The sequence below is a fragment of the Vicia villosa genome, linkage group LG2 (genome assembly GCF_029867415.1).
Source record: "Vicia villosa cultivar HV-30 ecotype Madison, WI linkage group LG2, Vvil1.0, whole genome shotgun sequence".
NCBI lineage: Eukaryota > Viridiplantae > Streptophyta > Magnoliopsida > Fabales > Fabaceae > Vicia > Vicia villosa.
In genome coordinates this window covers 225,029,861-225,101,949 of record NC_081181.1, presented here as the reverse complement: position 1 = coordinate 225,101,949, position 72,089 = coordinate 225,029,861, and the positions used below count along the sequence as shown (strand labels likewise).

At 35.8% G+C, this 72,089-nt stretch overlaps 4 protein-coding genes across 7 annotated transcripts; 1 reads left to right on the top strand and 3 right to left on the bottom strand.

Moving 5' to 3' along the window:
- Positions 1-30,745: 30,745 nt before the first annotated feature.
- On the bottom strand, positions 30,746-31,663 carry LOC131651472 (uncharacterized). Its single transcript, XM_058921135.1, has one exon. The coding sequence runs from the start codon at positions 31,661-31,663 to the stop codon at positions 30,746-30,748; it is 918 nt and encodes a 305-aa protein (XP_058777118.1).
- A 9,546-nt stretch (positions 31,664-41,209) lies between these two features.
- LOC131648357 (zinc finger BED domain-containing protein DAYSLEEPER-like) lies at positions 41,210-44,079 on the bottom strand. 2 transcript variants are annotated; one of them, XM_058918118.1, is made up of 2 exons: positions 43,976-44,075; positions 41,210-43,592 (listed from the first exon to the last, which is right to left on the bottom strand). In XM_058918118.1, the coding sequence occupies exon 2, from the start codon at positions 43,569-43,571 to the stop codon at positions 41,547-41,549; it is 2,025 nt and encodes a 674-aa protein (XP_058774101.1). In that variant the 5' UTR covers positions 43,572-43,592; positions 43,976-44,075; the 3' UTR covers positions 41,210-41,546. The 2 variants fall into 2 exon arrangements, with proteins under 2 accessions (XP_058774101.1, XP_058774100.1); XM_058918117.1 differs by having other exon boundaries at positions 41,211-43,592; positions 43,949-44,079.
- A 6,453-nt stretch (positions 44,080-50,532) lies between these two features.
- LOC131654062 (PX domain-containing protein EREX) lies at positions 50,533-55,695 on the top strand. Of its 3 annotated transcripts, none has more exons than XM_058924471.1 (9): positions 50,533-50,894; positions 50,973-51,071; positions 51,437-51,523; positions 51,630-51,738; positions 51,887-52,557; positions 53,904-54,068; positions 54,152-54,394; positions 54,659-54,874; positions 55,277-55,695. In XM_058924471.1, the coding sequence occupies exons 1-9, from the start codon at positions 50,604-50,606 to the stop codon at positions 55,532-55,534; spliced, it is 2,139 nt and encodes a 712-aa protein (XP_058780454.1). In that variant the 5' UTR covers positions 50,533-50,603; the 3' UTR covers positions 55,535-55,695. The 3 variants fall into 3 exon arrangements, with proteins under 3 accessions (XP_058780454.1, XP_058780456.1, XP_058780455.1); XM_058924473.1 differs by having other exon boundaries at positions 50,704-50,894; positions 50,981-51,071; XM_058924472.1 differs by having other exon boundaries at positions 50,759-50,894; positions 50,966-51,071.
- A 7,782-nt stretch (positions 55,696-63,477) lies between these two features.
- Positions 63,478-68,096, bottom strand: LOC131654061 (signal recognition particle subunit SRP54 2-like). Its single transcript, XM_058924470.1, has 9 exons — positions 67,721-68,096; positions 67,534-67,633; positions 67,180-67,333; positions 65,808-65,958; positions 65,578-65,726; positions 64,763-64,863; positions 64,479-64,636; positions 64,208-64,313; positions 63,478-64,080 (listed from the first exon to the last, which is right to left on the bottom strand). The coding sequence occupies exons 1-9, from the start codon at positions 67,949-67,951 to the stop codon at positions 63,749-63,751; spliced, it is 1,482 nt and encodes a 493-aa protein (XP_058780453.1). The 5' UTR covers positions 67,952-68,096; the 3' UTR covers positions 63,478-63,748.
- Positions 68,097-72,089: the final 3,993 nt, after the last annotated feature.

Here is a 72,089-nt window from a genome sequence, read left to right as displayed (position 1 = left end):
AAACAGAGAAGATGACCGGGAACACTGTTCCGGCGGCCACTTAATTCCTCCGACTGTTGGGACTACTAGCGTGGCATCTTCAGGCCCCACGATTGGCCAGTCAATACAGTTTGACATTCTCTCCACGCGTGGCGTTCGTCTGGTGGCTGGTCAACGAGTACAGAACCTCTCTCCATCAGCGATTGGTCCTTCAACAACACAGGGGACCCACACTTGACTGTTCTTTTGAATTCATATTTTTCTTTATTCTTTATATATGTTTTATTAAAGATATGCTATTAATGGCTGAAACATACAGCACATTTGGCATAAGAAGGAGTCTTGCAACCACTATGACCTGGGTTCGAGCCAGGCATACAACATATTATTTTTCTAAAGATTCACTCTCGGATCCAGTGCTTCTCACTCGTAGGTGCCCACCATACGCCGTTCAACGTCAGCCAATGAATGCCCTGAGAGTATGATCCAACGCATAAGGGATGCGAGCACACCATGCACCATCAGGAAGCTACCACACTGAATCATACGCCCATCAGCTAAGTTCCCTTTTTTTTATTATTATTTTTTAATTATGTACCTTTCTTATTTATATTTATTTTATTTCATTTAAATATGTTTATATGACTTTTTATCTTATTTAATCGAAACTCGATTTTTCTCATAAAATTAAAGATATTTGTTTCTAACCATAAAATTATTTTTGTATATATTTTTTAATTAATTAACTAATTGAAATTTAATAAATTAATTTTTCTGGTTTGTTAACTTCGATTCATTTATAAACCCTAGTTCAGGTAGGTGTGCCCATTAACGCATTACAAACCCTTTAGGTCACAATAAGTTTTCTTTTTAAGGTTTATAGATCTTTAATCAATTAAGGTTTGTAGATCATTCATGCACTAAAATTTCTCTTCTTTGCCTGACTTTTCAGGGTTACGCCAGTATCCTCCAATCATGCGCCTTATCAACCGAAAAGCTAAGTCTTCTAAATATTTCACATTTATTTTTTTATTTTCGATTACATAATTCTTTTTTTATTATAAATGTCTTGTATTTGCCACAAAAAAAGTTTTCTACCTTTCTCCGTTTCATTTTTCAGGGTTAGCCAAGATCCTCCGACTACGCACCCTCAGAGCTAAGTTTCCAATCCTTATTTTATGTTATATAAATATCATTTTACTTTTTGCCTTTTGCCCAAAATAGGGTTTGCCTCGAATAGTCAATGCACTCACCCTTTATTATTTTACTTTTAATTTTCAGGGTTCGAGGAAGATCAAGGCATTCAAGATTAAAACTAATTATTGACCCTTCTTATTTTCCGCCTTCTAATTTCCCCCGCCCCGCAGGTGTTTATTGTAATAGCGTAGGAAATTTTATTTTTGCCTTTATTTTATTTTAAATGCGTGGTTAGTAAAATAGGGAGTGCAAGCCTTGAACCGAACATAGATCACTAATTCTTACAAGATAAATACCACTGAATTGAACCACGTGATTGTGCACCCACACACCTCTAGGGTAACCTCTCTTGTTGCCTGTTGCCTTATATTGTTGCCTTGTTGCCTTAATCATTGTTGCATTTAAAATAGTCAAGTCCCTCGATTCCGAGGATACCTAAAGCAATGTTGCCTGTCGCCTTCAAAGTTATTGAAACTCCCTCGATGTTGCCTTATAAAGAGTAATTGTCTCAATTGCTAAGGTATCCTCGCATGATGCCTAAGAAAATAAAATGACTATTATATCCTTCCCTTAGACTACCTGCCCTCTTTATGGCATGGGACAGTCTTATGGCGAATGATTACTATCGATGACCCGCACATCCAATTGAAAGGCTTCCTGCCCTCTTATGGTATGGATAGATCCTTTCACCTGAAAAGCTAAAAGAACGTTTTTAAACTTAGGGTAGTTGCTATTAATTGCTTGCTCTATTTTAAATTCAAAATCAAATTCAAACTCCTATTCCACTAATTTTCAAATACTTTTCAAAAGACTACGCTTATTTACAAGCTAAAGTTCTTCTTCAAAGTTTTTACTTTTCACACCTCCTTTTCAAACATTTCAAACAATACAAAAGTAAGCTAAGCAATTAAGAGCCCATGGATAACCATGGATGCAAAGGGTTCCTTACACCTTCCCTTTGTATAACTTACCCCCCGAACTCAAAATCTTTTCAAAAGGTCTTTTTCTGTTCTTTTAGCCTTTCCTAAAATTGGATAAAATAAAAGTCGGTGGCGACTCTTGCTATCCGCAACATTTCTTTAAAAGTCAGTTCACTGTACACTCAGCATTTACTCAGCTGAGCTCCCCCGTACACTCAACATCTATCTATCTCCCCCTTTGACAACATCAAAAGAGATACAAAAAAAACAGAAGAGGAGAGTAACGAGAGAAACATAGATAAAATGCTAGCATTCATAGTATAGTAGATAAAAGGTAGATAGTGATAGCATGAGAGCCAAATATGTTTAAAGGTGTATTAAAGATGAGACACATATATGAGAAAGAGCGATTATATGCATGAAGTCACTATAAGCATGTTAATTGATAGCATATTATAGTGTCAATAATATTTTTGGAAGTGAACAACAATTACGTTACCGCTTTCTCAATATGTAGGTGTCAACTTTAGTGGCAGCCTTTAGTCAATGTGGAATGACGCCTGGCTTGATGATGAAATACCTTTACGCTAAGAGAAATGTTAGCAGAAAAATATATATATAAAGTAAAGGAATAATATTAAGAGAGAACAAACGTAATTAGCCCAAATTAGAGATATCGAGTATCCCTAATTCCCTACGAATGTTGAAGTATTGCTCCGTTGCTAGAGGTTTGGTGAAGATGTCAGCTAGTCGCTTCTTGCTTTCTACATGTTCAAATGTAACGTCTCCTTTCTCAAAGTCAAGAAGTTGTTGCTTGAGCCATAATATTTGTGCACAGCAGCTTCCAGCAGCTACATATTCTGCCTCAGCAGTAGATAATGCAACCGATACTTGTTTCTTGCTATGCCAACTTATCAATGAATTTGAGAATAGATGACATGTTCCACTGGTGCTTTTTCTATCGGATTTGCAACCAGCAAAATCTGAATCGGAGAATCCTACCAAATGGCACTCATTTCCCTTTGGATACCATAGGCCATATGTAGTAGTTCCACGTAAGTATCGCATAATTCTTTTGACAGCTTTTAAGTGAGATTCTTTTGGACAAGATTGATATCTTGCACACATACACACACTAAACATAATGTCTGGTCTTGAGGCAGTAAGATACAATAGTGAACCTATCATACCTCGGTATAATTTCACGTCAACCTCTTTACCTTTCTCATCTTTGTCTAGATTAGTATTTGTTGCCATAGGTGTGTCAATTTCCTTTGCTTCACTCATTCCAAATCTTTTGAGCAGTTCCGTACAGTATTTAGTTTGATTCACAAACGTTCCATGACTGAGTTGCTTGATTTGTAGGCCAAGGAAGAAATTTAGCTCACCCATGAGACTCATCTCAAATTCACTCTGCATAAGCTTAGAAAAATCTTTGACAAGTTTTGCATTAGTCGACCCAAATATAATATCATCTACATAAATTTGGACTAAGAGAATATCTTTATCTTTTCTTTTAATAAAGAGAGTAGTGTCAACTTTACCCCTAGAGTACCCTTGACTAAGGAGAAATTTGCTCAAACGTTCGTACCAAGCCCGAGGGGCTTGTTTAAGACCGTATAGAGCACGTTTCAGCTTATAGACATGAGTTGGATACATGTAATTCTCAAAGCCGGGTGGCTGAGCAACATAGACTTCTTCATTTATATAGCCATTTAGAAAGGCACTTTTAACATCCATTTGGAATAGTTTGAAGTCTTTAGAACAAGCATAAGCAAGTAAGAGACGAATAGCTTCGAGACGTGCTACAGGAGCGTATGTCTCTTCATAATCAATACCTTCCTCTTGATTATAACCTTGAGCAACTAATCTAGCTTTGTTTCTAGTAATAACGCCGTTTTCATCAAGTTTGTTACGAAAAACCCATCTAGTGCCTATTACTTGATGATCTCCCAGATGAGGGACTAAGTCCCAAACATCATTCCGTTTAAATTGGTTTAATTCTTCTTGCATGGCCATTAGCCAATGCTCATCAAGTAATGCATCCTTAGCGTTTTTCGGCTCAACTTGTGAAACAAAAGCAAAATGATGACAGAAGTTACTTATCTTTGAGCGTGTTGTAACGCCCCTTGAGATGTCTCCTATTATATTGTCAATTGGATGGTCTTTCACATTTGTCCAGGCCTTGGGAAGTTCTTCATTGTTTGAGATGCTTTCTTTTTCATTTTCATCATGAGACTCATCTTTCTCTCTCTCAGCATCTTTCTTTACAATACTTTCATTCTCGTCTTCCTTATCCTTGACAATGTCTTCAGTGGATGGACCTGCACCATTAAACGAAAGACCTTTCTCGACATATTTTGTATAAGATTCATCAAAAGAAACGTGTACTGACTCTTCTACTATAAGTAATCTCTTATTATATACCCGATATGCTTTGCTAGATTGTGAGTAACCAAGGAATATGCCCTCATCAGCTTTAGCATCGAATTTACCAAGATTATCCTTACCATTGTTCAAGACAAAACACTTGCAACCGAATACATGGAGATGAGATACATTTGGTTTTCTACCTTTTAGTAATTCATAGGGAGTTTTGTTCAGTATAGGACATATTATTATCCTATTTAAAACATAACATGCGGTGCTAATCGCGTCAGCCCAGAAATACTTGGGTAGATTACCCTCATTCAGCATTGTTCTTGCCAGCTCCTCTAGAACCCGATTTTTACGTTCAACTACTCCGTTTTGTTGAGGTGTTCTAGGAGCTGAAAAGTTATGCTCAATTCCATGTTTATCACAGTATTTTTCAAAAAGAATGTTTTCAAACTCTCCACCGTGATCACTTCGAATTGCAACTATTTTGTTGTTCATTTTGTTTTGACATAATCTTGCAAATTGTGTGAAAGCTAGAAAAGTTTGATCCTTACTAGGTAGAAAGATTGTCCAACAAAATCTAGAGTAATCATCGACAATGACAAAACCATAGGTGTTTCCACCTATGCTTTTAGTCCTTGAAGGGCCAAAGAGATCCATGTGAAGTAGTTCAAGAGGGCGTGATGTTGAAACCACGTTCTTTGATTTAAAAGAGATTTTTGTTTGCTTTCCCTTTTGACAAGCATCACATAGATGATCTTTTGAAAACTTCATTTTAGGTAAGCCGATTACTAAATCTTTTGAGACAACTTTATTAAGTAAGTCAAAATTTATGTGGGCGAGACGTCTATGCCAAAGCCATGAGTCTTCGCCCAGAGCAATTAGACACTTGGTACTAGACTTAGATACCTCATCCAAGTTTAGCATGTAGATGTTGTTTACTCTTAAGCCCTTAAACATAATGTCTCTTTTCTTAGTATGTTCTATTGTGCAGCCAGAATTTGTAAACATTACTTTAAAATCTTTGTCACACAATTGACTTATACTTAAAAGATTATGTTTAAGACCTTATACTAGCAGCACATCAATTATAGTAGTGGTAGAAGGGTTACCTACACTTCCTTTACCAAGTATGGCTCCCCGATTGTTATCTCCATAGGTGACATACCCCTTTTTCTTTGCTTGAAACTCAACGAAAAGAGATAGGTCTCCCGTCATGTGTCTTGAACATCCGCTATCAAGGAACCACAACCTTTCGGCAATGTCAAGACACTTTTCAGCTTTCTTTTTCTTGTGTTGATGAGCCATGAAACATAGGTTTGCTGATTCTTCTTCATCGCTTGATGAGCTTTCACTAGACGAATCACTTTCCCATGCTATGTAGGCTCTTTTTGATTTGTTATGACCTTTGCTTTGGTTCTTCTCTTTTTCTTTCTTAACGTATGGACAATCCGGTATGTAGTGACCGGCTTTCCCACAATTGAAGCAAAGGCCTTTGATTTTTCCTTTGTTGTCGTCATCTTGTTTGAACTTGTTTGATTGCTTTCTATAGTTGATCAAGCCTTTGTCAGAATGTTTTGCTCCATTTTTCTTTAGATATTTGTTGTATCTTCGCACAAACAGTCCCATTTCCTCATCATCAGAGTCTTCGTCATCACTTGTATCACTATCCTTTAGCTCTTGTCTTGAGGTCTTGGAGCTTGAAGCTTTTAGAGCTATTGACTTCTTCTCTACCTCTTTCTCCATGTTCTTTTCTTTCTCTGCCCTTTTCTCATGCATGTCAAGGCATTTAAGGTGTTGTTCATGTTCCTCTAGTTTACCAAAGAGAGTGGTAATGTCTAAGGTGTTTAGATCATTTGCTTCCTTTATTGCTGTAACCTTGGGTTGCCATTCCCTGTTCAAGCATCTTAAGATTTTGTTAGTAGCAACTGCATTGGAAACAGGTATATCAAGAGAATTTAACCGATTTTTCAGGTGAACGAATCTCTTCTGCATGTTTTCGATGGATTCACCATCTTCCATGTGGAAGAGTTCGAACTCTTGAGTTAACGTATTGATCCTAGCTAGTTTGACATCATCCGTTCCCTCGTGGGCAACTTGCAATGTGTCCCACATAGCTTTAGCGGATCTACAATGGGAAACGCGATAGTATTCATCAACTCCTAGAGCTGAGATTAGAATGTTTCTCGCTTTCCAATCGTATGCATATCTCTTTTCATCTTCAGCATCCCAAGTATTTTCTGGTTTTGGAACAACTGCACCAGCTGCATTTGTCATGGTGATCTGAAAGGGACCATTGACAATAGCTGTCCAGATGTTCCTATCAATTGCATTGATGTGGACACACATACAATCCTTCCAATAGCCATAGTTTTCACCGTTGAAAACTGGAGCTCTATTGTGAGCCCCTTTAGGTCCGGAAGCCATCTTTCCAATAAGTGTTTCACGTAGCACGGAATAAACCAGAGCTTTTTATGCCACTTGTTAGACGCTGGCCTTAGGATCTATAGGGGGGTGAATAGATCTTACACAGTTTTGCAGAATTAATTGAACTTTAAGCGGAAGTGATTCTGAATCGACTCGCGTCTATTCTGAACCACTATTGAAACGATTGTATATGTGTTAAAACCACTAACCAGCTTGAGAAAGACGATAAGAGAATACACTATAGAATCAATACGTCGCTCTATTGAAAATCAATTAACTTCTTATATGATGAACGACGTTTGCAATGCAGTAATGGTGAAAGAAGCAAAAACACAAACACTTGGTGATAATGATCAAATTGATGGTGGCTCAATGTGTGATGGATTGTGATGTTTATATAAGTCCTTAATTCACAATCTTAACACTCGAATCGTTGATCAATTTGCTATTATCACCAAATATGAACAGAACGTAAATGAAAAAGTAAAAGCGACAAGAACACAATATTTGTTTAGGCAGTTCGTCGATCGTCCTCGCTACGACTACGTCTGCCCCCAATTCCAAACTGAAATTGGGAAATCTTTCATTAATGTTGAAAGTAGTACATACAAAGAAGATAACAAAGCGATAAACCATAAACCAATTATGTCGATCCTTTGAATCTTCTTCCCCCTTAATCTTGAGTCAGATCAAGGTTATCCAAGAGCTTCACTTAATCCCTTTTCTGCAGTGTCTTGAATTGCCTTGAACCCTTGTTCTTCAATCTTCACACTCAGATGGATCCTCGATGAAACCTCTTGATAAAAACCCCCAAGAAACACCTATCTTGGAGGACAAAACCCGCAGATTTTATTCACCAAAAACCCCACAAATCTTCACCCACTAGGAATCTTCAATTCCGTTCCATGGACGTTATCGAACTCGATCACTAACCCTCAACGCAAAAATGATTATGTGTAATTGTGTTGGAGATGACGAAGAACGAAGATGAGAAGCCTTTGTGTATCTTTCAGTCGTTGGTGTTGCATTCAATAATTGAACCTTGGACAATATATATGAGAGCTAATCAGTTGGAGCAGAGAAAAACAGAATTTTTGGCATTCTTGATCAGTTAGGTCGACCTCTTGTGATGCTTAGGTCGACCTAACAGAGCTGCTTATCCTTTTTGATCAGATAGGTCGACCTCTTGTGGTGCTTAGGTCGACCTAACAGAGCTGCATATCCTTTGGATGTTATTTGTTCCCAGTTAGGTCGACCTGGTAAAGGAGTAGGTCGACCAGAATCCACTTCAAATGCGTTTTGGGGAATTTTTCTCAGATTAGGTCGACCTAGTTGATGTGTGGGTCGACCTAACAGAAGTGTATGAGTTTTTCTCCATTTTAGGTCGACCTGGATTGACAGTAGGTCGACCTAGCTGCTGCTTTTCTGCATTTTTCTTGTTTTGCCTGTGTTGAGTCGACCTATATGCATGGTAGGTCGACCTGCTCTGTTATAAGTAACCAATGCTTGCTTTTCTTTTGAGTTCTTCTGCTTGTGCCTTGTTGCTTGTATGCTTGTTGAGTTTGCATTGAATCAAAAACATCTTTGTGAGTGTGATCTTGTATTCACATACTCCCCCTTTTTGATGATGGCAAACCGGTAATAGAAGCTTTGGCAATAAGTGGTAAAAGCTCCCCCGTACACTCAGCATTTACTCAGCTGAGCTCCCCCGTACACTCAGCATCTATCTATCTCCCCCTTTGACAACATCAAAAGAGATACAAAAAAAACAGAAGAGGAGAGTAACGAGAGAAACATAGATAAAATGCTAGCATTCATAGTATAGTAGATAAAAGGTAGATAGTGATAGCATGAGAGCCAAATATGTTTAAAGGTGTATTAAAGATGAGACACATATATGAGAAAGAGCGATTATATGCATGAAATCACTATAAGCATGTTAATTGATAGCATATTATAGTGTCAATAATATTTTTGGAAGTGAACAACAATTACGTTACCGCTTTCTCAATATGTAGGTGTCAACTTTAGTGGCAGCCTTTAGTCAATGTGGAATGACGCCTGGCTTGATGATGAACTACCTTTACGCTAAGAGAAATGTTAGCAGAAAAATATATATATAAAGTAAAGGAATAATATTAAGAGAGAACAAACGTAATTAGCCCAAATTAGAGATATCGAGTATCCCTAATTCCCTACGAATGTTGAAGTATTGCTCCGTTGCTAGAGGTTTGGTGAAGATGTCAGCTAGTTGCTTCTTGCTTTCTACATGTTCAAATGTAACGCCTCCTTTCTCAAAGTCAAGAAGTTGTTGCTTGAGCCATAATATTTGTGCACAGCAGCTTCCAGCAGCTACATATTCTTCCTCAGCAGTAGATAATGCAACTGATACTTGTTTCTTGCTATGCCAACTTATCAATGAATTTGAGAATAGATGACATGTTCCACTGGTGCTTTTTCTATCGGATTTGCAGCCAGCAAAATCTGAATCGGAGAATCCTACCAAATGGCACTCATTTCCCTTTGGATACCATAGGCCATATGTAGTAGTTCCACGTAAGTATCGCAGAATTCTTTTGACAGCTTTTAAGTGAGATTCTTTTGGACAAGATTGATATCTTGCACACATACACACACTAAACATAATGTCTGGTCTTGAGGCAGTAAGATACAATAGTGAACCTATCATACCTCGGTATAATTTCACGTTAACCTCTTTACCTTTCTCATCTTTGTCTAGATTAGTATTTGTTGCCATAGGTGTGTCAATTTCCTTTGCTTCACTCATTCCAAATCTTTTGAGCAGTTCCGTACAGTATTTAGTTTGATTCACAAACGTTCCATGACTGAGTTGCTTGATTTGTAGGCCAAGGAAGAAATTTAGCTCACCCATGAGACTCATCTCAAATTCACTCTGCATAAGCTTAGAAAAATCTTTGACAAGTTTTGCATTAGTCGACCCAAATATAATATCATCTACATAAATTTGGACTAAGAGAATATCTTTATCTTTTCTTTTAATAAAGAGAGTAGTGTCAACTTTACCCCTAGAGTACCCTTGACTAAGGAGAAATTTGCTCAAACGTTCGTACCAAGCCCGAGGGGCTTGTTTAAGACCGTATAGAGCATGTTTCAGCTTATAGACATGAGTTGGATACATGTAATTCTCAAAGCCGGGTGGCTGAGCAACATAGACTTCTTCATTTATATAGCCATTTAGAAAGGCACTTTTAACATCCATTTGGAATAGTTTGAAGTCTTTAGAACAAGCATAAGCAAGTAAGAGACGAATAGCTTCGAGACGTGCTACAGGAGCGTATGTCTCTTCATAATCAATACCTTCCTCTTGATTATAACCTTGGGCAACTAATCTAGCTTTGTTTCTAGTAATAACGCCGTTTTCATCAAGTTTGTTACGAAAAACCCATCTAGTGCCTATTACTTGATGATCTCCCGGATGAGGGACTAAGTCCCAAACATCATTCCGTTTAAATTGGTTTAATTCTTCTTGCATGGCCATTAGCCAATGCTCATCAAGTAATGCATCCTTAGCGTTTTTCGGCTCAACTTGTGAAACAAAAGCAAAATGATGACAGAAGTTACTTATCTTTGAGCGTGTTGTAACGCCCCTTGAGATGTCTCCTATTATATTGCCAATTGGATGGTCTTTCACATTTGTCCAGGCCTTGGGAAGTTCTTCATTGATTGAGATGCTTTCTTTTTCATTTTCATCATGAGACTCATCTTTCCCTCTCTCAGCATCTTTCTTTACAATACTTTCATTCTCGTCTTCCTTATCCTTGACAATGTCTTCAGTGGATGGACCTGCACCATTAAACGAAAGACCTTTCTCGACATATTTTATATAAGATTCATCAAAAGACACGTGTACTGACTCTTCTACTATAAGTAATCTCTTATTATATACCCGATATGCTTTGCTAGATTGTGAGTAACCAAGGAATATGCCCTCATCAGCTTTAGCATCGAATTTACCAAGATTATCCTTACCATTGTTCAAGACAAAACACTTGCAACCGAATACATGGAGATGAGATACATTTGGTTTTCTACCTTTTAGTAATTCATAGGGAGTTTTGTTCAGTATAGGACGTATTATTATCCTATTTAAAACATAACATGCGGTGCTAATCGCGTCAGCCCAGAAATACTTGGGTAGATTACCCTCATTCAGCATTGTTCTTGCCAGCTCCTCTAGAACCCGATTTTTACGTTCAACTACTCCGTTTTGTTGAGGTGTTCTAGGAGCTGAAAAGTTATGCTCAATTCCATGTTTATCACAGTATTTTTCAAAAAGAATGTTTTCAAACTCTCCACCGTGATCACTTCGAATTGCAACTATTTTGTTGTTCATTTTGTTTTGACATAATCTTGCAAATTGTGTGAAAGCTAGAAAAGTTTGATCCTTACTAGGTAGAAAGATTGTCCAACAAAATCTAGAGTAATCATCGACAATGACAAAACCATAGGTGTTTCCACCTATGCTTTTAGTCCTTGAAGGGCCAAAGAGATCCATGTGAAGTAGTTCAAGAGGGCGTGATGTTGAAACCACGTTCTTTGATTTAAAAGAGATTTTTGTTTGCTTTCCCTTTTGACAAGCATCACATAGATGATCTTTTGAAAACTTCATTTTAGGTAAGCCGATTACTAAATCTTTTGAGACAACTTTATTAAGTAAGTCAAAATTTATGTGGGCGAGACGTCTATGCCAAAGCCATGAGTCTTCGCCCAGAGCAATTAGACACTTGGTACTAGACTTAGATACCTCATCCAAGTTTAGCATGTAGATGTTGTTTACTCTTAAGCCCTTAAACATAATGTCTCTTTTCTTAGTATGTTCTATTGTGCAGCCAGAATTTGTAAACATTACTTTAAAATCTTTGTCACACAATTGACTTATACTTAAAAGATTATGTTTAAGACCTTCTACTAGCAGCACATCAGTTATAGTAGTGGTAGAAGGGTTACCTACACTTCCTTTACCAAGTATGGCTCCCCGATTGTTATCTCCATAGGTGACATACCCCTTTTTCTTTGCTTGAAACTCAACGAAAAGAGATAGGTCTCCCGTCATGTGTCTTGAACATCCGCTATCAAGGAACCACAACCTTTCGGCAATGTCAAGACACTTTTCAGCTTTCTTTTTCTTGTGTTGATGAGCCATGAAACATAGGTTTGCTGATTCTTCTTCATCGCTTGATGAGCTTTCACTAGATGAATCACTTTCCCATGCTATGTAGGCTCTTTTAGATTTGTTATGACCTTTGCTTTGGTTCTTCTCTTTTTCTTTCTTAAGGTATGGACAATCCAGTTTTTAGTGACCGGCTATCCCACAATTGAAGCAAAGGCCTTTGATTTTTCCTTTGTTGTCGTCATCTTGTTTGAACTTGTTTGATTGCTTTCTATAGTTGATCAAGCCTTTGTCAGAATGTTTTGCTCCATTTTTCTTTAGATATTTGTTGTATCTTCGCACAAACAGTCCCATTTCCTCATCATCGGAGTCTTCGTCATCACTTGTATCACTATCCTTTAGCTCTTGTCTTGAGGTCTTGGAGCTTGAAGCTTTTAGAGCTATTGACTTCTTCTCTACCTCTTTCTCCATGTTCTTTTCTTTCTCTGCCCTTTTCTCATGCATGTCAAGGCATTTAAGGTGTTGTTCATGTTCCTCTAGTTTACCAAAGAGAGTGGTAATGTCTAAGGTGTTTAGATCATTTGCTTCCTTTATTGTTGTAACCTTGGGTTGCCATTCCCTGTTCAAGCATCTTAAGATTTTGTTAGTAGCAACTGCATTGGAAACAGGTCTATCAAGAGAATTTAACCGATTTTTCAGGTGAACGAATCTCTTCTGCATGTTTTCGATGGATTCACCATCTTCCATGTGGAAGAGTTCGAACTCTTGAGTTAACGTATTGATCCTAGCTAGTTTGACATCATCCGTTCCCTCGTGGGCAACTTGCAATGTGTCCCACATAGCTTTAGCGGATCTACAATGGGAAACGCGATAGTATTCATCAACTCCTAGAGCTGAGATTAGAATGTTTCTCGCTTTCCAATCGTATGCATATCTCTTTTCATCTTCAGCATCCCAAGTATTTTCTGGTTTTGGAACAACTGCACCAGCTGCATTTGTCATGGTGATCTGAAAGGGACCATTGACAATAGCTGTCCAGATGTTCCTATCAATTGCATTGATGTGGACACACATACAATCCTTCCAATAGCCATAGTTTTCACCGTTGAAAACTGGAGCTCTATTGTGAGCCCCTTTAGGTCCGGAAGCCATCTTTCCAATAAGTGTTTCACGTAGCACGGAATAAACCAGGGCTCTTTATGCCACTTGTTAGACGCTGGCCTTAGGATCTAGAGGGGGTGAATAGATCTTACACAGTTTTGCAGAATTAATTGAACTTTAAGCGGAAGTGATTCTGAATCGACTCGCGTCTATTCTGAACCACTATTGAAACGATTGTATATGTGTTAAAACCACTAACCAGCTTGAGATAAACGATAAGAGAATACACTATAGAATCAATACGTCGCTCTATTGAAAATCAATTAACTTCTTATATGATGAACGACGTTTGCAATGCAGTAATGGTGAAAGAAGCAAAAACACAAACACTTGGTGATAATGATCAAATTGATGGTGGTTCAATGTGTGATGGATTGTGATGTTTATATAAGTCCTTAATTCACAATCTTAACACTCGAATCGTTGATCAATTTGCTATTATCACCAAATATGAACAGAACGTAAATGAAAAAGTAAAAGCGACAAGAACACAATATTTGTTTAGGCAGTTCGTCGATCGTCCTCGCTACGACTACGTCTGCCCCCAATTCCAAACTGAAATTGGGAAATCTTTCATTAATGTTGAAAGTAGTACATACAAAGAAGATAACAAAGCGATAAACCATAAACCAATTATGTCGATCCTTTGAATCTTCTTCCCCCTTAATCTTGAGTCAGATCAAGGTTATCCAAGAGCTTCACTTAATCCCTTTTCTGCAGTGTCTTGAATTGCCTTGAACCCTTGTTCTTCAATCTTCACACTCAGATGGATCCTCGATGAAACCTCTTGATAAAAACCCCCAAGAAACACCTATCTTGGAGGACAAAACCCGCAGATTTTATTCACCAAAAACCCCACAAATCTTCACCCACTAGGAATCTTCAATTCCGTTCCATGGACGTTATCGAACTCGATCACTAACCCTCAACGCAAAAATGATTATGTGTAATTGTGTTGGAGATGACGAAGAACGAAGATGAGAAGCCTTTGTGTATCTTTCAGTCGTTGGTGTTGCATTCAATAATTGAACCTTGGACAATATATATGAGAGCTAATCAGTTGGAGCAGAGAAAAACAGAATTTTTGGCATTCTTGATCAGTTAGGTCGACCTCTTGTGATGCTTAGGTCGACCTAACAGAGCTGCTTATCCTTTTTGATCAGATAGGTCGACCTCTTGTGGTGCTTAGGTCGACCTAACAGAGCTGCATATCCTTTGGATGTTATTTGTTCCCAGTTAGGTCGACCTGGTAAAGGAGTAGGTCGACCAGAATCCACTTCAAATGCGTTTTGGGGAATTTTTCTCAGATTAGGTCGACCTAGTTGATGTGTGGGTCGACCTAACAGAAGTGTATGAGTTTTTCTCCATTTTAGGTCGACCTGGATTGACAGTAGGTCGACCTAGCTGCTGCTTTTCTGCATTTTTCTTGTTTTGCCTGTGTTGAGTCGACCTATATGCATGGTAGGTCGACCTGCTCTGTTATAAGTAACCAATGCTTGCTTTTCTTTTGAGTTCTTCTGCTTGTGCCTTGTTGCTTGTATGCTTGTTGAGTTTGCCATGAATCAAAAACATCTTTGTGAGTGTGATCTTGTATTCACATACTCCCCCTTTTTGATGATGGCAAACCGGTAGTAGAAGCTTTGGCAATAAGTGGTAAAAGCTCCCCCGTACACTCAGCATTTACTCAGCTGAGCTCCCCCGTACACTCAGCATCTATCTATCTCCCCCTTTGACAACATCAAAAGAGATACAAAAAAAAAGAAGAGGAGAGTAACGAGAGAAACATAGATAAAATGCTAGCATTCATAGTATAGTAGATAAAAGGTAGATAGTGATAGCATGAGAGCCAAATATGTTTAAAGGTGTATTGAAGATGAGACACATATATGAGAAAGAGCGATTATATGCATGAAGTCACTATAAGCATGTTAATTGATAGCATATTATAGTGTCAATAATATTTTTGGAAGTGAACAACAATTACGTTACCGCTTTCTCAATATGTAGGTGTCAACTTTAGTGGCAGCCTTTAGTCAATGTGGAATGACGCCTGGCTTGATGATGAACTACCTTTACGCTAAGAGAAATGTTAGCAGAAAAATATATATATAAAGTAAAGGAATAATATTAAGAGAGAACAAACGTAATTAGCCCAAATTAGAGATATCGAGTATCCCTAATTCCCTACGAATGTTGAAGTATTGCTCCGTTGCTAGAGGTTTGGTGAAGATGTCAGCTAGTCGCTTCTTGCTTTCTACATGTTCAAATGTAACGTCTCCTTTCTCAAAGTCAAGAAGTTGTTGCTTGAGCCATAATATTTGTGCACAGCAGCTTCCAGCAGCTACATATTCTGCCTCAGCAGTAGATAATGCAACCGATACTTGTTTCTTGCTATGCCAACTTATCAATGAATTTGAGAATAGATGACATGTTCCACTGGTGCTTTTTCTATCGGATTTGCAGCCAGCAAAATCTGAATCGGAGAATCCTACCAAATGGCACTCATTTCCCTTTGGATACCATAGGCCATATGTAGTAGTTCCACGTAAGTATCGCAGAATTCTTTTGACAGCTTTTAAGTGAGATTCTTTTGGACAAGATTGATATCTTGCACACATACACACACTAAACATAATGTCTGGTCTTGAGGCAGTAAGATACAATAGTGAACCTATCATACCTCGGTATAATTTCACGTCAACCTCTTTACCTTTCTCATCTTTGTCTAGATTAGTATTTGTTGCCATAGGTGTGTCAATTTCCTTTGCTTCACTCATTCCAAATCTTTTGAGCAGTTCCGTACAGTATTTAGTTTGATTCACAAACGTTCCATGACTGAGTTGCTTGATTTGTAGGCCAAGGAAGAAATTTAGCTCACCCATGAGACTCATCTCAAATTCACTCTGCATAAGCTTAGAAAAATCTTTGACAAGTTTTGCATTAGTCGACCCAAATATAATATCATCTACATACACCTTAATAAAATAGGGTAGCCGGACAAAAAATCAGCATCTCGTAGAAACTACTCAGACCTTACTTCTCCATGGTAATATTCCTCTTCTGTTTTGGGGGGATGTTGTGCTAACGATGTGTTACATTATAAATCGCACGTCCTCATCTATCCTTAAAAATAAACCCCCACTCAATCCTTTTTCCCCATTCCATCTTCATCTGATTTCTCCCCGAGCAGTGGCGGAGCCAGAAATATTATGTAGCCTGGGCAAAAAATTTAACTGAATTTTACATGTGACAATATATAAATAGTCATAAAGTGTGCTACATAAGAGAGATGAAACCTAACCTGCGAATAGTGTGCTAAATAAAATTAAGAGGTAAATGCCCTCTCTGAGACTTCTTTGCGGTGAATGTTCGAATAATATCAACATCTTTAAGTGACTTGAATACCTCCCGCTCGGTGTAACATATCATCAAGTCATTGAACCACACATCGTTGATCTTGTTGCGCAAATTAGACTTGATAATCTCCATTGCTGAAAAAGCTCTTTCAACGGATGTTGTAGACACCGGCAATATCAAAGCCAACTCAATGAGCTTGTAGACCAATGGAAATACCAAATGTTTCTCAGTTTGAACCATCTTCATAGCCAAACTTTGAACATCTTCACAAGAAGTAAAGGAAGCATGCCTTTTCACTTGATGTACATAAGTCTCAAGTTGCTCCCTTATTGTTCCACGGTGTCATACCCCAAAATTTGCCCATACTCTTTCTCCTATTCAAACTCAAACCAATACACAAAGCTCCAAGACACACTCTCCTATACAAGGCTCTGAACTAGGGTTTGGTTCATTCAAAAGAAAATCACTGAATCAATGGCTCAACATATCCCACTTTACCTCCATGACAAGTATCAAGGCCTATCTCAAAGTTTTGGTCATTCAAAAGCTCAGAAGGTCAACAGTCGACTGTTTAACCTAAAAAGTCAACTGTGGTCAAAGTAAAGTCAAAACTCCTGACTTTTCGCCAAGATCCTCATATTGAATTATCATTCACCATTTGATCAAGAATTGATCATGGTTCATCAAGGAAAGATCAGAAAAGTCAAAGGTCAGAAGTTACTATTTTTGGCATGAACTGAAAAAGTCAACCAAACTTTGAAAATTCACCAAATATTCATACTTCATCAGAAAAATTCCCACCAAAGCCCATTTTGAAGGGAATTCATTCCTCTATCCAATGGTCCAAGAATCAAAGCTCATAGGTCAATAATCTGAGAGATATGGCTTCATACATTATAGGTCCTTTTCAAAAGTCAACAAAAAGACATTTCTTTCAAAAGGTCATAAAATGAGAATGGAAAATGATTTTGATATAGGACCAAAGACACTGGTTAGAGGACTCTCTAAGGTTTCCAAAATGTCTTAGAACACTTCCATACCTCAAAAATTGAGGGAGATAGGCCTTGTCAAAGTCGAGCTATTTTGGAGGAAAAAATGTGAAAGAACTTGATTTTTTTTGCAAATGGGCCCAAGTTATTTTTACTTAATCCTGATCCCCAAGTATCCAAAGGCCCAAGATCTCTTTCCCACGAAAATACATGGAATATTTGATTTTATTTGAATTTTTAATTCATTTGAATCATATATTTAATCATTATTTGAAGAAAATTGCAAAAAGATTGAGTTTCTTTTCATTCCAATCATATCCAACCATTAATCAAATAATATATTTGATTCAAATTCAGAAAGGCAAGATTGGAACAAGTAAATTGAAATTGACCCAAAATAGAAACATACATAAATCAAATTTTCTCAATTTACAAAATAAAGATTGGATTGGATTTTGTTCAAGTTTGTTAACCTAATTTCTTCCAATATATAAAGATAAACCAAGCAGACCCTTAGGGTTACGATCTCTGCCTCTAAGAGCTCCTATACCCGAGTTCAAAAGTGCAAACAAATTCAAAAATCTGATTCTGAATTGCAGGCCGATTCAAGAGCTCTCATTGATCCTAACGTGTTCCTGGGTATTCACTAAAGCTGTGTGGACCATCAACGAGTCATCTCACGTCCGAAATCATCATCCCTAGATCACGGTTCGTATCAAACTAAATTGGCTCTGATTCCATATAAACATGCATATTTAATATGATTTGATGGTGGATTCGTGTTTATCTTGATGTTCTGATGCTGTCTGGATTGTTTGATTTAAGCTTTTATGCATATAAAGCGTTTCACCATTATTAGGGTTCGTCCTCTTCAAAAGAGGGATTTTAGGTTACACGCAGCCTCAAGCCCAATTAACAGGTCCATTAGGTTCGTAATGATGTGTATGTACGATCTGGGCGTTTGTTTTTGCTTTTTTGTTGCGTTTTAATGCAGGTACGAGAGCCATGGTTTCTGCTACGAATATTTGGTAGCAAAACCGTAGCTACAGTCGTAGCCGTAATTCTGGACTAGAGGGAGGAAGAAGACGATGAGCTGGCACGATGTGGTTGGCCGGTTCAAATTATTTTTGGCGCGCCTTCTATTAGTGGACGAATGGATCTGGTACACGCCAGACCACGCGCGCATGATGGTCCCTCACACCCTCAGCCGCATGATCCTCCTCCCAGCAAATCTGACGCACCAGAACCTGCAGGTCTACCATATGCCATGCGCCTGCGCCACACCTAATTAAAAGTTAAGTTTTTTTTTTTTTTTTATTTTTTATAATTACACAGCCACGTTAATATATATACATATACTTGTTTTTTTTCTTTCTTTTAATCCATATTATTTTATATATATATATATATATATAAAAAACTTCTATATTTTTTTTTTCTCAAGACTTTTTTGTTTTATATCTAATAATTATTTTTATTTTCCTTTAATATTCTATTTTATTTATATTTTAATTATAAATCATATTTATTTAATTTAATTAACCATGTTAAAATTATTCAAAAATCATAATTATTTCATTTAAATTCCAAAAAAAAATTCGTAGATACAATTTTACGCTCGATTTAATTTTCTGAACCTGATTTAATTAATTAGGTCGCCAGACCAATAATTAATTAAATCAATTCATCATTATACTCTATTTGAATCTCAACCAGGATTGGTAATACACTGATTTTATTTTCTTGCATTATCAGGGTTAGCAACATGATCGCGCGCCTTCAACAAACCTCGAAGTTAAGTAATTTAATTCTAATTCAATTTAAATTATATTTAGATTATTTTACTTTTAGGGTTTGCTTTGCATTCATCCCTTTTCTGCCTTGCCTTTCAGGGTTAACCTTAAAGGCGCCCTATTAACCATATCAGATCAAATCCAAGTCGAAGCTAAGTATTATTTATTAATCATTATTAATTTATTTGTCTTTTATTTTATTAGGGTTAACCCTGATTGTCTCTGAACTAATAACGCACTCACTGTACTTTGCCTTCTTGTTCTTCCTCCTTTTCAGGTTCATCAATTACTAAAGCTACGTCGTTGGTAACCCTAAGCCTCATTTTATTTTATGCCTTTTATTATTATTACTTGTGTCAAACCCTGATAAGGGATCCGCTGGTTACAATTTCCCGCCCCCTTTATTGCTTTATATTATTATATACTGCGTGGTTAGTAATCTTAGGGAGTGCAAGCCTTAAACTGAATTAGAATAACTAATTAAAAGATAAATATCTGAATATAATCACGTGATTGTTGCACACACGCACCCTTTGGGTAACCTCTCTGCTGCCTTGTTGCCTTGTTGCCTGTTGCCTTCGTGTTTTTGCAGAATAAGCCACGTCCCTCGAATACGAGGATACCTCATCCATGTTGCCTCGATAAAAAGGTCACGACCCTAAATGATGCTGCCTTCGATACACAAAAATGACCTCGACCCTCGGAAGTTGCCTACGGAAAAAGGCTGAGGTATCTTCTGGCTGCCTACGAAATGGCTTATTCTGATCCTTGCCTTAGACTACCTGCCCTTCTATGGCATGGGACAGTCTTATGGCAAAGGATGCTTCGATGACCCTTCAACCTCCAAACGAAAGGCTTCCTGCCCTCTTATGGCAAGGATAGACCCTTTCATTCTGAAAGGCTAAAAAGAGACCTATCATCTGAGTTTAAGGTAATTGCCCCTAATTGCCTTGCAATGCTCAAACCTTTTTATTATATTCTTTCTCATAATTTTTCGAAAAAAGGGCAACGCTCATTTACGAGCTAAAGTCCACTTTTTCCTCTTTCATCTACATTTTCTGAAAACGAGCAAGCAAAGCAATTAAGAGCCCATGGAAAACCATGGATGCAAAGGGTGCCTTACACCTTCCCTTTGCATAAATTACCCCCCGAACTTAGATTTTCTTTAAAGGTTTTTTTCTGTTTCTTTTTTCCTTTCCGAATATTGTTTGGATAAAATAAAAGTCGGTGGCGACTCTTGCTTACCGCGACATTTCGATCGATAAAAAGTCAGTTCACCGGATATTGTTTGCTTTGTTTGTTTTATCTTTCAGGGGTGTTTTGGGAAAATTGAAGGACGAATCCTATTCCCGGATTCAAGAACACCTAAGATTAGGAGTGGCATAGTCATGACGACCTCTTTCACATATGTGGGAGATGAGTCAATATGAAGTTCACGCTTGAGTTAGGACTCCATAGCATATGCACACCTTTCTCAAATGAGGGGGGTCTATGTATGTGTCTGTGGGTGCGCCGGAGCTCAAGGACCTTTAGTTACCCTTAACCCATCCTGGCCTTTAGGAACGTAGTGGGGGGACTACCCTTGACAAATGTTAAGGACTAGTCGCTACCCGATGCTACAATTCAGATAGGTTCTTTCTCAAAGTATCATTGCATGGTGCAAATGCATCATGTCCGAGGGTGCTTTAGAAGGGCTTACAATTCTGGATAACTTGTAGAACCTGTTGGTGAAATCTCCTTATCCATAGAAATGCCTTTGGGAAGGACACCTGATCTAAAACTCCATGCAAGCCTTAAACCAAAATTGTGTGATTTGTGTGGATTTGTTTTTCTGTGATGCATCATGCATACATGCATTCATGACATGGCTAACTCATCTCAAGGAGAAAAAAGGTATTTTAACCATAATTTGTTTTGTAGGTTATTTAAATAATGGGAATCCTAATCAGAAAACCTTTCTTCCTCAACTTCAAGAAAGTACCTACTGCATTAAGACTCTTATGTGATGATATTACTGGTTCTCTTGTTCTTTATGAATCTCTCAACAAACTGATGAGTTTAATGCGAACCAAAGTGGATGAAGCTCTCCTCAATTCTATGATGCAATTTTATGATCCTCTTCTCCATTGCTTCACTTATAGAGATTTTCAACTGGTACCTACATTGGAAGAATTCTCTTACATAATGGACATGCCCATACCTGATCAAATCCCTTACACTGGTGAGGAAGGAGGTCCTAAGTTGGAAGACATTGCTGCTGCTCTACACCTACCAAGATCAGAAATTAACAAAGTTTGGATCAACAAAAGAGACTACTCTGGGATACCTGTGGATTTCTTGATCGAGAAAGCTAAGATCTTTGCTAAAGCTTTAAGCATGGATGCCTTGGAAAGTGTTCTAACCCTGTTGATATATGGACAAGTTCTTTTTCACCGCTGCGACAAAGTTGTTGATAGGGCTGCTATCAAAATCTTCCTTAGCAAGAATCCTGTTCCTACTCTACTTGGTGATTTATTGCATTCCATCAACGCTAGAGTGACAAAGAGACGAGGTTGTGTTCTAGGGTGTATCCCTCTCTTACATAGGTGGTTTATTTCTCACTTACCCCGATCCTCAATAAAGAATGAAGAAGGTTTGACTTGGATTCAAAGGATTATGGAGCTTTCATACGACGACATCATTTGGTATCCAAAGAAATTCGAGGGAGTTCAGTTATATGACCGCTGTGGAGAGTTCCCTAATGTGCCTCTTCTTGGCATCCATGGAGGAATTACCTATAACCCTATACTTGCTCGACATCAGTTTGGTTTTGCTTTGAAAGATAAGCCCCGCTCCATATATCTTAGTGCGGAAAATTTTGACTATGGTTCGGATACAACTGAAAAGAAGAATCACTTCATTAAAGCTTGGTATGAAGTAAAAAAGGTGGGTGCAAGAGAATTGGGAATGAGGATCGATACTCCTTCAGATCTTTACTTTAAATGGATTTATGACCGAGTCGTCGAGTTTGGCATACCACATCCATCTGACACACCCGTTGTTCCGAGGGTCACTCCTCCCGAGGTTCACATAGAATTGGAGCCTTATGTACCCGCTCCAAACGAAGACCTTGCTGCCACCGTTGCTCATTTAAGACAAGAAAAGGCTGATCTTGAGAAGCGTCTACAAAAGGTTGAAGCAGAAAAAGCAGTATTAGTGGCTAATGCTAAAGAACGAGATAGTATGCTTGACTATTTCTCTCGCAAGTGGAAGATTGAAGACTTCATCTCACCTGATCAGATACAATCATGGGAGCTAGAGATTGATAGGCTTATTCAAGAAAAGAACGAGATGGTCAAAGCCCATAAAGAGGAGATCAGAGGATTAAAGAGAAAGCGCCGACTTGAAGAATGATTCTTTTTATATTTTATTTATTATTTAGTATTTCTTTAATGTAACTTCAAAAAATAATAGTAAAAAAAAACATATAATGCACTGGTTTTTATTTAAAATAACTAATTTATTTTTGCTTCTACTTTTCTTTTCTTTTAAATGTGTTAAAAGGCCTTTAACTCCTTGAGATCATTGCATTTGCATAATCATGCATTCATAAACGTCGCATCACAGGTTTCACAAAAACAAATGCCTCATCTTTCCGCTGTTTATTTCAGTAAGAAAGATGGATCTCGAACAATCTGTCAAAAATCTTCAGGCTCAGAATAACCAGTTCCAAAAAGTAATCTTTCACTTGGCCAAGGGGCAAGAAGAATTGAAGGCACTTCTGATCGAGAAGAAGAAGAATCAATATAAGTATCAAGGTGGTCGAGATAATCAGAGATCCAAGCCTAAGCGGTCATTTACTCCATTACATATGTCGCTGTCTCAAGCTCTGCAACAACTGCTCAATCGGAACTTGATAACTCTATTGCCTCCCTACTCGTTTCCTATTAATCCCACTCCTGGGTATAAGTACCACGCGAGATGTGCTTATCATTCTAATAGTCCTGGTCATGATACAGAAGATTGTGGACCGTTGAAGCACAAGATTCAAGACCTCATTAATGACAAGATCATCGACCTCGACTCACTTGAGAAGCCTTACATGGATGATGCTGTGTACAATCGGAAAGGTCGCAATGAACACCACCAATCTATGGGGACAGTTCTGACCTCTACACTAGCTCCGCATCAAAGACGCAAGTCAGATACATCTAAACGTCAGTTTACAAAGATCAACATGTCACTGGCTCAAGCATTACAACATTTGCTGAGAGAGAGCTTGATTACTTTAAGGGGTCCTCCTGTAAAGCCTAACACTTCCGCCCCTAGCTACAAGCCCAATGCGAGGTGCGCATATCACTCCAATAGCCCTGGGCATGATACGAATGATTGTTGGCCATTGAAGAACAAGATTCAAGACATGATCGATGCTGGTGAAATTGGATTCTATCATCCCAAGACTCCTGTAGTGATCACTGCTCCTATGCCTAGTCACGACAAGACTGATTAATGTCTAAGTGGATGAACTTTTAATCATTAGATTTACTTTCATGCGCAAATTTTATTCTGTTTGTTTAAACATTCGAATCATGATAGACATTATCTGTTTTAAATAATTATCATCAGTGCATTGCATATGTTTGTCTTGAATAAATTATTTCGCTATCACTCTTTTTAAATTATGTCGTTACTCTGCATATGTTTTGTGATACTCAACTCCTGCTAAGCTGTAAGCCTTTTAAGGGAGGATGACGAAAACGATACCGCAACCTCATACAGTATGCTTTTGAACGGACTGTGTTGACGATGTACAGGCATTATTTCAACTCCTAAACAGTGGAGATATAAGGATGATAATCCCTCGTTAACCCTTTTGAGCCTAAGTTGTAGGAGTTTTCTTTCTTGAATAATTCAAAACCTGTGATCATAACCTGGGGCATGGTAGTTCTCAGTTAATTCGGCTGTGCATTCTATTTTAAGAGAACCATTCAGTACACCTTTCAACAAAGGTTTCAATCACAAACGTTCAACCGCACGCATCAAAGAAGTGTTGGAAATGTCAATCAAAAGACAATGACGATTCATCAATCAAACAAGGCAGTCATTATCTTTCAAAAAGGAAAGAACGAAAAACATATATACAAAGAAAAGCCTGCTAAGTCAAAAATAAAAAAGATGACTTAGGCAAAAATCAAGGCATCCCGCTGACTGTAAGCTCACAATAGATAGTTCAGGCAAAAGTTAGGGATATCAAAAAGATGAAAAAAGAGAAATTCTTGAACAACACAAAGTTGTGACTACCAAAAGGAAGAAATGATTGCCATATCAGAAGTTCTCATTACTTGCGAACCATCAATATTATCGAAGGCGCACATCCATAGATCTCTTGGAACTTGAATGCATAAGTCGAATTAACTGAGCTTAGGATCAAAGAACATCACGAAGAGGGGTGGGTACAAATAAACTTTGAGCCTTTATCCTTTGTTTCTTAAACCGTGAACCAAGCCACGTTACAACCTTTGAAAGTCCTAATTGAAACATGGTTAGTTCGAAAGCATACTGTTACCAAAAAGGTATCCTGACTCCTTAAGGTTTACCATAAATGCCAAGTTGATGTCATGTTTTTACAAACGACATGTTGTTATAAATATCATGTTCTTACAAATGTCATGTTTTTACATCTCATGCTTTAATGTTTTTCAAAAACTCAAGACAAACGTATGCATTGCATCTCATGAATTCATTATTAAACAAATTTTGCTACATAATTTCAAATGTTAGCAACAGAGAGAATTTGCACAGGATACAACTAATGACTGAAAGTTATCCCGACAGACAATATTACTCCAAGAAGCAATGTCTCCTACGTATACAAGGGGGCATGACACGTTTTTCCCAATCAATCTGGGGCAATCAAGTCAAGATTCCAAGAATCTCTCAAAAGCCAAACAGTCAGGGGCATCATCCTAAGTTTACGATTACTAGGGGCATGTCACCTATAGTATACACTTCATAAAGTCCTCGTGAGGTGAATCTCTTCAAGTTCCTACTAGCAGGGGGGCAAAGTATACAAGGCATGTTCAACGCTTCGATCAAAATTCATTGGTGTTTTCCAATCAATATGAGTCCAGGAATGACAAGTGCTATAATCACTAGGGGAAATGTTCAAGGCATCCATGCTTCTCCATAGAGTCGACTTCACGAGAATCATATCCCCACAGAGCAACTCTCAAGAAGATATCTTCAAACATACTCGTCCCGACAAAGACATGACTCCCCAACAGAGTTTACATCTTCAATACTTTGCTCTTCTCCAACATGGTTTACTAATATCTTTCATCCCCAGTCCGGGTCCATCAAATTACTGATCATCCCCAAGCGGAAACCATGAATCCCCAGCTGAACATCTTCAAAGATACAGAGATTTATTTTCTCAATCAAGACAACATATTCACATATCACATGTCATAAACATATTCATACAATTGCATACACGTTCATACATAATACACAAAACAGCGCAACAATTGCATACATAACATACGAGGTCCTCATTTATTTTGAGAATCCCGTCACACAAACACATTGCATGCATCATGACATGGCGTAAAGAAAACTAACCTCTACTTTTCAGGATACCGCTATCTCCATTTACAAGAGTTAAGTCGATACCTTTGACGGTTCCTTAACAATCTATTTTCAAGTATTAAGTCGATACCTTTGACGGTTCCTTAATATGTCAAGAGTTAAGTCGACACCTTTGACGGTTCCTTAACAACACACTTCAGATATAAGTCGATACCTTTGACGGTTCCTTATACAATCTATCTACGTATCTGAGTCGATACCTTTGACGGTGCCTCAATGATATGCTTCAGAGTTAAGTCGATACCTTTGACGGTTCCTTAACAACCCACATCAAGAGTTAAGTCGACACCTTTGACGGTTCCTTAACAACACATTTCAGATATAAGTCGACACCTTTGACGGTTCCTTATACAATCTGTCTGCATATATGAGTCGATACCTTTGACGGTGCCTCAACAATATGCTTCAAATTTAAGTCGATACCTTTGACGGTTCCTTAAATAACCCAACACAGATTTGAGTCGATACCTTTGACGGTTCCTCAACATTAAAAAAAAAAGAAGAAGAAGACAACAAAAGCAGAAATTTTGCAACAATCCATACTCCAACTACTACCAGATGGCATCTACAAGCCCATCTCCGACAAAAGTCCCTACTTCAGCTAAGGCAAATTTCTTGGTATTCTTGAGTTCAATCATCTTCCACCTTCAGATACCGACTGGCATATAAACCACTCTACATCTTCAAGTTTAAGATAATTGAACAGGGGCAGCTGTCATACCCCAAAATTTGTCCATACTCTTTCTCCTATTCAAACTCAAACCAATACACAAAGCTCCAAGACACACTCTCCTATACAAGGCTCTGAACTAGGGTTTGGTTCATTCAAAAGAAAATCACTGAATCAATGGCTCAACATATCCCACTTTACCTCCATGACAAGTATCAAGGCCTATCTCAAAGTTTTGGTCATTCAAAAGCTCAGAAGGTCAACAGTCGACTGTTTAACCTAAAAAGTCAACTGTGGTCAAAGTAAAGTCAAAACTCCTGACTTTTCGCCAAGATCCTCATATTGAATTATCATTCACCATTTGATCAAGAATTGATCATGGTTCATCAAGGAAAGATCAGAAAAGTCAAAGGTCAGAAGTTACTATTTTTGGCATGAACTGAAAAAGTCAACCAAACTTTGAAAATTCACCAAATATTCATACTTCATCAGAAAAATTCCCACCAAAGCCCATTTTGAAGGGAATTCATTCCTCTATCCAATGGTCCAAGAATCAAAGCTCATAGGTCAATAATCTGAGAGATATGGCTTCATACATTATAGGTCCTTTTCAAAAGTCAACAAAAAGACATTTCTTTCAAAAGGTCATAAAATGAGAATGGAAAATGATTTTGATATAGGACCAAAGACACTGGTTAGAGGACTCTCTAAGGTTTCCAAAATGTCTTAGAACACTTCCATACCTCAAAAATTGAGGGAGATAGGCCTTGTCAAAGTCGAGCTATTTTGGAGGAAAAAATGTGAAAGAACTTGATTTTTTTTGCAAATGGGCCCAAGTTATTTTTACTTAATCCTGATCCCCAAGTATCCAAAGGCCCAAGATCTCTTTCCCACGAAAATACATGGAATATTTGATTTTATTTGAATTTTTAATTCATTTGAATCATATATTTAATCATTATTTGAAGAAAATTGCAAAAAGATTGAGTTTCTTTTCATTCCAATCATATCCAACCATTAATCAAATAATATATTTGATTCAAATTCAGAAAGGCAAGATTGGAACAAGTAAATTGAAATTGACCCAAAATAGAAACATACATAAATCAAATTTTCTCAATTTACAAAATAAAGATTGGATTGGATTTTGTTCAAGTTTGTTAACCTAATTTCTTCCAATATATAAAGATAAACCAAGCAGACCCTTAGGGTTACGATCTCTGCCTCTAAGAGCTCCTATACCCGAGTTCAAAAGTGCAAACAAATTCAAAAATCTGATTCTGAATTGCAGGCCGATTCAAGAGCTCTCATTGATCCTAACGTGTTCCTGGGTATTCACTAAAGCTGTGTGGACCATCAACGAGTCATCTCACGTCCGAAATCATCATCCCTAGATCACGGTTCGTATCAAACTAAATTGGCTCTGATTCCATATAAACATGCACATTTAATATGATTTGATGGTGGATTCGTGTTTATCTTGATGTTCTGATGCTGTCTGGATTGTTTGATTTAAGCTTTTATGCATATAAAGCGTTTCACCATTATTAGGGTTCGTCCTCTTCAAAAGAGGGATTTTAGGTTACACGCAGCCTCAAGCCCAATTAACAGGTCCATTAGGTTCGTAATGATGTGTATGTACGATCTGGGCGTTTGTTTTTGCTTTTTTGTTGCGTTTTAATGCAGGTACGAGAGCCATGGTTTCTGCTACGAATATTTGGTAGCAAAACCGTAGCTACAGTCGTAGCCGTAATTCTGGACTAGAGGGAGGAAGAAGACGATGAGCTGGCACGATGTGGTTGGCCGGTTCAAATTATTTTTGGCGCGCCTTCTATTAGTGGACGAATGGATCTGGTACACGTCAGACCACGCGCGCATGATGGTCCCTCACACCCTCAGCCGCATGATCCTCCTCCCAGCAAATCTGACGCACCAGAACCTGCAGGTCTACCATATGCCATGCGCCTGCGCCACACCTAATTAAAAGTTAAGTTTTTTTTTTATTTTTTTATTTATAATTACACAGCCACGTTAATATATATATATATATATATATATATATATATATATATATATATATATATATATATATATATATATATATATATATACTTGTTTTTTTTTCTTTCTTTTAATCCATATTATTTTATATATATATATATAAAAAACTTCTATATTTTTTTTTTCTCAAGACTTTTTTGTTTTATATCTAATAATTATTTTTATTTTCCTTTAATATTCTATTTTATTTATATTTTAATTATAAATCATATTTATTTAATTTAATTAACCATGTTAAAATTATTCAAAAATCATAATTATTTCATTTAAATTCCAAAAAAAATTTCGTAGATACAATTTTACGCTCGATTTAATTTTCTGAACCTGATTTAATTAATTAGGTCGCCAGACCAATAATTAATTAAATCAATTCATCATTATACTCTATTTGAATCTCAACCAGGATTGGTAATACACTGATTTTATTTTCTTGCATTATCAGGGTTAGCAACATGATCGCGCGCCTTCAACAAACCTCGAAGTTAAGTAATTTAATTCTAATTCAATTTAAATTATATTTAGATTATTTTACTTTTAGGGTTTGCTTTGCATTCATCCCTTTTCTGCCTTGCCTTTCAGGGTTAACCTTAAAGGCGCCCTATTAACCATATCAGATCAAATCCAAGTCGAAGCTAAGTATTATTTATTAATCATTATTAATTTATTTGTCTTTTATTTTATTAGGGTTAACCCTGATTGTCTCTGAACTAATAACGCACTCACTGTACTTTGCCTTCTTGTTCTTCCTCCTTTTCAGGTTCATCAATTACTAAAGCTACGTCGTTGGTAACCCTAAGCCTCATTTTATTTTATGCCTTTTATTATTATTACTTGTGTCAAACCCTGATAAGGGATCCGCTGGTTACAATTTCCCGCCCCCTTTATTGCTTTATATTATTATATACTGCGTGGTTAGTAATCTTAGGGAGTGCAAGCCTTAAACTGAATTAGAATAACTAATTAAAAGATAAATATCTGAATATAATCACGTGATTGTTGCACACACGCACCCTTTGGGTAACCTCTCTGCTGCCTTGTTGCCTTGTTGCCTGTTGCCTTCGTGTTTTTGCAGAATAAGCCACGTCCATCGAATACGAGGATACCTCAGCCATGTTGCCTCGATAAAAAGGTCACGACCCTAAATGATGCTGCCTTCGATACACAAAAATGACCTCGACCCTCGGAAGTTGCCTACGGAAAAAGGCTGAGGTATCTTCTGGCTGCCTACGAAATGGCTTATTCTGATCCTTGCCTTAGACTACCTGCCCTTCTATGGCATGGGACAGTCTTATGGCAAAGGATGCTTCGATGACCCTTCAACCTCCAAACGAAAGGCTTCCTGCCCTCTTATGGCAAGGATAGACCCTTTCATTCTGAAAGGCTAAAAAGAGACCTATCATCTGAGTTTAAGGTAATTGCCCCTAATTGCCTTGCAATGCTCAAACCTTTTTATTATATTCTTTCTCATAATTTTTCGAAAAAAGGGCAACGCTCATTTACGAGCTAAAGTCCACTTTTTCCTCTTTCATCTACATTTTCTGAAAACGAGCAAGCAAAGCAATTAAGAGCCCATGGAAAACCATGGATGCAAAGGGTGCCTTACACCTTCCCTTTGCATAAATTACCCCCCGAACTTAGATTTTCTTTAAAGGTTTTTTTCTGTTTCTTTTTGCCTTTCCGAATATTGTTTGGATAAAATAAAAGTCGGTGGCGACTCTTGCTTACCGCGACATTTCGATCGATAAAAAGTCAGTTCACCGTATTACACACGGTCATCATCAGAAAAGTCTACATGATAAATATTAGCAAGACGAGCAAGCTTATCAACATCAAACTTGGAAAAGGAGTTCTTGGGGTCAAGACATGAGAAGCAATCCAGCACAACGTTACTTCCTTCACAAAATCGGTGATCCATCTCCACACATATTTTGTCAATAGCAACATAAATAAAAATTCAAATGTATTTATCTATGTTATGTTTGAATGAAATTTAAAATTTTAAGTTAATAATTGTAGTAGTTTCAATAACAAACTCATTATACTAACCTCAACATCACCGCCATTTGTTCTTTGACAGATATATCACGTGATTCATCAATAAGCGCAGAGAATTGTCTATCACCAAGCTCTTCCATAATCACCTTGGTAACTTCATGTGCACAACACGTTGCGAGCTCCTTTTGAATGTCACCGGAAGTCATTGTGCAATTTTTTGGACCACGATCAAAAGCATCTCTTACTTTTTCATCATTAGATTTTACCCAATCCACCATCTCTCTAAAATTTCCCTTGTTTAGAGAAGTAGAGCTTTCATCATGGCCACGGAAAGCAATGCCTTGTGCTATGAGATATCTAATACAATCTAAAGAACAAGTCAAACGAATCTTATACAATTCTTCTGATTCCCTAGTTGCTATAGCAAAGATACTTGTCACACTTTGTCTTTGATTATTATAATCATCATAGTGCTTCATACATGAGTTGTGCTTACTATCATGACTACCAATATGATCTTTAAAGCCTTTAGATGCATGCTTCCAATCTTTAAATCCGTCTTTGTTGAAGACTTCATAACCAAAGTGTTCGGCCCTCCCAGGAGGCTTAAAGAGAAAGCAATAGAAACAATAAGTTGCATCCTTTGACTCACTGTATTCAATCCATGTATAACTCTTATACCAAGCTTTACAAAATGCTCTTGAAGACTTCCCAAATTGAGTACGAGGATATCTTGCTAAATCTGGTTGCGTTGGACCCTTCAATATATAAGCCCTCCTCACTTGGTCTTGAATATCGGGAGCATACTCGTGAATTTGTTTCCTACATCCTGAATCACGCACAATCTCGTTTGGATTAAACTCGTTGGCCACATTAGGGGGTGTTTCTTCTACTTCGGCTTCCGGTTGCTTAACATTCACTTTCTCAATACTTGTTCTAGGAACCAAAAACCTCCTCATCTCTGAAATTTAATTATTCAATGAAACGAATTTTTAGATAAACAATTTGTAACACACAAATTGACGAGACCGAATAATTAAATAAAATAAATAAATCGTAACAAAATAATTAAAAGAGAATTTTACTACAATATAAAAAAAATTAAACTATTTTACTATGATATAAAAAATATATAATAAGATAATAATAATTTAAAATTATCTTTATGAGTTCAATGAACAAACAATTTAAAAATAATAAAAATTTAAACTTATACAGTACCTTACCTAACTACAATTTTGATAGCTGTTTGAACCTTGAATCCTAATATGAGGGATTTATTTATCATTTGTTTTGTGTTATCAATTTGAATTTTTACAGGAAATTGTAAGAATTAGGTTGCTGTTTTTGTAGAATTGATATTTGAGTGTATTGCTGACAAAGACAATAGAAGAAGAAAAATTAAGAAAAGGACATCATTACCTTCTGTGCTGTTGTTTGAATTTGACGTGAAAGTGACGTAAAGCCGAGGGGAGAGAGAAATATGAGTCGTCAGAAGATAAAGAGAGAAGCAACTATTTTGATTAGTTTTTTTTTTAATTTCTATTATAAATCATAAATAATTAATTGGGTTGGGTCTGTTTGACCATTGGGTATTCATCTATTTTAATTTTTACACCCTTATTTTTACTAATTTTGCCCATGGTTTCATTTAAAAATCAGCTATTAAATTAGGGAAAATACAAAGAAAGTAGGGGTTGAGCCCGGGCGCGTGCCCGGGCTCGCTGGGCTATAGAACCGCCCCTGTCCCCGAGTCTCCGGGTCTACATGTTTTGTACACAATATCTCTCCCGAACTTGATAAACTACCAGATCGATCACTAAAGTGTGTCTTTATTGGTTTTCATCGATCCCAAAAAGGTTATTGTTGTTATTCACCTACTCTATAATGATATCTCATATCTGTCGGTGTTACCTTCTTCGAGTCTGTTCCATATTTCGAGTCTAGCCACGTAACTCCGAAAACCCTTTAAGAAAGTACTCCCTCACCCCTTCCAGAAGTTATTAATGTCCTGTATACCATTTTCCCTCATTAGTCTGTGGATCCTGACCCACTAGATATTCCTACGGTTGACCTCCCCCCACTTTTTGACCACTTCAAACATATTAGTATCGCCAGCTAACATCTATCGTACCTATCGCTGAGGTCATACATGTCCTTAAGTTCACTTGAGACTCTCCTCCGATGCTCCTGCCATCACCGATTCTAATCTCGCAACCTGAGTCCGATCTTGCGATTTCCCTTCGAAAAGGTATACATCAAACATGAAATCCTTCTCCATATTATATTGACTTATGTTATAATTGTTTTCCTCTTTGCATTATAATTGCTTGTCTTATTTGTCTTCTGTTTCTATTCCTAAAACACAAAGTGAAGCGTTATCTCACCCTGAGTGGAGGCAAGCAATGATTGATGAGATGTGTGCTCTTCAAAGCAGTGGTACCTGGGAACTAGTTCCTATCCCCTGGGAAATATTTGGTAGGTTGTCACTGGCTTTATATATTGAAGGTTGGTCGAGATGATAAGATTGATCAATTTAAATTCACTCGGTAGGCAAAGGATACACAAATTTTTGGATTAGATTATAGTGATACTTTCTCGCTTATAGCCAAGATGGAATCAGTTAGATTTCTTCTCGCCATTGCAGCCATTCGACATTGGCCTATTTATTAACATGACATCAAAAATGCATTTTTACATGGTGATCTTGAAGAGTAAGTATATATGGAGCAACCACTTAGGTTTGTTGCTCAGGGGGAGTCATCGACTATGGTTTATAGCTGATTAAGCACTATAGTACAACAACTTGTATGGTATGTAGTGAAACTGACCATTCTGTGTTTTATAGTCACTCAGCCCAGGGGTGTATTTATCTTATTATGTATGTAGATGATATTGTCATAACTAATAGTGATCAGCAAGGAATACTCCTGTTGAAACAACATCTCTCAAATCAATTTCAAACAAAATACCTTAGTAAAATCCACTATTTTTTTTTGGTATTGAGGTAGCTCAATCTAAAGATGGTTTGGTGATTTCTCAGCGAAAATATGCTATGGATATTTTGGAAGAAACATGTTTTTTGAATGCTAAACAAGCTGATACTCCTATGGATCCAAGTGTCAATCTCCCACCCAATCAGGGGGAGTCTCTATTTGACTCAGGAAGGTATAGGAGATTGGTTGAAAAGTTGAATTATCTCACGACCACTCGTCTGGACATTTCTTTTGTAGTTAGTATGGTAAGCCAGTTATTAAATTCTCCTTGATAAAAACACATGGATGCGGTTATCCGGATTATGATATACATCAAATATGATCTAGGAAAAGGTCTCCTAGATGAAGATAAAAGACGTACTCAAGTAGTTGGATACTCTGATGCTGATTGGGCAGGGTCACCCATAAATAGAAGATCCACCCATGCGTATTGTGTACTTGTTTGAGGAAATCTTATATCTTGGAAAAGTAAGAAACAAATTGTAGTTGCAAGATCAAGCGTCGAGAAAGAGTATATGGTCATGGCAAAGACAACATGTGAACTCATTTGGTTAAAGAAGTTGCTAAAAGAACTCCAAATTGAGGAAGCAAGACTAATAACACTTATTTGTGATAATCAAGTGCCTTGCACATTGCTTCAAATCTAGTCTTCCATGAGAGGACCAAACATATTGAGATAAATTTTCACTTTGTCAGAGAGAAGATTGGATCAGATGACAATGTCCCATGCTTTGTCAACTTAGGGATGGCAATTTGGCCCATCCCCAGTGGTTACCCACAAAAATACCCAAAATGGGTAGGATAAAAACCCGCATAAATGGGTACGGGCACGGGCTCGGGTAATTACCCACTTAAAGAAGCGGGTATGGGTGCGGGTATGGGAAATTTAGAACCCAGCCCGCCCCATACCCACACAACATATATATTTATATATTTTGATTTATATTATTATATTAAAATAAATGTCTATCAATTTTCAAAAATACATCGATGTTACATAAGTGTTCGTTTATTTCATAATTTTACAATAAGTTTTTTGAAAACATTTAAATGTTACTAAAAACTTAAAATGATATGATATTTTATAGTTGATATATTTATTTTTTATTAAAAATGCGGGTAATGGGTACGGGTATGGGTACTTACATACCCAAAGGACACGGGTACGGGTGCTAAAGTTGTTACCCAAGCGGGTATGGGCTCGGGTACGGGGATTTTTTCCAACCGCGGGTATGGGGATGGGTACTATAGTACCCTACCCATACCCTGCCCATTGCCATCCCTATGTCAACTCTAATGATCAATTGATAGATCTGTTTACAAAATTCCTTCAAAGTCTCAGAACTAGTTATATATGTGACAAGCTTGGTGCATTTAACTTATATGCTCAAGCTTGAGGGAGAGTGTTGATATTTGTGTGTGTGTGTGTGTAAGAGAATATTCCTTAGTTTCATTCTAGAATAGAATAGAATATACCTTATCATGTTTCCTATGTAATTAATACTCTGAGTCAATGTTTTAAAATCCGGACCGGTGATTGACCCGGTCAATGCACTAGGTCACTGGGTTAGTGGTCAAACCAGCGGGCCACTAATTAACCCGCATGATTATTGACCGGTCTCGTTTTCCAATCCCATATGCCTAAACATTCTTAGGCTCGTGCCCTTTCTAATGCATTTTTTCTAATCAATAGAATTCATTATAAATTATTAAAATACCAAACACCTTTTACCTTTCTTTATCAAATCAACCATGATTATACTGATTTGAGAGAGTTTGGATGTGTAGGGTTATATTTGTAAAAAATCCTAGCTAAGGCGGGAGTGATATAACCCTCAGAAGGGGTGACAAGTGATTAGTGGTTTTTACACGTTTATTTACCGTTGATTTTAGTCGTCTTTGCTTTATATTATCAAGCGTTTTACTTCATTCTTCTATATTTTATGCTTTGGTTGTGTATTGTACTGTTTGTAGGCTCAAAGGAATAAATCGAGACAAATCAATACGAAAAAGTACAAAGAACGGAGTTTTGAAGGAAGTGAAAAATCATGCTACAGGAGGTCTGACGCGACCATCTGTGTCACCTGACACCGACCGTGTCAGGATGAAGCGTGGCCAAGAAAATGCAAACGAGATGAAAGTCAGAGGGCTGGCACGACTTGTGTTAGCAAGTGTGAGATCTGAATTCTGAATTTAGGGCTACAACTTTGATGAAGACAACAAATCCAAATTCTAAATTTAGGGGCTTGACACGGGCCTTGTCAGGAGGCGTGGGACAAAAAATCAACTTTTAAGATGACAGAAGTCTGACACGGGTGCCCGTGTTGTCTGACACGGCCCGTGTCAGCATGTGGCACTTATTTCATGATTTTTTTCATATTTTTTCCATGGTTTAAGTTGTGGGGGTGTTTTAGGTACTTCCAACCGACCTAAGTGAATGTATGTTATTTAGAAGAGTTTTCACGATGAATTAGTGAAACTTTTTAGCAAAGAGGAATCACGAGAAGAGATTAGAGAAGATATGGGTTTCGCGAGAAAGGGATTTTCATGAACGAAAGCGATTGAAGATCAATTTCATCTCCAACACTTGTAATGTCTAAAATTTATATTTTGAGTTCTTTAAACAATATGAGTAGCTAAACCCTCCAATGCTAGGGGGTGTCCCTGATTAACATCTGTAATGACTTTGATTTCCCAATTTCAATCATCTATTTGTCTTTCATATTCAATTTAATTGTACAATGTTTCTAAAGCTTTCCTTGTCGGACCAACGAGATTGATGTATGACTAACACTTAGGCTGGACCGCCAGTGTTAGGGTTTTTGTACAATTATACTATATTAGATATTGCCTAGGAATAGGGATACCCTATAGTAACTGGAACGTTCTTGATAATTCAATTGCTTAATTTCATCATAATTCGCTAAGGAATTAGGATTTATATTGAATGATTAAAATTTTGCTCGCTAAGGAATTAGGGGTAAACATTCTTGAGAACCGGTAGTTGATGATTGGTAAGTTGTTATTGAAATAGGATTCAGAGTTGTTACATGTTAATGCACACACCGACCCTGGCATATTACTCATATTTGGCCAAATAAATCTTTTACTTTTATTTGCAATTTAATTCATAATTTCTAAACCCAAAACCCCTAAGGCTTTTGCTTAACTGAATTGAAACACAACTCTATAGCATCACGCAGTCCTTGAGATCGACATTCAGGGATTTCCCCCTTATTAATACAGAGGCAAAATAGTACACTTACAAGCATATGTCGTGCCCTAGTGGGAATCATCTTTCCCTAAGCATGTCTCACTTGCCTAGTGATGGGAAACATGGGGAAAGACGTTTGTTGGTTAGATTTAAGTCAGGGTCAATGGCTGATCCACGTCCTCCTAAAAAGTAGGGATTCCACATTCCTCCTTTGACCAGTGGGAGATTAATATTCCCTAGGAAACCCTAGGCCCAAAGGTCTCTATAAACACCTCTCTCTTAACAGGATAAAGACATATCATAACTTAACCAATATTACACATACCACAGAGCCTTTCGTCTCACATGAGTTGTCCTCTCTCACCGCCATAAACATCACCATACATTGCCTCTCGCCGATGCAGGCCAACTCAAACTACCCTAACTGTAATAAACCTACCATTGTCTCTGAGTATCCCTTACCCTTGTAGAGATATCACAAAGACCTGTACTTTTTTACCAATAAAAGATGTTTAATGTATGACATGAGTTCTAAGAGAAAAGCTTGACCATAAATCTAAGAAGTGTATTTACTTAGGCAATAAACACAGTGTCAAATGTCACATCATGTCTGACCTTCACAACAAACACATTTTTCTCTCTAGAGACACAACTTGTTTTTACATTTTTTTTCTTTTTTTTCTACACACAACCTAAAACCACTATCACACTTACACCTATTTTCCACCTAACTAATGACTTACCTCTAGAATACATGGACAACAACATTGTCTCTTATCCAAACTTACCTTCTACTTCTTCACATTTACCCATTAACATAATTTCTAAACCTCCTATCCACTTTCAAGATTATCATTGTGCCATGATCCAAGGTAACTCCTCTCTTAAATCATCTACACCTATAGGTATCAATATTTACCCATCTCTAATTTTATTTCTTATAATAAGTTATCTAATAATCATAAAACATTCGACCTTAAATTATCATCCACCACTGAACCCACATCCTACTCATATGCCTTCCTTGGCCATAATTGGAACCAAGCTACCCATAGTGAACTTCAGTCCCTCATTACTAAAAAAAACTTGAGACTTAATTCCTTTTCCCCCAACTAAACAAAATCATAAGCTGTAAATAGATTTTCAAGTTAAAATTTATAACCAATGGCACCATATAACATACAAGGCTCACCTTGTTGTTAAATGGTTCAACCAAACCAAAGGCAAAGGCATATATTATAATGAAAATTTTAGCCATGTAATTAAAATGACTATCATTATATTCCTTATTTATAAACATCATATCAAAATTGGTTTTTACACCAACATGACATAAATACTGCTTTCTTACCATGGTGATTTAATAGAAGAAACTTATATGAAAATCCCTCATGGGCTAAAAATCTCTAATAAAATCTCTAAAAATCTCTATTTCTGGTCTTAAGCAAAGCTAATAGACAATAGAATCATAACTTAATATTCACCCTTCTTGAATTTGGTTTCACTTGGTCCTAATTTGACTACTTCTTATTTGCAAAGAAAACTAACAATTATTTTACAGCCATATTAGTGTATGATGATGATTCAATACTTACAGGTAACAACATGCCCAAAATTTCACATATAAATCTATCATGGATACAAATCTTAAATATTTCTTATAAGTTAAGTTGTGAGGTCTTTCCATGGGATATCCCTTTGTCAGAGAAACTATAGCCTTAATCTTTTATAAGATGCAAATCTCTTTCCAGCCAAACCCTCCTCTACACCCATGGATCTAAGTCACAACTTCACTTATGATGATGCTAAATTACTCACTAATCCAACACAATTTAGAAGCTTAATTGGTAAGTTAATCTATTTAACTCATCCCTATCCTGACATTAGTTTTTTGCTTGCAGGCTTAACCAATACCTTTCCAAACCCACAAAGGTACATATGAAAGTAACTACAAGGATTCTATGAAACATAAAGAATGCACCTGCGGTTGGATTATTTTTCAAGCATAAGTTAGACCTCAATCTTATTAGCTTTGCATATTCAGACTAGGGAGCTTGCCTTGACACTAGACATTCAACAATTGGTTTTTGTTTCTACCTTGGTTCATCCCCCGTATGTTGAAAAAGTAAGAAACAACATGTTGTGTCACGCTCTTCATGTGAAGCATAATATATATCAATCGCTAATACCTTCCGCGGGGCTTAATGGTTGCTATACATAATAAAGGACTTCACCATACCACACCAAAAACTAGTTACCCTATTTTGTAATAATAGAAGTGAAATTCACATTGCCACAATTTCTGTGTTTCACACAGAGCCTTATTTTGAGAGTTTTATCGAAAATTAGATGTTCGCTGTTATCTCCAACTAAGGATGGAAATAGGTCAGACCATGTCTTAGAAGGCTTGAGTCCGACTTACGATAAATTTAAAAGCCGTGAGCCTAGCAACGTATAATAGGCTTTATTTTTTGCCTTGACCTAACCTTTTTAAAAGTCTGGTGTAAAATAAAAATCTATTTAAAAGTCTATTTTACATTAAGGCTTTCAAATAGTCCATTTCAAACAGCTTATATATGTATGCCAACCTATAAGGTTTCATATATTTTTTAATAGTCAAGCCTGACCTATTTAATTAAATAGGCTTTTAAAAAATTCTAAGCCTAACCTTTTTATTAAATAGGCCTGACCTGACCTTAAATAGGCCGGACTATAGTCCGTTATATGCTGGCCTGATCTATTCTCCTCCATATCTCGAATGTTGTGCCACTAGTGAATTTGAACAGATATTTGTGGTCTGAAGCTTTGAACATCAATTCATTCAACTGCACTTTGAAGTTTACAATGGTGTAAGTGTTGTTAACCGTTAAAACATAATTGAATGCTTGTTTATACATCATCAAAACAATGATATGTATATCACTCCCCTGTAAGCAAATACTCCCTCCGTCCCATAATGAGTGACCCATTTAGAATAAAATAATGTCCTAAAATGAATGACTCATTTCGATTTCCAATACATTTTTTCCAATTCTACGCTCTAATTAATAAAAATTTCATCATTTCAAATACATGATAGGGGCACTATAGTAAAAGGATTATTCTCTCTCATACTCTTATACACTTTTCTTAATATGTGTGAAATGACCCAATGAGTAATTCATTGTGGGACGGAGGGAGTATATATTTAAAATCCTTTTACCTATAAAAACTCAAGAACATGTAAACCAGAAAAATCACAAAACCACAACTTTATAAATAGAAAATGAAACAGTCAATGTAAAACATAATTGGACAGAAGTGAATAAAAAACACTCAATGGAGTATAAAAACAACAATTTTATAAGTAAACATAAAACTATAAATAGAAAGAATAAAAACATGTAAAACATTTGGTATAAGATTTATCAAAACTAAACTGAAACATTACTGAAACAATAAGAGAAACACTCAATGTAACAGAAAAACCAGAACTTTACAGGAAACATACAACTTTCAATGGAAATAATACATAAACATGTATATAAACATGAAATAAACATCAAAAGTGGGAAAAAAATACCCTGCCAATATAAAACATCAATGGATAATAGAAACTCACTTTTGTGTTAATAGCAATCAACTCAAAATGCTCCTCTGTGTTAGATACAACCTTTCATTTGTAGAGGATTTTGACCGCAATCTTCCATGGTTCTTTCCAGTCGTTAATGTCCTTAATCATCTCAAAGAGTATGGTCGTGATAATAGGAAGAAAGTAAGGTTGTAGGAGGAAACCGTAATAAAGATAAAGATTGAAAATAGGAGGTATTGAAAGGAAGAAAAGAAAAAGGTGTTGAGGGAGGAATTAAGAGTGTTGGGATGAGTTTGAGAGAAGAGAGAGATGAAGGATGTGATGGAAACTGATGTGAGAAATGAGAGTTTAGAAATTAGGCGGCAATATGCGTTTGCGGACTCAAAATGATTAGAAAAAATGATATTTTGAAAAAGTAATTTTTTTTTTTTTAAAGCATATGGTTACTTTGACCGCAATATATATGAGGTTACTTGGAAAAGAAGAAATAGGTTTCTTTAAAACCAAAAATGAAACAAAGTTGAGTAATAGTTAATTAAGACAACAAATGGCTACCAGAACGTTTTGTCTTCTTATATTATAGATTACATGAGAAAAAATAAGGTGTAAGAAAAATTCTAGGTAGCCAAAATCAGATACACTGTTACTCAAGTTTGTCCATTTTGAATTGGAAAAAAATCATAGGTGTTATGTTCTAGGACTAGGCACTATTAGTGTTTCTTAGTTTTATACTTTTAAATTTCACAGAAGAGTTAAAGGTAATTGAAGATAATCTGATAAAAAACACAATTAAGTGCATCAGTCACTTATTAATCGCGCCGACATTTGAGCTTCCTTAAATCTAAACTATGCACTATGTGGTATAGACTGAAAGGATTAATATTGTGTATACAAGTAATGTTGGGTACATAAAGGGTTTCATACAAAAAAAATTAAAATAGAATCACCATTATGATATACACAATTAAAAAAAATCGAGTTGATCACAAAAAATTAGTTGACCTGAATCAAAATTTAAATCTCTAAAAACTATAGCCTAAAAATTAGAAAACCGGTGTCATCTAATACTGCATTTTCACAAGTGAATGTGAAACATCAAAGGGTTTTGATTCACAATGGAACCAATCCTTAGTACAAATAAGGGCCTCAAGAGTCAGAGAGTCTAGTGAACTCCTGTAGCTATCCATTTTTCGAATTTCTGTGTCGAAAATAGAATCTGCAGATAGAGTGGATACTGGCATAGATAAAATATCAGATGCCATTCTGGACAATGTCGGGTACTTGGATCCATTAACTCTCCACCAGCTTAGAACATTAAATTCTTGCACACCGGGCTCTAGAGGATCTTCAAGATACTCGGTCAATTCTGATTTAAATTGCTGGTTAGTGAAGTCTGATATATAGAATTCAATATCAGAAAGTCCATCTTCAACAAGTCCATCTTCAACATGGAAAATAGATGCATCATCAAGAGATACATCTTGAAATGCATCAAGTGATACTTCTTGAAATGCATCGGTTTTCATCATATTCTCGTTCCCGATGTCAAAATTTGTTTCCGTAAATGGAAGCACTTGTATGATACTATATTCGAGGAACAATTCCTGAAGACTATTCTCAACAGTTCGTATCCATGGCTCAGCATTCTCACCGAATATTTTAGCAAAAGTAGATTCCACGAGTTTCATTTTATACCGCGGATCCATGGCTGCAGCAATTGCTAAGATGAAGCAGCTCTCTCTCCAATACACATCAAACTTCTCTTGCAGAGATATAATCAAACTACAACAGTAAGGATCTTGGCTTGCCTCAGTCAACTGCACCTTAAGTTTGGACACTTCGGGGAAAAATAAGTTTGCGGTTGAGTATGATTGGATGGTTAGAGTTTTAGCAGCATCATACAAAAGCTTCAAGCATGCACAGAGATTTTCAACCTGCTTCCACTCATCGATTGAAAGGAGCATTGTGTCATCGGGATGATCATATATATCAAAACAGGAGAAAACTTCCTTTAATCCACAGGCAGCAACAAGCATATGGTAAACTGTGTCCCATTTATTTTTATCGTCAACTAAAAGATTCATCTTACAAGGAACTTGAAGTTGTTGCTTAAGCTTCAAAAACCTCTCTTCAAGAGATTGTGAAGATTTCACATACTGCACGCTCTTGCGAACTTTAGCAATAGTTTCTTGCATTGCCCATAGAGAATCTAATGCAAGGCAACTAAGCACGCGAGCATAACAACTCTGTCTTAATAATTGACCATTGAGGATCACAGGGTTCTTAAGAGAGAGGAGATCCCTCATACTTTCCATCAAAGCCTCATTGGAAAATAGTTTATCAAACAGAACGGAAAACAAGCGACCCTTTAAATTCCAACCTCTTAGGCAGGCCACTATTGTTTGATTAAAGGAACCATCCAAATCAGGAAACGGGACCGCAAAAACATTAAGAATCGGATGATGTAAATTCCAATCACCATCAATGAAGTGGCCACGAAGAAAAACATACCCCGATGTCTGATTCGAAGTCCACAAGTCCAAGGTGAGGTTGATTCGCCCAGGAATCCCATCAATAAGATTCAAAAGGTTTTGCTTCTCTCTAAGATAAATGGCAACACAATCCCCTTGGACAGTATTCAAGCTCAGTGGAATAAACCGCGGCTGAAGCGCTCGCGCGAAATCAATGAAACCTTTATGTTCTACAATATGAAGTGGATAATCATGTAAAATAATCATTTTGGCAATCGTATCGTTACAATGCACCTGATCAAATGAGATGGTAGAATTAGAGTAAGGCTTCGCTCTAGCTTGTTTCTTATGTAGAAGTAGATTAGCACCCGTATTGGCACGATGATGATTGGCTTGCAGATTTCTCTGACATGTCCCCAAAGCAAGGTGTCTTTTGAGATGGCTAGTGCCAGATTGTCTATAATCTTTCATATAAGCAAACGATCTTTTACATCTTCTACATACAGCCTTGGCACATCCCGGTTCACCCGTCGTTACCTCGTCGAAATGTTCCCATACATGAGATTTCTTCCTCCCGTGCTTACCGCGCCTCGTTTCAGAAACAGGAAGCTTCATGATAGTAAATCAGATGCAATCCTATAAGAATGAAACAATTAACTTATTGGCAAACAATAACAGAAAAACAAAGAGAATCGCGCTTAATCGAAATTCATTTCAACATTCATATCACCAAAATCAGGCTAAAAGTAAAAACTACAAAAGATATGATTTTTTTTTTTTTTATGATCATAGGTTTGTTTGGTGTCTCATATGTAATGTGATCAAAGTTGATATCAAGAAAGCATAAACTGTTGTTATCAGAAAACCTAAGAAACCTAAAAACCAAATTCAATTTTTCACGAATGAGTAACGTAACGTTGATGATTCAATTGGTGAAAGTGGCATTGCATTCATGAAACAGAGATAAACATGGAGAGAAAAGGAATGAGTACCGGAACGGAAGAGAAAGAGTGAGTTACCGGCGGTGGCGACGGTGGTGATTGTGAACGACGAAGCCTTTGTTAACAGTGAGTGTAGTCTTTGCCGGCTGAAGCAAAAACCCAAGGGTTTCAAATTGTGTAAATACAGTTATATAGTTTTTTGTTCTATGAATTTGTAGTATAAGTTTTTTATTTAACCTAATTATATATTTATTTATATGAGAAATTTTACAACTTTCTAAAATCTTGATTGAATCATTACAAAATCTAAATGATTATTATTTGATCTAAGATTTCCTTTTTGAGAAAATAGATTCAAATTTAGACAAACAAATTTGATTTGATTTGAAAATTTACTAAACAAATAACATAAATCAATAGAAAATTTTACTAAATAATCTTTAGTTTTTGTTTAAAATTTATTTCAATCATTTAACAATTTATATATATATATATATATAAGATAAAATCAAATCAAATCAAATTTGTTTGTCTAAATTTGAATCTTTTTTCTATTGATTTATGTTATTTGTTTAGTAAATTTCTTTGATAAATCTAATCATTAATTCAATATGAATCACTTAAGGTAAATTTTTATATAACTCTTTATTTAGTCACTAACGCATGTTCTTACTTTGAAATTTTTTATATATTTTTTTAATAAAAAATATTTCACATTCTTTTTTGTATAAAAAGTTAATACTTTGTATATATAAATACGTTGTCACTAATTCAATAAAATTATAAATTCATTTTTTTTATCTATGTTTTTAGTCACTGTATACTTAATTAAGAGAAAAGGGGTCATGCACTATAAAATATTTTTACACTGTCAACCAATCACCACCATGCACCCAATTAAAACATTTTTTTATTAAAAAAAACTTTAATAACATGGCACATTCATGATTCCCTATTGGATGACAGTGTAAAACTATTTTACACTGTCAGTGCACTACCTTTCAACTCCTTAATTAATATATGATATTTAGGTGGCTGTATTTAGATAACCAAACTGTACCGAATCCAACTAAACAAATAATTACAAGAATTGAACTGAACCGTTTAAATTTGTTTAAAATTAAATTGAACCAAATAATTGATTCGATATACCGGTTCTTAATTCTCAACCATTCTCGTAGTAATGTTTTAAGAGAACTATTTGTTTTGTTACGTTGAACAAAGCCGTTACATTTTTTTTTGAATTTTTTAATAAAAAATTATTTCAAATTTTTTAAAATTATTTTATAAATATTATTTTTATCACTGATATGTAATGTAAATTTCAGACTTTTTAAAATTCTTTTTATAAATATTATTTTTCTCACTAATATTTAATGTAAAATATTTAAATTTAAATCAATTTAAATTAAAATCACAAATTTATTAAAATTATTAAAAATTAAAAATTATTTAGATAAATTTTTTTTTCAAATCCAATTAATTGATAAAAAGCTATAACTTATATATATATATATATATATATATATATATATATATATATATATATATATATATATATATATATATATATATATATATATATTAAAAAGAACAATATTGTTATGTTGTTAGCCTAAATCAAAGATACTGATATATTCATGCAATAATATAGAGATGTTCAACAAATGCAAGAAGAAGAATAATAATATTCACTTGCAATTTTTTTTTTTACATACTTCGTAAATGATTAAACGTTCAATTTATTTTTTATCGTTTTTATCACCTATATAAAAAATTTAATATTAAATATTATTAATTTGAAGCGAATATCACTGTACCAAAGTTTTAATATTATTGATAAAATATCACAACTCTGGATTAATAGGGCAGAGAGCTATAAAGCCAAAAAAATCACTAACTAATGTTCTAACATAAACCTAATATTTTTAATTTTTTACTTATTTTAAGCCATTATTTACGATGGTTGTAATTTCAACCGTGGTGAAAAGTGACGTCTTCTATTTTTTAATGGTATATAATGTTTTTAGTTGATTCACTTTTGCCCTAGATGTGCTTTAGATAAACTCCATCTTCTACCTCCAAATTTCTTCCATTTACAAAACAATATTCCTCCACAAAATCAAACTTGAAAACATCATTTCTTCCATAAACAAAACTCAAACATTTCTTCGATTAACGAGTTTCGGAACTCCATCATCTCTTCTCCAAATTGAACGTGACATGAAAAGTATGAATTTAACTTAGCAACGTTAGTTGTTGTGTCAGGGCGTAAAATATTCTTTTTTAACGATTCTATTTATTTATTTATTTTATTATTGTTGTTGTTCTTTTGTTAGGTAAAATGTTCTTGTTTAACAATTCTATTTATTTTATTATTATTGTTGTTGTTCTTGCTGTTTTTCTTGTTGTTGTTGTCGTTGTCGTCGTTGTTGTTGTTGTTATTCTTATTGCTGTTTTGTTGTTGTTGTTTTTATTGTTCTTGTTGTTGTTATATATTGTGATGAAAGTTATCAATGTAGCCAGAAAAAACATGTGACAAAAATGAAAAATATTAACTGACCTTTCACCACGGTTGTTTATTATAATTGTTGTTATATGTAGCATGATTTCCAATTTATTACCACGACCAATAGACATTGGTTGTAAATAGTCTACTTACAACCACACGCTAGGTTATCACGGTTGCTCAACCGTGATTATAGGGCTTTCTTAATCGTGGTTATAGGTATTTTCCGTAGTAGTTAAAGATGAGGGTATCCCTCCAAATCCAAAAGATTCTAACACTGAATTGATTAAGTTAACCAAAAACAAAACACAAACCCGTTGGGAAAATAAGTTGGGTGAGTAAAACTCATATCATACAACCTCATTCATCTCCATATCCCCAGAATGTCTCAAACAAAATTACCGACGATGTCTTGACCAACCCTAAGAATAGTCAAAATTATTTGAATAACCAACTGAGTATAGTAGAACTTAGTAAATGGAACAAAACTAATACTAGCTTTGGCCACTCAAGCTCTGAAGAATATTCAGAGTTTGTAGATGCCACCCAACATAATATTTCCGACGCACATAAATATAAAAAATGAGATGTTGACTTCCTCAAAGATTCTTGGGCTAACATGTTAGAGTAGATGGATGATGATTACATATATAACAATGAAGATGATGAATTTGACCCTGAATAACTTAAATTTTAGGGTTAACGGGAGGGACCAATGTTGGGGAACCGAGGAAAAGTTTGTGAGGACCATTCATTAAAGAAGATTTTTAGAAGTACTAAAATTGCAGGGTCGCATATTTATAGGGACCCCTGATATATTTAACCCTAAATTTTAACTAGCCTTATTCAAATCTCAAAAGAAAAAGCTCAGATAAAAAAAAAAAACAAAAACCATCTACCTCACTAGAGCTCACTCTGGTTCTTCCAAACATACTCATTGAAGTGCATTTTTTGGAATGCACGAGGCCTATCAATTCCCCCGCCAAATTTATCCTAAGAAATATCCTCAGAAATAGTAAACCTGACTTTTGTTTATTGGCTTAGCCATGGATGAATTTGCATTTCTTCCCTCCTAAGTTTCTTGACTCCATAAACCTCAACGTTTTTACCAGAAATCACATATTAAATAACCTTATTGACCTTAGGTGTGTTTGCTCTAAACCTCTTAATCCATAAATCCTATCCATAACAGATCAAAATGTAGCTTACTCAATCAACCAGGGCACCATTAATACATGCATTGTTATAGTTTATGCCTACACTTGTTACCAAACCAAAAAAAAGCTTTAGTCTGACTTATTCATTCTCATTAATACTCATTCCCTGCCTTAGTGCATCTTGAGAGACTTCAATGCTATTTTGGGTGCTCATGAGCATAGAGGTAGTCACCTTCCATCTAGGAAACACAATAATGACTTTAATAACTAGGTCAACCAAAATTCCCTTATTGATATGCCCTCAAAAGGTTCTTTCTACACTTGGTCTAATGGGAGAGTTAGCAATTCCCATGTGGAAAAAATTTAGATAGAGTTTTTTATAACCAAAGTTGGATAGATTCTTCTAACACATCCATTATCACAAATCTTCCAAAGATGGGAAGTTAGAGCTTGTATCGGCGCCTGAGGCTGGGTTGTTGAAATGAGTGTTCAGCTTATCTTCCAACGTTATGTACGCCTGAGTTAGGTTCAACGTCTCCTAAGTCGTCTTTCCCAGTTTGGTGAGGAAATAGTGGTCGTTGAGGAGCCAATTTTTGAAGATCCAGCATTCGAGGGCTTCCTCGGTTCCCTCTATTTTTTACCGCAACCTGAATGAATCGATCGATGTACGACCATAGGCTCTCATTATCTCCTTTTATGATCCTGCTCAATGCAACTATAATAATTGGTTGCCTCTTCTTGGCCATAAAGTGAGCGGCGAGTCGATCGCAAAAATCCGCCCATGATTCAATGCATCCATCGGGGAGACCATTGAACCACAACCTAGCTAGTATGACCATTGTCAATGCTAGTATTTTGCATTTGGAAGCTTCGTATGCACTGTAGTTGCTGATGTGTTCGTCGGTGTCTCATTATCCGTCGTATTCTCTCAATTTGGGAGTCTTTTGCATGAACTTGGGGATCTTTCTTTCTAAGATCTGGGCATATAAGGGATGCTTAGACTGCACCCTAGTTCATTGGTGTTTGTCGTGATATGCGGACGGAGTGTGACTGCCTCGGTCTCCATCCAAGTTTCGGGAGGGGAATGGTGTTTTCCGCCTTTTGAACACTTTTTTATTTATTTCTGGACTTTTGTTTCCGTTGCAACGATCGGCTCTGGACCAAAGGATTGGTTTCTTCTTGACACAACCTCTATAGTTGTGTTTCCTCGGGGCTGAGCATGGTGGAGACTTTCTTCTAACTGAAGGAATCTTTTCTCCATCGCATTGGAGTTCTGTTGTTCAGCGATGATTTAGATACCGTTGAGCAAATCCTTTGCGCCTATAGTACCTAGGTTCACTTCAAGAATTCTAAAATCATGCAACATCTCATGTTTCTCAATAGGAAGAGGAGTTGGAACTCCAAGCCGCAATGCTTAGACAATCCTTCTTCTTGGAGGAGGAAGGATCAAATCTAGATGTGGAGGAACCTCAACGCCGAGATTCGTTTCGTCTGGAGGAGGATGAGTCATGTTTCATTGATTCACAGCTTTCTGTTCTGCGCCAGCACTAGTGGAATGAGTAGCTCTAGATCCAACCATTTTCAAGGATCGAAGAGATGAATTATACATAAATCCTAAGATCTGAATAATCGGTGACTTGTAATCAACGTAGAGTTCGAATTGATCGAACACAATTTAGTTTTGTGCTCGATTTGCTAGTTCTCCGTTCAAAGGTTGAAGAGAACTTCATACCGGAAAACGAATGCAGAGATAGAAAGTTGTAGAAAATGGGGGAATCAAAAGTTGATTTCCACACACGGCTCCACTATTTCGTTTTGGGAGCAGAAATAGAAAGAGAGATGGAAGTTGTGGCAGAGTAGAGCTTTTGATGTCGCGAAGAAGGAATGTACCTTCAAAGTTAGCACTCTAACGCTTAAGTCAATATATGAAATAGTAGAGAGTATTCAAATTATGTTTCAAACTTGTTAACTGATTCAACGCCATTTCTTATATATAGAGGAAAAAATAACGATCTTGCTATCTTTCAAGCGTGAAAAGTGGAAGACCGTTGGAAGCGTCTGAGGCGTAAATCTTCTTCAACAAGGTCTAAAATGGTCATATGGTAAGAAGACTCTAGAAACATAACCGAGAGACTTTTGATCTGGAACAAGTTATCTCAAAATGATCGTCTGAAGGGAATATGGTTGACCCATAACTTTAAAATATTTGAATTAATTTGATATTTTATTTGTTTTTATTGAACTGACCTAATTATTAATATATTGTGATTTTCTAATATTTAGTTAAATTTTTATATTAATCATTTTTTAAAATGTTAAAAGTAAAATCAAATTTGAATTGAAGAAAAATCAACTTGACGACATACAGATATAGTTAGGTATTATAATGAGATATTTTGATTTATTTTAAATTCTATACCAATTATAACAATTAAATCATAAATATAATTAATTGTAATTAAAATTAAGCTTAATTTATATTTTGATAATATATATAATTTTCACACAAATGTTCAATCAGATATTTATCTAAGGGGACAACTTCTCTACCCATCACAAAAAAATGGGTAATGTACCTTCAACCAATCAAATGATACCATTTAATTTGTACATATTTAATTATTTATTAAATAAATGTCCACATAGGTTTAAACTCTTCCCACAACTGTGAATATTTAATGGTTATTAAACTTCATTTATATATAAAAAAATAAAAATATATTAAAATTATTATTTTTTCTAATACCTATAAGATTCTTACTAAATAAATAATGATTACATCTAGTTAAATTCGTTAAAACTGTGCTTAACACATTAATTTATTATGAGATTATTTCCAATTTTACAAAAGAATATCCGATTTATTTAATCTGAATTGAATATCTGTCTTAATGATGACATAAAAAAATCAAATCCAAATTCAATGTGTTGCAATTTATTACAAATTCTCCTAACATAATATCAAAAACAATAAAACAAATAATTTATATGAAAACAAGTGAAGAAGAAAGAAGACACAAAAAGTGAGAGCAAAGTGAAAATGCATCCCTACGCTTACGATTTATCACCTTTAGTTGACATCAATTTCCACTACGATGCATATCCATATCCCGAAGAACTCGACGACAATGGCACCGACGATCTCCTCGATGACGACGCCGTTTCGGGAATATCTCCGCTTCCGCTGTGTATGGATTGGAGTCCTCCGCCTCCTAATTGGGACGGTCGCAACACTCTCTGGCCGCACACTTTATCGTCCTGGACTTTCTCTTCAACCATTCCTTCCTGGACTCTTGTTCCTCAATCAACACCTTCTTCCGATCCTGTTGTGGTATCTATTTTTTTTTTTTTTTTTGATTTTTTTTATACTTTTTTTTTGAATTGATTTTAACTGAATGTTAGGTTATAGTTTTTTAGGGTTCAAGTTGGAGTTCGATCCCCTCAAGCTATCACCACTACGAGAATTATATTGCGCAGATTTAGTGATTTCCTTGACTTGTTTTCTCAAGTGAGTTTGTTCTATTGCAGACTAGTTTCTTCAGAAAATTGAAATGTATAATTTAATTTCAAATTACTATATGATCAAATATTAAATTTTTATTTTCATAGTCATTTTTTCAAATTTGTTGTTTATAATGTATGCTTGGTTCTCTGGTGACAAAAATTGAATTTGAATCAATTGATTTTAGTTAAAGATGAGTTGAATGTAAGGTGATTTAGTTTGGATACATTTATATAAAAGCTACATAAGTTTTGTGACACACTGTTTCAGAGGTCTTATCAAAATAGCTTATGATAATTTTTATAGACTTTTCTGAGCTTAATTTTATAATTTATAATCGAGGTAGCTTAATTTTTGCATTTTTTTTCCAGCTGAAAAAAGAATTTCCCATGAAATATCTGCCTTCGCCTCCACCGAAAAAGATATTGAGAATTAAAAGCCACGCTCTTTTGGAAGAGGTACATAACCTCTGTATCTTTTGCTGCTTCCAATAATTGTTTTGTGCTTGTTTAGTATTTTCTTTTTGTATTTTAATTTTTCAAATAACAAACTGGTTACTTGCAGCGACGGAGTTTATTAGAGAATTGGATGAAAAAATTGTTTTCAGATATTGCGGTATCTAGAAGTGCACCAGCAGCAATATTTCTCGAGTTAGAAGCTGCTGCTAGAGCTTGTATGCATTATCCTTATAAACAACTTAACAGTTCTTTTCTTTATGTCGGAATTTGAAGTATTTCCTCTTTGTCTGAAAGATTTTAAACAACAGTCTTTTCTGATGTTCTACATGCATTTAATGTATTTATGTTTCTGTTATTTTTCAGCATTCCATGATGCGAATCAGAATATTTCAGATGAACAAACTTCTGCTGGTACTGCACTATCACATACTATTCATAATAGTTCACATGATTTTGTTAAAGCTTCATCTGTTTCTGGTGACGATACTACTTCTGAGGTTTCTGAGCTGGGTACACTGGGGCATGGAAAAGATAAATGTTCTGAGCATACCGTGGACAATTTAACATCGGACGGTGACTTAATTAATCCAACTGAAACAAGTGTTGATCATGCTGCATCCAACCAAGACTTTGTTTATGAGAATAATAGTAGTAATACAGACAAGGTTGCTGAGAATTCTGGTGATGCTATAGCTCTTCGTCTAGATGGAGCTGACTTTACACCAGCTGATGCTCATGTTGAGAGACTGTCAACGGAAAGCATTGGGAGTGACTTAAGTTCTGTAAGTAATATTGGAACGTCCAGTTCAGTTGTCTCTACTTTGCTTCAGGGTGTTTCACACGACCTTCCTGAGAACAATTTACCCTCCGGAAACTCAGATTTGTTGGTGACTTTTCCGTTGGATCAGCGACAGAAGTTGAACAGAATTCTTAATACACAGCAGCAGAGAGTGGCCACTGCAAAAACAGATGTTGAAGATCTTATAGCAAGATTGAATCAAGAAATGGCGGCAAGACAATATCTTGCGACAAAGGTATCAAATACATGTTTAAGATTTTCTTCGTTATTACTAAATTTTGAAATACAGATTTTCATTTGCCTCTTGTTTTTAATTGTTTCAGAAAATGTAGTTGAGAATCTGTTTGAGCTGTATGGTGTTTTTTTACTTGGCAAAATATGATCCTTCAGTTCTTCATACCTCAAATTATTGCCATAGATTTAATTATGTGCCTGATGCTCACATTCAACAAATTGTCATTAAGAAGTCAAATTTAATAATTGTAAATACCCTGTAGTCCTTATGATGTATCATACAAATACTCATTCGTGGCAGGACTGTACATAAAATCACCAAACTACCATTTAGTGGCCACAATATATTTCATGATGTGGGTTCCTTTTGGATCAAACTACTGAGTCAGTACTCAACTAGTGATAAGCAAATGAATAATGTGAATTTGTGAAGTTTTCAGGTTGCTCTGTTGTTCTTATATTTTAGGTCCTTCAAATAAGTTTGTTGTTTACAGAACTAGCTCAGGCTTTTGGAAGACTATGTGCACTATGAGTAGATCGGCCAAATTTGTTGTTATTCGAATATAATGCGATATCTAAAATATTTGTAGGATATTAAATAGTTCAAAATGGCTGTTAGCTGTTCTTACATACAAGAAATTTAGAGAATCACATTTAGGATTCAGCTATTAAGGCTTGTATCCTGTTTTCTCCTCATTTGACAAAAATGAAAAGAAAAAAAAATAAGTTTTGAAAGATTAAGAACTGAATCTGTAATGTTCAAAAGGATTTTCTTTTTAGGGTTAAATTTGTATTAAAGGATAATAATGCATTTAATAAAAAATTGAGATTGTACAAAGGAAAAATGTTATTACATGTTAAGTTCAACGAAGAGAAGGTAACTGATATATGTGTTCAAGGATGCGTTACACTATTCTCTGCTTGAGCCAATAGTGGTTCGAGAGTTTGTGGCATGGTTCCTCGGACTGTATCTTTTCTATTGATGTTGGTTCTCGGTGCTGAGATCTAGTATGTTACCCTTCGGTGGTGTAGAAGTTGGTTTTTTTTGTTTTATTGTATCTTGTACCTTTTTACCATTTCAGCATTGAATTGGCTTTCTGTGTAGATCTTTCACCTTCCAATAATTGATTGAATCTCATTTTGCAAGAGTGGAGAGTGTTTAACAATAATAAAAGTATACTTGTTGGCTTCGTCTAATTTTTTTTATAGAAGTAACTGGTAACTGTTTGCAGATATGTTAGCTATGTCAAAACAAGTTCAATCTCAATGATGGAAAAGTAAAATAAATAATGATATCTTATTGGAATTTATATGTTCGCATGTTTAAATATTATATTTTACTTGTAGGTCAAAGATTTGGAAGTTGAACTTGAAACAACTCGACTGAACTGCAGAGAAAACATGCAGCAAACTGTCTTAACTGAAAAGGAAAGGTTTACACAAATGCAGTGGGATATGGAGGAACTTCGGAGGAAGTGCCTGGAGACAGAAATGAAATTGAAGCTTGAAGAGGTCTGGTTGTGCTTATTAAATTTAATCAACATCTCTTATCATTCCATTTCGGTGGCCTATAGTAAAAAATTATAATGTTTTAGGATGAAAGGTTGCTAGCAGAATCAACAAAAGCATCCATTATTCAGGAGAAGCAAATGTTGCAGCAAGAGCTAGATGTGGCTAGAGAACAACTTAAGCACTTGCAGAAACATCATGATGAGTTTGAGATGAAATCAAAGACAGATATGAAGTTGCTAGTAAAGGAAGTGAAATCCCTCAGAAGCTCTCAGTTAGAACTAAAGCAGCAGCTCGGCGAATTGAAGGAGGAAAAAGTAGACGTGGAGGTATGGTCCTTTCTGGTTCTTATATTTTCAACTATGAACTAATACTAAACAACTTTAAACATTTCTCTGAACAAGACCAGCAAAGTAATTTGACTGATTTCATCTGACTAATAATTATTTCTAGAATCTTATATACGAGTAACTTTTCCTTTCCCCCTCACGAATTAATATTTTCTATTCACCATTTTTACCTAGTAAAGGAGAATATGGATTATATTTTCTGTTTTACGGTGTCCTAAAAGTTTAAAAATCCAAAATCTTCAGAGAACTCTTCATAAGGAAAAGGAAAGAATGCAGCTTTCACATAATGCTAATGCAAAGTTGTTGCACGAGTGTGCAATCCTTCAGAAGAGGCTTCAGGAGTGCAGTGTAAATTTTCTTGTTGAAGAGGAAGATAAACTAAATGTTGACACTTCAACATCTGACGCTTTGGATTTGTTAGCAACATCAGATAATCGGATTGGTCTCTTGCTTGCAGAGGTATGAATACAAAGCACTTTAAGCAACTAATTTTTTGGTCAATATTTCTTTTTGGGGAACTTGGCGTGAGAAGTAGTAGCTGTGCTTACAATCTATATCTATCCTATTCTGGTAAACCTATTTTGTTTCCCTCAGTTTGCCCTCTTTACTCCCAAGTCCCAACCATACTCTACATATATCGGAGCTCATATTTTCGACATCAGTCTATTCTTTAACAATTCATTATTTTCATTGGCATATGTTTTCACGAGAATCATGCAAAAGGACATGTGGGTGTAGTAGATACAATTTTGTTTTTCCAGCATGAATCTATGATACTTTGTGTGTTTTATTAGCCTTCTATATGGTGTCGCCTCTACTCACAGTTTTGTTTACATGGTGTCTATAAATATTTGGGATCAGGCACAGCTCTTGGCACAAGATGTAGAAAATGTTGTTGATGCTGTTGAAAGAAATACATCTGCTGATGATACCGGGACAACTAATGAAGAGTTAAGGAAAATGCTGGCAAATATATTTGTAGACAATGCCAGTTTAAGGAAACAAGTCAACTCGGTTATCCGTTCTGCTTTAATTGCAAATATCAAATCTGAAGAGAACGAGGAAGAAGACGAAATCCATCTGCAGAAAACTTTTCTCAGCAAGTTCTTAGAGAGATGACATGTTCAATGCTATGTAATGTATGTACCCTATGTATGTTACCAAGTTACTTCTGTTAATATCATCTTTATGATAATGCGTAGTTTCACTGCTGGAATATAATTATTTCAAAAACAGTAATGCCTCAATCATAAATCCAACCATCACATTTAGCAAACAAACCAACCGTGTTTGTTTCTTCAAACTGACTGTTGTGGTTAATATGCGACAGATTTAAGTGTTTCTAAGTGCAATTTTTCATATATAAGTTGTTTTTGCCTTCTAGTTCTTTTAAAATTATTGTAATGAGGATTTTTTTTCTGCTTCTAGAAACCATAGTACTACAAGACAAGCTGACATAACAGTAGTCATTAGTAGGGATAGAATTATTTCACCCACACGAGGGTAATATAATCTTCGGATCCCTTATGTAGTCTTTGTGGCTGAATGCCTGAATGAATGGGTAATCAATATTTACAATCAATTCCTCTTCTCTCACATAAATTTGAACGATACATTTGAGCTCTATTTCAAAGAATTCCATTTCTCCATTGGAATTCCTTAATAGGTCTAGGATTATATTAATTTTGCTAATAATACAAAGTGACAACATGTTACAATTGGTATTACCCTTGACCTGAGACATACATAGTCCTTTGCGAATCCTAGACGAGCTGGAACGAAGTTCAATGAAAGTTTTTTAACAATTTCAACTCCAATCTCCAATGCAGTACTATGGATGAAATCCATACTTGCACGCTCAAGCTGATCAGAGCTCCCAAAGTTCTAACAGTTGTCGTGGTAATGGTGGTCCTTGCATCAGAACTACAAATACCTACGCTATTCGCATATCTCAAGTAGAGTTTCACGTCTGAACTACAAATACCTACACTGTTCGCATATCTTAAGTAGAGTTTGCTTGATTTGATTACAAAAACGGTTTGGACTGGCTTTATAAATTTCTTAAAGTAGAGTTTGCTTGATTTGATGACAAGAACGGTTTGGACTGGCTCTAAAATTTTGTGACCCATTTTTCCTTTTGGATAAAACTTAACCTACTTCCTTAGTCAGATTGACTTCCATTCATCTTGACGAGTTATCCTTACAATGACATTTGAACTATATGCACCCGAAGCTTGAATGCTTGATATTTACCTGTTGTGGGCATGCCTTTGAAGTTGGTGAAATTGTTGCAACTATTATGGCTGACCATTGCATCTTGTTGTAATTGTAAAAGCTGCATGTTTTATATAAACACCTGTCAACATACCAACATACGGTTCAGGGATATACTTGGAATCTTGACTGAAGTATTAAATATTTTATTTGTAACTCTGAAACTTTAAATCATCCCAATAATACTAGTTTTATAGTTATAGACGTAGGCACACTTGGTCGAATTGTATAAACAAATATTATGTTCATTGGTGGCAATTTACGTTTTGATTTCTCATTACTAATTTTTGTTCTAACATTTTCGTCAATACTAGCTCTTGTTGAGATTTGTGACCTTAGGCTCCACTTGAACCTTCCGTAGAAAAGAATGAGAGGAGAATAATTCCTTGATGTATCAACATGTATAGGGAATTTCTCTCTTAAATAGAGAAGAATTAGAATCCTAAATTAATTGTAGAATAATATAATAACAAAAAAAAAACAATACAAATGCTATAATATTCTAATTAATATTTTGATTCTGCAACGCTCCCCCTCAAAATGACTTGAAAATGTCTTCCATGGATAGCTTGCGAGTTATGTAGTCAAAAGGTTTCTTGGGTAGTCCTTTGGTCAAGATACATGTCAATTGTTCTGTAGTAGGAATATAGGTCATACATATCTTGCTCATTTTCAATTTTTTCCTTGCTGAAATGTTTGCCAACTTCCACATATGTTTGGTCCTGTCGTGTAGAACTGGGTTGTGTGCAATAGATATTGCAGACTTATTGTCACAATAAAGTTTTATAGGTGGAAAAGTATAAAAATTCAATTCTTGCAGCAGTTTTTCCACCTACAACGTCTCACAAATTCCATGAGCCACTGATCTAAATACAGCTTCAGCACTACTTCTTGCTACAACGCTTTGGTTCTTGCTCCTCCAACTAACCAAATTTCCTCCAACAAAGATACAATAGTCTGATATTGATCTTCAATCATTTATACTTGCACCGATGTAGGCTTCTATTTGGAGATGTCCACGATTTTTATAAGGAAGTCCCTTTTCGGGCGATCCCTTCAAGTATCTTATGATCCTGAAAATGGCCTCTTGTTGTTCAGGTCCTGGTGCATGCGTGAATTGGCTCACCAAACTTACAACAAAGGCTATGTCTGGACACGTATCAGATAAGTATATTAGTCTTCCGACCAATCTTTGATACCTTCTTTTATCTACCATATTTCCAGCTTCAGCAGGCTGCGATTTTATGATGGGTTCCATGGGAGTCTCTACAAACTTACATCCAAGTAATCCAGTTTTTTTAAAAGATCTAGAACATACTTCCATCGATTCATAAAAATACCCTCATTTGATCTTGCAAATTCAATTCCAAGTAAGTATTTTAGAGGGCCAAGTTCTTTGATTTCAAAGACCTTAGAAAGTTTCTCCCTTAGGTTTTTGAGCTCCAAGCTATCATTATCTGTTAATATGATGTCATATCCACATACACAATCAAAATAGCAATTTTATTAGTGGATGGATGTTTATAAAACAGTGTATGACCAGATTGACTTTGGAAATAACCAAGTCCTTTTACCATGATTTCGAACCTCTCAAACCAAGCTCTTGGAAATTGTTTCAAACCATACAAAGAATTCTTCAATCTACACACTTTATTTCTTCCCAGTTTTTCCTAAAATCCAGGGGGGAGACTCATCAATACTTCTTCCTCTAGTTCTCCATTTAGAAAAGCATTTTTTACATCCAGTTGATGTAAAGGCCAATTGAAGTTGGCAGCAAGGGATAAAATAACCTGTATGGAGTTATGTTTTGAAGCTGGAGAAAAGGTCTCTTGATAATCTATACCATAAAATTGGGTAAATACCTTAGCCACTAACCTAACCTTGTACTTCTCCATACTTCCATATACTTTGCACTTGACGGTAAAAATCCACTTACAACCCATCTTCTTTTTGTCATGTGGTAGGCTCACAACCTCCCATGTTTCATTTTTCTTGAGTGTGTTAAACTCATCTAGGATTTCTCATTTCCAGTTGGGATCATCTAGTGCTTCGTCAATGTTTCTAGGCACAAAAAAGTTAGTAATTTTAGAAGTAAAGGCTCGATGGTTTTGGGAGAGGTTTCGGTAGGAGACATAATTGGAAACGGGATGGTTTGCACTGGTTTTAAGTGATTTGTTAGTGCAGGCTATGGTGCCTTTCCTAACGGATATGGGTAGATCAGTATTAGAAGTGGGAATTTCATAATCACATGTTTGTTCTTGAGGCATCTTTGTTGAACCATCTTCCAAGGATTCTGGTTGATTGGATGTTGAAATGATGGATTGACTTCTAACCTTTTTAGGATATTTCCAAGCATAAACACGAAGCTCTTGTTTTGATTTTGGTATTTCTTTCCCTATTTGGGCACCACCTAAGCCTCATACAAGGTTTAACTTATCAATTTCATAATTTTTTTCCACATGTTTTACTTCTTTATGTGCAATTGTGTGATCAATTAACTCTATATCCTCGGTGTTAAAAACAGGATTTGGCAAAGGTTCTTTCAAATTGTTGTCACTTAAAAAATTGTCTTCATTGACATTCTCCCCCTGAAAGGAATTTTTGTGATAGAAAGGTTGTAGTTCTAAGAAAGTGACATTTATACTAACATGAAGTTTCTTTGTGTTAAGATTGTACCACTTATAGCCTTTTTGGTTGGGAGAATAACCAACAAAAATATATTTTTCATCTCTTGTATCTAGTTTAGACCTAGAGTTAAGGGTGTACATAAAAACAGTACAACCAAACACTTTTAAAGGTAAATCAATATGCAATCGACATGCTGGCAAAAAAGTTTTGAAAACATCCAATAGTGTGTGTTAACTTAACACATGGTTGGGCATCCTACTTATGAGATATGATGCTGTTAGAACTGCATCCCCCATAAAAATTTAGGAACATTGCTCTCAACCATAATGGCACGAGCTACCTCTAGAAGATGTATATTGTTTCTTTCAGCTATGCTATTTTGTTGAGGCGTATTTGGGCATGTTGATTTATGTTGAATATTTTTATGTTGATTGAGGTTTTTATTTAAATATTCAGTATCATTGTCACTTCTCAAAATGGAGATTTTTATCAAATTGAGTTTCTATCATTTTTAAAAACATTTAAATATCTATGGTACTTCAGATTTATCTTTCATTAGATAGACCCAACATAGTCGTGTATGATCGTCAATAAAGGTCACAAACCACCTTTTACCAAATTGAGTTGTAATTTTAGAGGGACCACATACATCACTATGGAATAAATAAAAAGGTTTGGATGCATGATAAGGTCGAGAGGAATAAGGAGTTTTGCGAATTTTATAAATAACATAACTTTCACATTCAAAAGAAGAACAATTAACATTTTTGAATAAATCTGGAAACAAATACCTAAGATATTGAAAATTAGGGTGCCATAGTCTATTATGCCAGAGCATTATTTGATCCCTCACAAAGGTAGAACTGATACCACTAAGGCCATGAGCCACTTTATTCTTAAAACCATCCTCAAAGTGGTAGAGTCCATCCATCGTTTTAACACTGCCAATCATCTTCCCCGAATTTAGGTCCTGAAAAATACAATGTGTGTTACAAAAATTCACATTGCAATTAGAGTCTTTGATATTTTTTTAAATCAATGTGCGTAGACAAATGAATTTTTCCTTCTCCTGCAATTGGTGAAAAACTTCCATTTGCAATTCTAACTTTTTTATTTCTAGGACAAGGTGAATATTTTTGAAATAAAGAAGAAAGGTTGGTCATATGGTTAGAAGCACATGAACCTATGATCCATGGTGAATACATATTTGAGGTGCAACTTAGAGACATATGGGTACTAAAATTACCTGTTTGACACAAAGAAGCATTAAGAATACCAGACAAAGAACTATATTTTAGCAACCTTATGAGCTCCTTAACTTGATCCTGGTTGGGCAAGGTTTTTTTTGCCGCATGTGGTGTAGGGACATATTTGGGACCCTGTTTGCCATGTTTTCATATGTGCTGATTTCCAGCATGTCTCTCGAGTGTGATGTGATCTGTTGCAGTGGTCACACCTGAGGTTAGATATGTTCCTCTGATTTTATGAACTTTTAAAGGCAACAATATATGCAATTAAGGCATTGGTCTCAGGAGGATTTGGACCAACTTTTTCCTTTCCCATCATCACACTCCTGCGAGTTTCCTCCCTTCTAACTTGAAAAAAAAATCCCATAATGAAGGTAAGGTTGATCTTCCAACAATTCTTCCACGAACTTCATCTAACTCCTCATTGAGGCCATCAAAGAGCTGTAAAATTCTTCCTTCTTCCACTGTTTGTTGATGGTTTGGCATTCTCGGTTGACTTCCACTTATAGGTGTTGAAGAGATCAAAGTCCTTCCAAACCCATTTTAAGGAATGGAAGTATTTTGTGACATTATCACTTCCTTTCCGAATTTCTCTAGCCTTCAGCGTAAGTTCATAGATCTAAGACTTATTTTCCAAATCAAAGCACATCTCTTTCACACTTTCCCATAATTCGCTGTTGAATAACACATATAGTTTCTGTTGATTTCCTCTTCCATGGAGTTTACCAACCATGTCATTACCATGGAATTCTTATCATCCCGCTGCCATAGACAACTTTTTGCTCTTTTTGAGACAACATGGTTTTAGTGTTCACACTCAAAATTTTACAAATATTAAAATATGAACACTTCTACTTGAATTTTCTACAAACATTAAAATCTGAAAGCTTTTGTTTAAGTGTTCACACTCAAAATTTTCCTTTTCCATTCCCTTTTTAATTTCAATAAAGTTATCTAAAACAGGGCTCATAGACATACTTATAGAGTGTCACATCCTTACATGATATCAAATGTACAAGGAGATCTCCTGAGAGAAACTCATCAAGAAATACTAGAAGAAGAGCAGACCAGGGCAGACCATGTAGTTTAAGTGTTGTTGATATGTCACTATATTGTGTCTATTGAGAGAGATGTCATAGTTAGGGGCGAGGTTCAGGAAGACACTCCTCAAATGACAACTCTATAAGTCGTCTTAACAAAAGCACAGCATGCGTTGCAGTAGATGAGGTTTATTATTCTTTAATGACTATTTTGTCCTTCCTTAAATACACTTTCCAGAACCTTTGACCGTGAGTTAAAGTTTGGCCCACTACATTCTCAGTGGCCTCATTACTATGGGATGGGTTTTGGTTATAAAGAAAGATTAGAGTTGGAGGTTTTATGTTGATTATAGAGCCTTAAGCAAGACAACAATACCAGATAAATTTTATATTTCTATCAGGGAGGAATTGTTGGACGATTTTCCACGTGGTAAAGTACCTTTCTAAGGTTGGGCTAAAGGCTTGTTACCATCAAATTTGCATGCACTTAGATGACACTCTCAAGACAGCAATCAAAACACACGAAGGACGCCATGAATCATTAGTTATGCACGCATTTTGTGTTGAATAATGCTCCAGCAACATCCTTTCACCCCAAGGTCATTGGCATAGATTTTCTAAAGGAGGTGGTTAAGCTTCTTGGAATACCTTCCTCAATTGTTAGTGTAGATGTTTTTGATTGGCTGCATTTTATGGTAAAACATAATTCTGTGTTTAGATGTCTTGACTAATGTCATGACATGCATGTGTGGTTTTCTGCAGGAGATGTGATTTTAGCTAATACGGATTTTAGTGATGTCAAGATGAATGTTGTGACATCGTTACTTGAACATCAAGTGATGTTATGTTCCTGTTTTGTTTCCTACTTTATCTCAGGCTATATTTTAGGAAACTAACGATTGTGCTGATTGTATATCAGTAAGAGAACGAGACATGGGCTGATTTTTAGCACCCTGATTTGTGAAAATTAGGTTAACTTGGTTGAACCTAATTTATGTTCTGCAGGCCTAAGGCCCATGCCCAGGATCTGCCTTTTAAAGACCGCTAATCCTACTTTGCAGACGGCAAGAGAAAGACGTGAAAAATATTCTGCAAGTGTGAGTCTTCGGTGTTAGGGTTTACAGTGTTCTTAGTTTTACTTGTGAGCCAAGCAATTATCATGTTGATAATTGTATTGGAGTAGGCTGTATTGAGTTGTTTATGTTTTGTCACTCAAAGCTTTTAAGCACGAGTGTTGTATTTCTTGATTAAAGCTTTTAAGCAAGATCAAAAATTTGTTCTGGAGTGTCTTAGATAGAAGTTGCATTAGGTAGGTATTAAGTGAAGGTTGTAGATTGTTGGTTTAATCTTAAATTGATACTTCTTATAGTGGATTTCCTCCCTGTCTTGGTAGCCCCCAGAGTAGGTGTAGTTACACACCGAACTGGGTTAACAATTTCATGTGTTCCTTATTACTGTTATTGCTTACTTACTGTTAAGATTAATAATCTATACTGAAATGAATGTCATAACATCCGATACGACATCAATTGTCTCCGATACGACATCAATTGTCTTGTTACTAGAATTTCAGTTAGTGACAGGGATCCCACACTTCTTAAATATTCTTGGAATGAACTACTTAAGTTGCAAGTGGCAATCCTTAATGGGTGTTCTCCATATCTCTGTCCTACCTAGGTGTTTTTTCTCATAGCAGCCAAATGAATGGATTGATTATATTTTGTGAGCACAATATTGGTATTTCAATTAATAATTAACTTATTGATAAAAAATTTAAAATCTATTATAGGAAAAGGGGGGAATATCAACTTGTGGTTAATTCAATAATTTCATGGCACCAACCTATTCCTTCAATCAATATGGAAAAGTAATGTAGCTTTTGTTTCCAGTTTCACTCAATTATAGAAAATTCTCATTCTCATTTATAACATGATTACTTGGATTATGCTAGCTAAGATTAAACAAGTTATATACACAAAGGAAAAAAAAAAATCAACTTTACAAAAAAAAGAGACTAGCATCCAATTCAGACTTTTGCAGATAACAAATCTGACACCGTCAAACTGCATCACCTGCAAAACATACTTATATGTCCGAAGCTGTCATCAGGAATAAATCCCCGCTGTTAAGTCCTGCCTACTCAACTATTTACCGCCACCACTAAACATTCCCATCATGTCTTTAGAAGTTCCCATCTGCTTCATTAAGTTTTGTAACCCGCCCATGCCACCAATTTGGTTGAGCAACTGTGGAGGGAAGGCTTTGCCCATGTTTTGTGCATTCATTTTTCGAGATAGGGCACTCTTGTTACCATTCTTTGGTATGTTAAGCCCTTTCATTGTGGTTTTAAATGTCTTTGCAAAACGTTTGTACACTTCCATCATGTCCAACACTTCCCTAACTTGACGACCTGCACCTCGGGCTATTCGCATCATACGTGATTCATTCATAAGCTTTGGGTTTGAACTATCCAACTCTGAAACAATAACAATTAAAGTTTGGAATGTGAAGATATATACATTATTTCAATGAGCATAAGTATAGGTAGTGTACACATAAGGTTGGTATCTTCGATAATCAACAACTCATACTCATTTGCATACCTTCATTTGTCATTGAATCCATTATTGTCATGTAACGCTTAAATTTTGCCTGGTCGCAGCCTTTTGACATTAACTCAGAAGGAACTCCTGGAAGCATAGAAACTACCTACATATATCAACCAAAAATCAGTCAACTAAAATAGCACCCCTTATTAGTTAATTAGTATATAGAAAAAATTAAACCAGTGCTTACTAGTTTTAGTATTTTATAGCACATCAACAGTAGGAGTTTAAAGAAATGAAAAGTAAAGGAAAATAATAAGGTAATAACCTGGCTGGTAGGACCCAATTGAAGGAAGTTCTGAAATTGCTCATACATAAGCCTCAAGGTGAAGTTCCCTTCTAACAGCTTTTGAACCAATTCAGGCTGTTGATCCGTTGGAACAACTTCATGAATTTTGTCCATAAACCCAGACCAGTCACCCATGCCTAGTTCAAAAGCCATTTGACTATGATTAATGATAAATATTAATAGGAGCTTGGTAACAATCGCATGTCCTTAATATATAATAATGTAGTGATTGAAGAGGAGGGAGAAAACGAAAAAGCACATACCTAATAGACGTCTAACAAATGGTTTAGCTTCAAAAACTTCAAACTCGTCCATATGTTCACCAGTTCCTATGAATATGACAGGACTCTTTGTTGCTGCTACACTGCACGTATAACATTAATTAGACCAATGTACCCAAAAAACCAAAGCACGTTATATAAGCAAAAAATATATTATACAAAATACAAATACAGGTTTGCCTCATCAAAAATGAGTTCTCATTTTAAAATGGCGTCTCAATTGTTGATAAGAAAATCAACTGCCAGTATATTATCACGTCCATGCCTAAGGCTATGTTTGGATTGATGGATCAGATGGACCGGAGCGGTATGGGATGAAATGGAGCGGTGTTCCTTTGTTTGGATCATTTAAAATTGGATGGAGCGTAGCATAATGAAGTGGTATGGATTTCATTCCATTCCATCACTTCCACTATATTTCTCCCACTCCAATTTGGGCTGAATGAAGAACTTGACTTGTTCCGTCCTAAAATTTCCAAACAATGGAATGGAAACTTCATTTTGCTCTGCACCATCCTGTTTCATTCCACTATACTCCTTTCCATTCTGCTCCGTTCATTTTAAAGACATACTATACTATTTTCCAAATTCTTTCAAATAAAACAGATTTTTGTTCCATGTCATATAGAGCTGAAACCAAGGCCATGGGGATAGTTCAAATTTTAGGTGAACAAATCTAAAATACACTTGCATGTATGACCTTGATACTAGTGTATTATCAGCTACTTCTAAATTCATTTATTTATAGTTGCAAAATTTAGAGTCAATGTAATAGTTACTATGGTCGTAACACTTACGCGCTAAGAGAGCCACCACCCTTGGCATGGCCATCCATTTTGGTGATAATTACAGCTCCAACAGCAACACTCTGTTTAAATGCTTGGGCCTGATCAAAAGCAGCCTGACCAATACTGCTATCCATAACAAATATAACAAGATCTGGTTTCTGAACAACACAGAACATAAATTACAATTTGTTGGCTTTTAGAAATAGATATCAAATGCATATGGCAAAAACTAGATATACCGTTGCTTCCGAAACTTGGCGCATTTCTTCAAAAAGAGCTACTTCTTGTTTGTGCCGCCCACTGGTATCAACAATTATAAGATCACAGTTTTCTTCCTTGAATCTCTCCACACCTTCCACGGCAATTTTGACAGGGTCTGACTCCTGATAGCTGTACAGGAATGGGTTTCAGCAATGCAATAATTACTTTATAATTGAAATCTTAGAGAATGAAATGTAACTGATAGAGACGTTTCCATAAGAAAATGGTATTATGCACTACATAATCATAACTAATTTGTAAGGACTCGACAAGAAAAAAAAGTGGCTGGGCAAGGATGCAACCTACTAAAAAAATAAAGAAAAATGAAAATGTGAAACCATGAAAAAGACTAAACAGATAATGTTTGGGAATAGCAAAAATGGGCCATATATGCTTTATGTTATATCTTCCAAATAACTCACATATTTGGTACAAGCCAACAATTTCCCTTTTCCTTAACCTTTAAAATTCACCCTCGTCTTTTCCCATAGTGTGCATTTGTTTCAAGGTATAAGATCTTATTCCCATAAATGACGTGTTCATAGGAATACTGTTATCGCGAGAATATTTCTTTGTATAATTTAACATGTTTGTTAACTACATAATATTTCTAGGAATATTTTAAATTTATTTAGTTCAACAATAAATAAGCAAAAATAGAAAAATGAGGTGAAAGTAGGAAGTTATAGCTGGCCAAGTTTTAAAACAATTTCTAATATCATGGGAACGTAATACTCTCACCCTTTAAACATAGGAATGAAAAGGAGGAAAAATGTGAGCGAGGATAGATCAATCACCAGTGATCTGACTAAACCTAGTCCTCAATTAACACTTATAGAAGATAGGTAAGCTTTAAATCTTGGGATGCAATTACCCAATTGAAAACAAAACTCATCCTATAGTAATACTACATTCATAGGTATGAAAATATTGTACACTATACAACCTTCATGAAAGCAAGTCCGTTCTCCCCTTACAACTAAAAACCATTCTTCTAGAAGAAAATGCTCAGATTGCATCTCTTATTAGAAACAGCTAGATTTCTAGCAAGATTGCTCATCCCATATTTCAGAATTCATTTCACATAAAGACTGTAAGCCGCTAAGATGAAATCCATGTGAAGAAACAATAACAAGGGGTTTGCTGTGCTCCGTTAACATGAACATAACAGCCATAATTTTGTTACCGGTGGCTTTTATGATGAATAACTAACCAGAAAACATTAGTCTACACTCTACACTTCAGTTCAACCATTGCATTCCTTATCAACAAGGCAACAATACTATACCGGGATCTTATAGACAAACAATATATACTAGGACCTACAACAAACAAATACAAAACATGAACCTTCCATAAAAAGGGATCTTAGCCTTAGTTGCATTTTGCTTCAATTGATCAAATGCTCCCGCTCTAAATGTATCTGCACACACTAAAGCTGGCTTCCATCCTTTCTTCTGATAATGATGCGCATATTTCGTACATGTTGTAGTTTTTCCAGAACCTGATTTCATTTTGAAAAAAATTCATGACATGACTCATAAGTATCTATCAAATGCCTCTAAACTCTCATCTTATATCATCTAAAAATAGTATCAACAAATTATCAAAGCCAAGGGTCGCTACTGCTACATACTGCTGAACAACAAACATAAACATAAAGAATCAGAATGTGAATTTCATCAACAGATAATAGTAACAAACCTTGTAAACCAACAAACATGACAACACTTGGTTTTCCTTTTTGGGGAACAAAAGAGGACTTTCCAGGATCCAACATTTTGCAGAGTTCGCTAAACACAGCCTACAACAAAAATCCACCATGCATGAACAACGATACGCATAGAAACAACAATTTTCTATTTGCAGAAATAAATATAAAATCCGTTACTTGTTGGATGATTTTGCGTTTGTTGTGACCGGCGGCGAGGTCTTGGAGATTGACGATCTTCTTGATGTTGGTCTGCATGTCTCGAACGAGCTTGAATTGGACATCGGATTGAAGGAGAGCTCGGGTGATTTCATTGAGACATTCGTTGAGGACTTTCTCGTCGATCACCGTGGCATTGTTCATCTGCTGGAGAGCACGGGAAATGCTCCCTCCTAGCTGCGCTAGAACCATCTTTCCTGATTCTACGGAACGGTTGGTTTTGCCGGATTAGGGTTTCGATGAAGAAGAAGATGATGATCGAGGTTTGGATTGGATGGTCTCTCTTCTTCTGTCGCTGGTAAGGGAAGCTAGCGTGTGCAGCAAGTAATGGGCCAGGTATTGGGCCTTTAATTTTTTTTTTTAAAATTTCTTATGTTATCCTATATCATTGAAAAGAATCATATGAAAATTCAATTTTGCCCCTGCGCTTTTAGGAAGTGTATTTCCAATACTTACCCTTGACATCATTCAAGCTAGACCAAATATGGGGGCACATCATTCTTAAATTAAAAACTATACTGGAGGTATAACTCCAGTTAATTAGTGTGGGAAAATAGAAATTCAACCACCTTTGTATTTTAGATTTGGGTTAGTAGTCATTTGCTCCCCTGCAATAGTAGCGATATTCGGTTTATCCCCTTTTAAAAAAAAAATTGTTTTCCCCCTTATAATATTAAAATTGTAAGTCTTTTTCCCCCTAAGAGGGAAAATTACCCCCTGTAAAATATATTTTTTTGATTTTACTCCCTGGTTTTTACACGTTTAGGGGGTACCCAAATATTACAGGGGGTAAAACAATTTTTTTTTTTTAAAAGGGGGGTAAACCGAATATCGCTACTATTGCAGGGGGGCAAATGACTATTAACCCTTTAGATATTATCGGAAGTGTATTTGTGAAAAAAAATCAAAAGTCAAATTGCTTAAAACAGTTACTAGCATGAACCAGTATGATTATTTTTATTTTCCAAAAGTTTTCATAAACCCTCTCCAAAAATTCTTCCATTCTCAATCAAATTTTTCACTCCAATTTTTTTTTTATTTTATCGTATCAAAATGAGATAAAGGAAGCGAAATTTAAAGTAAAGTTCATTCATTTTAACCATCATTCATCACATTAATCTGGTTTGTTATGGAAAAAAGGTCACGTCGATATCGGAAATGTCCTTCCAGTTACGCAATGAATTAAACCGGATATACAGTTCTAGTATCTGTCTGTGCTTATTTTTCAGCAATTCCTTCCTTGCTATGGATGTTTATTAGTTAAATGTTTTTTTACATTAGGTATGGTGCATCTTAATGCTATTACCAAAACTATTGTGTCTCAAACTAGGGTTTGGTGTTGTGATCAGAAGGTCCGGTAATGGTTCGGATAGAAGATGTACATTTTTGACACTGACATGCGAAAGAATTGGAAAATATAGACGTCCTTTCCAGAATTTGAAACGAGGTGATACTGTTTCAAAAAAATGTGAATGTCCATTTAAGTTGCATGATTATCGGTTGTAAATTAATAAATGGAGATTTAATGTGATATGTGGTTTGTATAATCATGATTTATGTGCAAATTTAGCTAGTCATCCAATTGCATGTCGACTATTTCCAGAAGAGAAGGAATGTGTTTCCGACATGACATTGAAGCGCAAAAGACTAGAGATTATCTCAAATATCAAGCAAGTGTACAATGGGCGCTATCATTCCAAATTAGCGCTTAGGGGGGATCGAACTGAAATGCAACACCTCTTGAAACTTCCATATGATAAAAGTTATGTTCCTAGACACCGAAGATGTAAGGATGGAGTAACAGTAAGAGATATATTTCCCCATTCATTAACATAAAGAATCATAATGTGAATTTCATATCAGATAATAGCAACAAACCTTGTAAACCAACAAACATGACAACACTTGGTTTTCCTTTTTTTGGAACGAAAGATGACTTTCCAAGATCCAACATTTTGCAGAGTTCGTTAAACACAACCTACAACAAAAAATCTACAACACATGAACAATGATACACGTAAGAACAACAATTTTCTATTCGCCAAAATAAATATGCAACCTATTACTTGTTGGATGATTTTGCGTTTGTTGTGACTGGCGGCAAGATCTTTGAGATTGATGATCTTCTTGATATTGGTATGCATGTCTTGAACGAGCTTGAATTGGACACCAGATTGAAGGAGGACTTGAGTGATTTCGTTGAGACATTTGTTTAGGACTTTCTCGTCGATCACCGTGGCATTGTTTATTTGTTGGAAAACACAAGAAATGCTCCCTCCTAGCTCCACTAGGACCATCTTTCCTGATTCTATGGAACGGTGGCTTTTTCTGGATTAGGGTTTCGATGAAGATGATGATCAGGGTGTGGATTGGTTGGTCTCTCTTCTTCTGTCGCCGACAAGGGAAGCTAGCGTGTGAAGCAAGTAATGGGCCAGGTGTTGGGCCTTTGATTTTTTTACTTAGGGAATTTCTTATTCCACTTTATGAGGTGAAAAAAATCCTATGGAATTCTGAAAATGCCCTGCAATTTCTTGAAATACATCTTTGGACGCATTTTATACACATACAATTCATTCGTTTTTGAGTTGTGCCTCAATTTTAAGATTAAATTTATTTCAAAAATTGATTTCTCAAACCTTTATAGTGACATATGTCTTTACACTTATGATAGAAATATGGAGAAGGTTATGGCAAAGGTTGTACAAGGTCATAGGCGCTTTGAAATATTTAAGAAAACAATCAATTCATGCAAGTAATAAGTTCATTATTCAAATCTTATATATCCCTTCTACCATGCATGTTTCACGATACACGCACTTTCAATTCATTATGAAACATTTTTTCTTCGTTCTTGGTATATAAAGTGATTGTGATTTCAATAGTTTGTGTAGGATGAATTTTCAGTAGGCTCCGAAAATGAATTTTTTGAGAAATTCTAGAAATCCATTTTCGGAATAAATTTAAGGTGTCTAAAAAATGAATGAATTATGTGTGTTTTTTGTGCGTTCAGAGATGCATCTCCAAAATCTATGAGTATTTTTAGAGTTTCACGAGGTGCGCTAGTAAACCATAAGGTGAATTAAGAAATTCTTTTACATATGGCCTTAAGTTTTAATGAGTACTTATAGAGATACTTACGGATTATCCACCAAAGAGATCATCACATTAAACATCGAGTAGTATTTAAAAAATCGAACTGGTCGATCGAACCAGTTGAATCAGAAACTAGAGGGATCATCAGTCTGGTTTAATTATTGAATCAGATAAGCTATTGAACCAATGGGAACCGGTCAAAACCGGAAGAAAAAAATTATGACCAGATGATTTTAGAAAATCGAAGGGTTAAATGTATGTTTTTTTTCCTTCGACAAAACGGCGTTGTTTTGATAATTTTTTTTAAAATTTAAAATTAAAATGTAATTTTTTTAAAAACTTATTTGGAATAACTTTTTAAGTATGAGGAAGACAATGCAAAAAACACTGTTCCAGAAAAGGATGAGTAAGAGTCAACAAGGAGCAGGTTGAAAAGAAGTAAGAAGTTGAGCCTACAGGCAACAATATGTCATTTCTTCCCGTGCAAGTACCAATTAAAGACGATTAGAATGAAGTAGACCAAGTTGAGCCTGAACAAGACCTTCAACAAAATGTCATTTGTTCCTATACGAGTACTTGTGGATAATTACAGGAGATTTGAAATTCAGGTACATTCAAAGGTTTCCCACGATCCATGTATGATAAATAGCGAGTTTGCTATTCTCTCTATTATATATAGATATAGATAAGGAGCCAATACAGGTAGCAAGTTTCAAACTCAATTTCAATTCACTATTCTTCCTCACATACTAACTTGAGCGTCGAAGTGTTAACCTTGCAAGTCATCTCACTCTCCACTACGCCAACAATCTGGATGTACCATTACTTTCAATCCTCATTTCATTTGATTTCATAATGGAACATATATATCAAATTAGTGGTAAAGAGTTGTGTAAAATCTTCTGGAGCCCATCCACCTCAGTCATGGTGAGCAGTTTAATAAAATATACAAGGCCATCCAATTTTTGGAGAAAATGACCACCACATTTTTTATTATATAAAAAAACACACACACACCAGATTTTATATTGTAATAGAACTTTGATACAGAATTTAACTTTTTCCTTTTTAAATTTACGTATTTCTCCTTGATATTTAGTTATAACTACTAAATTTTTTGTTTTTACGTTACTTTTTTGGAGTAATGACATTATTGATATTTTAAAATTATGTAGTGATGACAAAATGAGTTTCAGGGGTGCCATACTCAATTCTCTAACATTAACCTATTTGTGTC

Excerpts from the sequence above, each read along its gene's own strand:
- LOC131654062 (XM_058924471.1), top strand. The coding sequence starts at position 50,604 with ATGCATCCCTACGCTTACGATTTATCACCTTTAGTTGACATCAATTTC. Across the intron at positions 51,739-51,886 it reads AGAAGCTGCTGCTAGAGCTT|CATTCCATGATGCGAATCAG; the intron begins GTATGCATTATC and ends GTTATTTTTCAG. Across the intron at positions 52,558-53,903 it reads GACAATATCTTGCGACAAAG|GTCAAAGATTTGGAAGTTGA; the intron begins GTATCAAATACA and ends TTTTACTTGTAG.
- LOC131654061 (XM_058924470.1), bottom strand. The coding sequence starts at position 67,951 with ATGGTTCTAGCGCAGCTAGGAGGGAGCATTTCCCGTGCTCTCCAGCAG. Across the intron at positions 64,314-64,478 it reads AATTGGGTCCTACCAGCCAG|GTAGTTTCTATGCTTCCAGG; the intron begins GTTATTACCTTA and ends TGATATATGTAG. Across the intron at positions 64,081-64,207 it reads GGATTCAATGACAAATGAAG|AGTTGGATAGTTCAAACCCA; the intron begins GTATGCAAATGA and ends TTATTGTTTCAG.
- LOC131648357 (XM_058918117.1), bottom strand. The coding sequence starts at position 43,571 with ATGAAGCTTCCTGTTTCTGAAACGAGGCGCGGTAAGCACGGGAGGAAG.
- LOC131651472 (XM_058921135.1), bottom strand. The coding sequence starts at position 31,663 with ATGAGGAGGTTTTTGGTTCCTAGAACAAGTATTGAGAAAGTGAATGTT.